Here is a 71,009-nt window from a genome sequence, read left to right on the forward strand (position 1 = left end):
CTGATGTGAGATGAAATGTGTGACTTATGTCCAAGTATAAAAGTGCAAGTTTGACTTTAACACGAGGCTGAAACAGAACACGCAGCAATCGTTTACTTCCTGTTTCTAAAGCAGCAGCTCACTGTGTGACTACGCGTGAGACAAAGAACCTTCAATCTTTAGACAAGGATAACGGTTTCTCTGAAAAACAGGATTTTTGATTTTGTGACGTTGAGATGAAGAAGATTTGGTGCCATCCGACATCTTTAACATCGCTGAGACGTTTGAAGCAGCTGCTGGTCTTCTACGGTTGCCAGGGATCATCAGCAGGTCCATCCGTGTGTCAGCGTGGCCGTGAAACTCTTAGCGGGAGGAAAAGTGACAGAAAATCAAACAGGACCTACCAAAAAGCCCGCAGGAGGCCACAGGTAATGCAGGCTGCACCACAAGGTTATACAAGTACAACTGCAGTCCTCGAGGGCCGCTTTGCTGAAACGCTTCTATGCGTCGCTGCTGCAACACACCTGAATAAAGCCGACTGCACGCTGAGGTGCCCGCCCCCCCATTTAAAGAAGTGTTTAGAAAACTGTACTTTTACTGCACCACGTTCACTCACTCCTGATGTAACATGAATCAAATGCTGAATCGCCTCCTCAGCATCGAGTCAAGTCTTGCTGAGCTGCTAATTTCATCAGGACACCCTCGAGTTTGACACCTGTGCTCTCAAATATATGAAAGCAACAAGTGCAGCATCCTTGATGCCAACCAAAGCTCGACTAAGGAGCTCACACTGCTGCACTCGCTAACAACCACCAAGCCCTGACTGAAGGTAGAAGCGACCCCCTCTTCCAACAGTCACCTTTCCTCAAATAAAAGACAAGAAGAGCTGAAAGGTTATTTGTAAAATACATTTATTCCCTTTATATTTGGGCAAACCAAAGTCTACAGAGCAGAGAGGAGATTTATGCAGCGGTTATTCAAAAGGCAGCATCAACGCTTCATCGGCGCTGTCACAAAACCTTCCCCTTCCTCCTGTGATGACGTACCAGACAGATATTACGATACAAAGAGAAGAAAGGCATACACTGTTTCTACAGCCGTCATTATTTTCATTAGTACGATACATCAGAGCTGTACGTCGCACTGTCCAGCGCCACTTAGTTAACAAGGCAAAGTTTTAATTGGTTGAGAAAAGCTACGATTATATGGAGGGTTACACGAGACGCTATGATTTAAAGGAGAGGTTAGAGGCCCGCGGGGCTGTGCAGCTAGCGGTCGGCCGATGAGGCGGGAACAGTTGGGACGGAAGGCGCTCTGCACGTGCACGGGTCAGCTCGGACGGCGCCGATAGAGCCACGCTCGTTACCATGACGACAACACAACAGATGAACTGCTAGTGCGCGGCTAACGAAGGTGGAGGGACGATGACCACATAAACATGTCAGATTAGACTGACGAGGCTCAACCGGACGGGCTGTAAGTACGGGGATTTCAAAATAAGGGCAAAATGCACAAAATGACTCAAATGTGCCAAATATGACATGAATTTAAGATGCAACATTAATTATTATTTGTGGGCTTTTAAATTTCTGCTTTGAATCCTTTTTAGCAGCCCATAGTTTTATTTGTGAGCAAACACAACCAGCTGCCTACCAGGACAACCGGTTTGCTGGGAAACACACGTGACCAGTACACGACTGCAGGAGTGAGCCGAACATTAAACTCTGAGGCTCTGATTCTGACATGACGATCATAGTTTACCACCGCAGAAAGAAAGCAAACGGGGTCAGAGGTCACGGACTTTGGTTACAGCTTCAGATTAAACATTGCATTTCCTGACAACATCCCACAGTATGACCAGAGGGGTGGGTGTGTGTGTGTGTGTGTGTGTCTGTCTGTGTGTGTGTGTGTGTCTGTGTGTGTGTGTGTCTGTCTGTGTGTGTGTGTGTGTCTGTGTGTGTGTGTCTGTGTGTGTGTCTGTGTGTGTGTGTGTGTGTCTGTGTGTGTGTGTCTGTGTGTGTGTGTGTGTCTGTCTGTGTGTGTGTGTGTGTCTGTGTGTGTGTGTCTGTGTGTGTGTGTGTCTGTGTGTGTGTCTGTGTCTGTGTGTGTCTGTGTGTGTCTGTGTGTCTGTCTGTGTGTGTGTGTCTGTGTGTGTCTGTGTCTGTGTGTGTCTGTGTGTGTGTGTGTCTGTGTGTCTGTCTGTGTGTGTGTGTGTGTGTGTGTGTGTGTGTCTGTGTGTGTGTGTGTCTGTGTGTGTGTGTGTGTCTGTGTGTGTGTGTGTGTGTGTCTGTGTGTGTGTGTCTGTGTGTGAGAGAGCGCGCCGGTCATGTATGCCTTCAGTCTGGATCAATCCACAGAGTGTTTGTGAACAAAGCTCATGATAAACAACCTCCATGCTCAGGCAGACATGAAGCACTGTCCACATATATTTATATACAGTTTATACAGAAAACGTGGGGATAACATCCAGAAAAGGCCGATATGAGAGCGTGGACGTAGGCAGGACAGCAGTAAACTAATCAGATTACAGCACCTGGACCGTGTGTGACAGCATATCTACATTAAACACTGCTCTAATATGCATAACAGCATCTGTGACTAACAAAATAACAATAAAAAATGATCTTTGACAGTGTAAGAAAAACAGGATATTGTCTTTAACAGCTGACTAAAATCCAGCAAGCAATACATGTGGCATTTCCTGGTTATAAAAAAACAAACAAACGAAGGAGAGGGCGAGGTCGTCCTCTCCTCGTTCATTGGCCGGAGCCCCGGCGCTTTAGTACACGGGGCTGTTGCGGATCCCGCAGCACAACACCATGCTGAAGATCATCTCGAAGATCTGAGGAAGAAGAGGAAGCTGTCAGGGCTGCGTCACAACATTACATCATTACAGCATCTACGATTTCCACTCGGCGACAGCATTCATGCGCTCGCGCCGCCTTAACGCCTCCTGATTATCACTGAGACTCTTTTTGACACGAGAAGGTGGGATGGTCGTCTTTGACCGAGGGAGCAGCAGCGCATCAGCTTCACTAACGCACCAGGAAAGACTCGGTTTTCTCTGCGTTTCACAGACTTCAGTGCTGTCCTACATACAGCCACAAAAACCAAAAGACTACCCAATAAAATACGATTTTTCATGCTCATGAGCTAAAAAGGGCCAATGGTGCTTGAGGAAAGGTCAGGGGTCACCTTCATCTTCAAGGGGGTCTATCCCACTCATTTCTAGCTTCATATTTGCAGCCGTGGATTCACAGTTTGTAATAATCTTTACTTTACACTGAGCTCAGTTCATCTAAAATAAGCTTCTTTTTTCAGCTCCTCCCTTTTTCAGTCAACCTTCTGATTGGCAGCCCCTCACACAGGAGGTTTAAAGAGCAAGTGGGTGGGGCTTCTACGTGGCTGAGGATGACTGTATGAGGACGTATCCTCTCTGTTACTCGTACACACACTGTATGCATGAAACAGAAACAATCGAAGCTGCCCCTCAGCCTTCAGCACATTTACGAGCAGCAGCACTGTGTGATGTTCATGTTCTCACCATAATAACGGCGACCACCAGCGCGGCGATGCCGATCAGGTAAATCTTATCGTGGAACAGCTCGTTGATTCTGTCGTGGCAGCTCTGCAAAGCAAAAACAAAACATTCAAACACGCCACCTACTGGAGATCAGAGAGAATGCATCCTGCTCTCCTGCTGCTGCTTCACATTTTTACAAACACCACGTGTCGGCATTTCTTTATTCTCTTAAACCACGATTTCATTTGAGGAATCTTTTATTTTAAGTTTTGGATAGATGGAGGAAAAACTTTATTGTTTTAATGTTTAGGAATTTCACTTCCTGTTTGTGGACCAGTCTCAGGCTACGTTCACACTGCAGGTCTTGATGCTCAATTCAAATTATTTGATCAAATCCGATTTTTTTGTCTGCTCGTTCACACTACAAACAAAATGCGACAGCAAACGCGCTCTAGTGTGAACGCTCAAAGCGCCTGCATGCGCAAAAGAAGACGTCACACACAACGCGCTCTGTTTACACCCAGAGCAACAGTATTGTGTGACTGATGGCCTTAATATAAAGACCTCGGACTTTATGTTAAGTTATAAAGTTATTGTGTTTTCTACATTTGGCCTAATAATGATCCTTGTTGCTGTTTTAGAGGAAAGCTGCAGATTTCTGTCAGAATCTGCAGATTATACAGAACAAATAAAATGTTCACGTTTCTCCAACGTTGTTCCCAACAGTTGTACTGGATGGACAGGAAGTGTTCACGATGTCTTCTCCGGCGCTGATAATCGGAGTCTGTCTTGTGTCAGTGACGTAAAAGGCGGATTTAATGCGACATGACAATCAAACAGCAGTCGCTTTCTGAAACATCAGATATGTATCGGATTCAGCACCACATACGAAAGTGACCCAGATCGGATTTAAAAATATTGGATTTGTGCCGTTCACGCTGTCATGTGGGTCGCAGAGGGTCAAAAACGCCGGATTTGATGCGCTTTCGCCTGCAGAGTGAACGTTGCCATAGAGACAGCTGATCACACATCATCTGTGAGCTTCTCTCTTACAGCCACCTCAGCTCACACACACTCATTTATTTATCAGTCATTAATATTTCAGCTCATTTATTCTGTAACACTGCTTTCATTTATTCATGCTAACGCTACTTTAGCTTCCTGCTGTGTCCACGTGTTCAGCGCGTTAGGCCCCACCTCCTCCTGATGAGTTTCCTCTCACAGAAATCAGCAACAGACAAAGTAAAAAGTGCTTCTTTTAAACACTTCTGTGTTCTGGCAGCCGCGCAGCTCTGCACCGACCTCGGGTCACTTCAGTAACGCTGCCAACAAGTGGAGTTAAGCCTCGTGTGAAGCTGCAGGCTGCATACAGAACAGCCTCCTGCAGATCTTTGGACTCTGAGGCTTTTGCTGTCTCGATGTTCTCTAAATCTTTTGTCTGGCAAGTCTTTACTTACACTGCTGGCTATGTGGTAAAAAAAACATGTGACACAAACTGAAAATGGAGACGATGTACCTTCAAAGTAAAAGTCTCAAAAGATGTGACTTTTACTTTGAAGTGAAATGTTCTCGGTTTGTGGAGAGCAGCTGCACAGCCTCAACCACTTCCATTCATTTAACTGAAACTTAAATATACGTTTTTATCTCAGTCTAGCTCCATTCACTTCTGTTCAGTGGACTAAAAGCGCCCCCTGATGTGCTCTCGGGTGAACTGCAACTACTTTCGATACCACGGTTTAACAGGAAGTGGAACAGCCCCCCGTGACTGCGTCAGGTTACCAAGAGCAGATTATTTTACAGCAGCACAGGAGAACCCGCCAACGCTATCAATGCACCGAGTCGTGCCGAGAGGCTCGTGTTCCTGATGGTGAGACAGGACACAAACATGAATGACCCCGCCCCCTGCGTTTGCCTGGTGCAAGTATACAGCAGAGAGAAAATGTCTCACAGCAAAGTTTATGGAGCTTTTTTGACTAACTTCATGATTTCTGCAGAGAGCTAAATGATGGTCCTGCTTGTTCTCCCCGTGAGCCAGAAGCATGCGAGCAAAGATTAAACCACTGAAATAAATGATTGTACTTACCGTGAATGTATTACTGGGGCAAATATTGGTAATTCCAGTTATGTCTGTGAGCTGTGTAAGGAGGTTAGTGCCTGTGCCTTTACCGCAGCAGCTCAGCTGAAACACAAAGACAACACAGTAAAGACCTGGAAACCTCCGACAAACAAGCACCACAACTGCAGTTCCTCTAATGTCCAGCAGAGGCAGCAATGAGTCCGTCCCCATAAGCCCCTTTTCCATTTGACCTACTCGGGTCGACTGGTTTTCCATTATAACCCAGTAGTACCTTGTTTGCACGCCTTTCGTCATAGCAAAGCGTCGGCGCATCTGAACGTTCCAACAAAGGTGGACATCGAAGCTAATATTTACCTGCTGCTCGGTCTGTAGGTGTTCGTCACACTCGGGGGATCACGGCGTTGTTTTGCAGCCGAGTTTCAAAAATGGCAGTTTTGATTTTTGTGAACGAGACGCTCTCGTGACTCGTCGAGTGATGCTACTGACCAGCCAATCGGTTGCGTGCGGTCTGACGACATCACATTTTAGTACCTGTCTGGATCACTTAGAACCCCAGCAGGTACTAAAAGACTACCTGGTTTTTAACGGAAAACCCTGGAAAACGTGGCAAACTGTGCCAAGTCAGTCCGAGTAGGTACTCTAGGAAAAGGGGCCGCAGACTCCCGTGTTACAACTTTACAGCAGAAACAAACATGTTTACAACCTGTTACACAAACCGTTTGGTCTCTGTGGATCGTTTCCTGTACAGGGGAGGATGTTTCTATAACTCACCTGTTTAAATCCTATTAAGGTTTAAAGTTTGCATTATTAGGGGCGTGGCCTCTTTGACAGACAGGTGGATGTAGCCGCTAGGTGTAGCTGCTAGCTGCACCTCAGCTAACTGCACCGTGTTTGTGCTGTTGGAGCATTTTTAATGACATCATGTGACCAAAAACACGACTGCTGTGAGGTCAGTGTCCTAACAGGCCGTCACAGAGGGCGGAGCTCCGGTTTGCTGAGTGAAGTTTGAAGATTCGGACTTAATGTTTGTGATTAGCAGGTTCGTCTTAGTGAGGGTCTCGTGTTAGCTAGCATTAGCCGATAACTCAGGGCTCCACCCTCTTGTGAAAACGCGGTGACAGACGAGACGCTCCAACAGAGGGCGTGGTGCAACCCGACGTCTACCTGCATCTCTCTGATTTGGAGTTTAGTTTCTGCTAATTCCAAAGTCAGCTCACCTGGTATTCCCAACTTTTATTCCCAAATTCAACACGTCCAAGTTGTACGTGACCTTCAAAGCATGCGTGTGATTATCTCAGCTCTGCCGCTTTTCATGCACCGTGTTCTCAGTGTTTGCTGTACTTTAAGGTGACGAGGTTCAGGACGCCTCAGAAAACCCTTTACTTTATAAGAAAATATTCACATGATCATTTTGTTATATATCTGCGTTGTACCGTCTCATGGAAGGCCTTCAGGACAAGGGTGGCGGCATTGTTCTTTTCCTGCATATTGCTGTTAATTGCGCTGTCGTAGGCGTTGTCGTAGAAGATTTTCATCTCCTTTGTAACCTGCAAAAGTTTAAATAAAGTTATTAGTTGTTGCCTGGTGACAGAAGCACACTAATGACTAATAACTCACACAAGGTAAAGAATATCGAGATATGAATTTTGGGTCATATCCTCAGTACAGTCTGTGGTTGCTGATTATATGAAGCATGTTTAATCCCAGGTGTCAACCAGGACCAAACGCTTCCCGATCAGAGAGCGGCATGCCCGATTTAACCTGCAGTGTCAGCGTGCACACTCACCGTGTCCCTGTTCATGTAGCCCCAGATGCCAGCTGCAACCTCACAGGCGAACAGGATGACGAGGCAGGCGAAGAACTGCAGGACGGGCCAGAAACACAGCAGGTGAGCGCGAGCGTCCTTCTACCTGAGCTCCGACTCAGAGAACACGTGCAGGTAACCGTGCAGCTGCTGCGTTTATTATAACTTTTTTATTATAATTTACAACCTTGCAACTTACACTTGTCAATGTTCACAAGTTGAACAGACGCAGGCAACGTAGAAGCACAAACTTCAGATAATATTAAATAAGACGATCTTAGCAGCAGTAAAAAGTGAACCTCTGCTGGATTATTGAAACAATAAGCATGTATGGGCCATCGCTCACTGAACAAGCCTCTCTGCATCCACAGAGCAGATGTTATTCCCTCCATCTGATCAATCTTACTTTATCAATCCACATATTACATGAAGGCCGGTCATGATTTAATGGTGATACACTTTAGTGCTGCTGTGAGCAAGATTCTTACGAGAGACTTTGTTTTGCTGTTGGTAAGACTCACTAACTGTTGGTCCTTTGTTAATGGTTGTTGGGAAACTGTAGTGAGCTTTATTCCAAACTGAGCTAATGTTTGGACACGGCCAGGATATGTGTGAGTGGGTTGCTAAGTGAGTACCACAATTTCACCAACAAGTGTCGGGAGTTGGTTCATTTTAGCAACGATGTCTGGGGGTCTAAAATATCTCATGACCACCTTCCATTTAAATTCTCTCCACAGCCCAGAATTAGTCACCAGATGGGAAGAGGTGTTCGGTGAGGCCCGAGTCTCAGAGGAGACTTGGGCCTCACTGAACACCTCTTCCCAGGTGTGCTCTGAGACTTGAGTGCCAGTCTCCGCTTCCCACCTTGCCTTAATATCCAAAGTTGCACTTGTATTGAAACTCATAAATGAGTTATAGAAATGACTGATCAGCTTTGGGGAGGAATTACTTTGAAATATTTTAGAGATATTTCCTCGACGGCTGAGGGCTCCAAACTTGCCTCCAGTCTTTATGTTTTGTCAAAAAATCTAAAACAGTCCGAAGAAGGAAGCTGAAGCCGACGTCTCAGCTGTTCAAATGAGCTCAGGTCCTCACAACATGACGAAGTTTATGACGCCTGTTATTTGACCTGCTCTGAAGTCTTCCACAGTAGGAGAAAAACCCTGCAGGGAGGAGAGGCTTGATAACATTGAAATTTCTTTTGGAAGACCAAACGTTTGTTTGATTCTGCGCCAAATCTTTAGTGTGAGCCTCGTCCGTTCCCCGTACGCACAAGTTAGAAAAAAGCAGGGAGTCCAGTGATCTTTCACATATTGTCTTCTCAGTGTTTAGCCACCGAGTTTCAGACCGATCCCGTACAGTCAGGAGTCTCGTAGAACAGCCGACCCGCCCCCCTGCAGTTTGACAGTTTTAATGTTTGAAACTTGATCCTTGGACGTTTGCCTCGCCGTATCAATTTGGAAAAAAGTTTATCTAAATTATCAAATGTACAGTTGGGAATGTTTACAGGCAGCATCTGAAAAAGGTATAAAAGTCTCGGTAACACATTCGTTCTATACTCTCGATGCGACGCAGGAGAGACGGAGGCAGGACTGTGCATCGCTCTAAATCTGTTTTTATTACTTTAAACAAGTCTGAGAATAAGGAAGGGATTTGAATTCCTAAATGCTTGATACCTTCATCAGGACGTAGCGTTTTTTCTCTGAAAATGTCCAGATTCAACTTTTTGGGATTTCCTTGCCTGGATGCTTGAGCATGTGTCCTGATATCTTACAGTTTATTTCGTGCTGTGTGGGCCTGCAGATGGAAATGAGTCAGGAGCTAAACCTGGTGCGAGGCATCTTTTCACATCGTTATTCGTGCACCGTCTCACACAAAGAAACATTAAAACTATTAGCAGGTGTGAAAGTCCACAGGGAAGCTTCAGCGTGACTCACAGTTCCCAGCAGGCACTGCGACTCCTGGATGGCGCCGTAACAGCCGAGGAAGCCGACCACCATCATCACCGCGCCGACCGCGATCAGAATGTGGACACCTAGACAGAAGCACAGACGGATGGTCGTTACGAGAGGGGTGGAAGTCATCCTGGACCACAGACTCACAACATCTCATTTTATAACACGTGTAGTGACGCGTGGCGGACAGCAGATGGCGCACTTTTGTTTTCATGCCAGGGTGGTGAGTCATGTTCCTGTTATGTTCACACTTTTCTCGGTTTCTAACACAAAGCTGCAGCTCTGTAATGTCACACGGATCCATCGTCGGGGCACCAAACAGACTTTTCCTAAAGCTTGCACAGAATTCCTGGTAAAGACGGACGATGGGAACAAAAGCGTGAACGAGCTCCAGTCTGTGAGCGTGTCTGTTATCAGTGAAGTTTTTACAGCATCAGAGAAAGTCTGCATGTTAGAATCAACATGTTAAAGCTCGTACTAAAGAACAGCATGATCCCAGTTCACAGGAGCAATTTCACTGGAAAAATCTGGAGACGCACAAATCTTCTTATTTCCTGCAGATTCTCACTTTCACGCTTTAAGGCCAACAAATACATTTGACACCATTCAGCTCAGAATAAACACAAAGAAGAAGAAGAGACGACAGATCCTCGGAGCAGCTTCGGACACAAACAGGAAGTCGAACCCAAACAGATTCCAAATTGTCGTCCCGGCAAATGTAATCAAACACTGAGCGAGACCGCCGCAGCGGGGACGGCGGTGTCGCCATCACGGGCGACAGCAAGAAAGAAAGGCCGATAAATCAGTGACAGCAAAGTTCAAGATGACGGCCGCGGCAACAGCTTGCCTTTATAAACACGCACAACGCTGCTTTTCACAATAAAAGCCTAAAGAACTACATTAATGTTTATTCTCAACAGCTGTGGAACCCACAGACTGTACGTAGATGATGGAGCGCCACATTTAGACCCACCTTACAGTTAATGGCATCAAAGATAAATAATAAAAAACAAAACTCTGAACTAAAATGTAAAAAAAGAGAAAATTTCTGAATAATTATCTGAGCTTCAAAAATTTCCTTTGAGTTTAGTTTCAGTCGTCTCCTTCTTTATTAAAATAACACGCACGCTCAACTCGGATGCTTTTATTTGGGAGGTTCACCCCGCCTCCTTCCTGCTTGTCAGCTCACACATTATTGAATTATTGGACCACTAACTGCTGCTCTACCCACCCCTCTTTCTTTTTTTTAAGCTCGGAGCCACAAAACTGCGGGTAATTTATAAATCGATATCTTGGCAAGTGCTCCCTCCATCTCTTCCATTACGGCTCTCCGGTGTCAAACTCCTGGCGGTTTGCCGCTCTTCATCCCTCGCTCTCCTGGCGCTCGGCCATCAGTCCGTCCTCCCTGCGTAATGCTTTCTCTCATTCAGAATTATGCTCTCAACCATGCATTTACTTAAATGTCTCTTCCTGTCTCTCCTTATTTAATCCTCTTATGGCTTTGCTTCCATTACAGCCTCTCTGCTCCATCCTTCAGCTGCTCCGTAGGAAGAGGAGCTGATGGAATGTGAGATCCTCGGCTTTGTGCCGAGATCTTCTCAGATGTTACAGACAAACGTCCGCAGGAAGAATCCGTGGTTTCTCGTTTTTATTTGTCTGGAGAAAACATAAAACTGCATCTGTACAGGCCCCTCGCTCCCAGCTCCACTCCTTCCTTGCCAATGAGATCGCCGCAATCCTCGGCGTCATTCGGCCATCTTGGACAGACTCCACCACCTCTGCGAGCTGCAGCAGGTGGAGAGGTGGTTGTTGAGCCACTATGCCGAGCAGAACCAGAACCTGGACCAACGGAAGGACATGGAGCCCGCCAAAGAGGGACCGCTGTCTCTAATCCCACAGGAATGACTCACGGCTGGTCAGAGTGTGAAAGCCAAACCCGACACTAGGGCTGTGCGATATGACCAAACGCTCATATCCCGACAGACATTTCTCATCCCGATAATGATATAAATCCCACAATAATGCATTTTCTGTAAATTCTGTGAATCTCGGGCAGCTCGACTGGCGTGAAGTGTTTCCAGCTGCGCGTCGTGTAGCTGGAGTCGAGTGTTTTGACCGATGCAAACGGCCGCCATTCTCTTAGTGAGTGTTTATTACACGGCGTGCTGCAGTCTGAGGTTTATTTTTTAGCACCCGACGGCTCTTTTTGCTTCTCATCCATAAACTCTCTGCATACTCTGTCATGTGATTCTTGCGCAGGTGGTTGAAGAGGTTTGCAGTGTTTGAGTCTGTGGTGGGGGCCGGTTTCCTGCATAATTTGCATAGTATCAGTTTTCTGGTCCGTGTTTCATAACCAAACCACGTCCGGTATAGGGCTGCCACGGTTACGTCGACTATCAAAATCGTCGACGCCTAATTTAATAGTCGACGCGTCACTTGAAGCTTTGTAAGATCCTGAAAGACGCAGGAATAAGTAGGTTGTAAGAGTGTAATAAAGGACTGAAACAGAAGGTGGCAGCACTGCATCTACGAGGATGCCAGCTGCCGTTAAACCCCTAAGAAGAAGAAGAAGCAACCTCCGGCATCGTAGCTGTGTCCAAATTCAGGAGCCGCATCCTTCGGAGGCCACATTTGTAGGCTGATTACGTCACAGCGACACGACGAAGACTGTCCAAATTCAAAGACTCCTCCCAATCCTTTCCCCCAGATTTGAAGGATGGGTCTGGTGTAAAACCTTCGTGACCCTTTCCATATCCCAGGATTCATAGCGCGGCCCAGCCAATTCCCGTTTCCAACAATGGCAGCAGCGAGTTAGTTTTAAAATTACTCTTATTAATCTTTCTGGGTCACAAAATAAGCTTTTGACATATTTTCAGGCGAGAAAGTAGTTGTGTAAACATCAAATATCTGCTCGTTTATCAAGACACCGCATATTTGCAAAAGTGCTTCGACGTTTTCGGAGACGTCTGCTACCCACCAGCTCGACAGCTGACCGGGAGCTCGAGGGTCACTGAAGGCGCCCGAGAACCGCAAACTCCCAACAAATCGTTTTCAGATCACCGCCGTCTTTCGCTACTCAGGTTAAACGTGATATATAAGTCACTTAGACAACCTAAAAATGTTATTGTTGGGCTTTTTTTAGGGTTTTATTTGTTCGTGAGTAAATCGGTTTGGCTGAGATTAAAGTTTAGATTAATTAGATTAGATTAAATAAAACTTTATTAATCCCCCGGGTGGTTTTCACACAGCTGTGGCAGCCCTGGTCCAGAACCAGAACAGCCTGTGGACGCTGTCTCAGGGTGTTGGCCTTTTGGAGCTTCAGGACTTTGGTTCCTTTACATTTGTTTCGTTCCTTCATCCAGTTAAAAATGTAACCGTGGTTCCACTTTCAGACTGATGGGTTCCTCTCCTAGTCTGAAGTCCCCCCACAGACTTCTCCTGGAAACCTTTACTTCGTCTGCTCCAACAACTTTGATTCAACCGTCCAGAAAACAGACGGTACCTTTGTGAGTCCACAGACGTCACCCTTACAGTCACTGTCTGTCAGTAGAGCCTGTAAGCTCTGCTCTTTGCCTCTGCCTCAGTCTGATTACAGCGGCACGACCGGCTTCTCCCCTGTGAGCAGGACTTGGTGGTGGTGGGTGGAGATCTGCCTCCACCCGGCTCTCTGTGGGTTAGCCTTAGATTTATTATCATTTGTCTTTTCTGATGAGCACAGAGTCGCTGCTTCCGCCGTCGTCCGTTTGTTTCTCCACTCGCTGCTGAAAATAACCTCGGAATTTCCCTCTGACGATCAAGCCTTTATAACCCAACCTCCAAATATTTTACCCATGTGTGAAGTCATCTGGGGATTGTTCATCGTACGGTGGAAACCTTCCCTTCTGCTGCTTCCTGTTACTTTTTTCTTTTATTACAGCTATTGTTAATACAGTGGTCCAGCCTCGGGAGGAAACCCTGAATCCACAATGGAACAAGCGATAAAGACCTTTAAGGTGGAACTTCAAGGTTGATGCTAGAAACGCAGACATGGCGGTGCCCACACTTCCTGCCTGAACCCTTTCCCCCATAAAGACGACCTCAATGACAAATTGTGAATCCTCAGCATGCATCAATAAAGTCGTGCTTTGGCGACCATTAGAGCAGTTTGTGCGTTTTTCTCGGGGTATCTGCAGAGAGCACCCTCGCTCACTCCTGAAGCACAGCCAGTCGTTCTGGTCTATAAGCAGCCTCAGGAGAGCGTCAAGGGTTACTGAAGCCAGTCTTCAAGAGTCTATGACAGTCGACGGCATTTTAAAATCTGTGACTGCATTAACCAGCTGCAGGCAGCGCCTTCACTCACTCAGTGAAACCAAAATTACACAAACAGCTGCGATAAGCAGATGTGGTTTCTTTGGTTGGAAAAGGAAGTAGAACAAAAAGCCAAAAGGGGAATTTCTGATGTAATATTTGATTTCGTGTCATTTAAGAAAACTTCTGTATTCCCAAGAACAGAAATGACAAACGTTTTTAAAATCCTTTTTAAACAGCGATGACGTGATGCGTGGGCATCAGCGAGTTTCCATAAATAAATCTGCACGTCTTTGGATGTGCGTTCCCGGGAACGTTTAATCTGGAGGTTTCTGCATCAGAGCGACGAGTCTCCTGCAGATCCACCTGCAAAGGTTGGATGCTCTCTAATAAGAACTAGCCACAGTGACGCAGTCACATGACTAACCCGGTGGTGGTTTCATTTCTTTATTCCCAGTTCATGATGCACCATTTTTGTACCTTTGAGCACGAACCCAGAAAGGCACTAAAAATAAAACTACAGAGCAAAGTTAGTGGATGTGACGCAGGCTGTTGTCAGGGGAGGTTTTCAGTAAACGAATTCCCCACGTAGTGGAATATTTACCACTGCTTCATTTTGGTCCCTCCCGTGAATGTGGCCGAGGGCCGGGACTCTTTGGGACTTCCTGACACGTCGGTGTCATTTCAACTCTTGTGGGAGTCAACGTGAAACCAGGGGGCTCAGTTTACTCCTCTGGGTGCTGGAGGGGTCGCTGTGTGAGTGACTTGCTGCTGAACAGGAAACTGAGTGGAGTCAAGTGATCTGAGAGCACGAGAACTTCCTGAAGCCCCAGTGTCCTCAGACATTTACTGGAGATTTAAAAAAAAAAGAGGGTTTAGAGGCTTTTACTGTGAAAAAGGTGCATTTCAGGAAATGCTCTCCACATTTACCTGGGTACAGCTCAACTAGGCCCCGCCCTACACATTCAGCATTTTTAAATTCATAAAGTTTATTGCAAATATGAAATGTTATGTTTAAGATAAAGGAGAATATTTGGTTCCGAGTCATAATTTAAAACTTTCGATATAAACAAACGATCTATCTGCGCGACTGTCATCAGGCATCTGTTTCCACAGGATGTAATCAGAGTACGTCAGAGTCACCTGTCGACAGGTCTTTTATCGTGTACACGCCTGGTTTCTGTGAGACTGCAGTACTCACAGAGGGCTTTCATCTTCCACATCAGTGTCTTGTAAGAGTCGCAGAGACCGAGGACGTTTGTGCTGAATGACAATCAAGGTGTGAAGATCTGCGAGAGCTTCAAAGCTCACGATGGAGTCCGTGAGAGAGAAGTTCAGACCAAAACTTCAGCCGTCCCTGACCGGACGTTCGCCACGAGCCTCTGCCGCTAACAGCATTCACTCACACTGTCATTATAATGATTATTACATCATACACGGGCCTCGCAGATGAACTAAGAGTAGGTAAGTAGCTTACTCTTGAACTGAAGCATATTCATACCGTTCTTCTACATGTGCGTCACAGCGCCATTAACGCCTCGCTCCAGAGCTCCGAGCGAGCGCCATGCTAACTTTCCATCAGCAGCAGCTGAGCTCTCAAAGACGACTTATGCAAAGAGGAATTATTCTGATCCACGCTCTTACTCTTGGACTCTTACAGAGCAGCTTTGCATGATTAACAGTTTGAAATATTCAAAATAATCCTCTGACACTGGGCCTCAGCTCATCCTCCACAACACGCCATTTTAGCTCCTCCCTCTTTGAGACAACTTTCTTTTAATTGGCTACAACTCACAAAGAAAAAAGGGTGTGGCTTCTATCCCGTTTCTGTGACATCATTCAGATCCAAGAGTAGAAAAAACACTATCAGAAACTTTATGTCTAATTGGAACATCTACCACTGGAACAGGAAGTACATGACAGGAAGTCATTTCAAAATAAAATTCTCAACGTTCCACTTCGTGACAAAGACAGAAGAGCTGTTGGGGACGATCCAGTGCAAGGTTTACAAAATGAATCTACGTCTGACTCATCAGGTTACACTTCTTTATTCTTTCCAGTAAGCCTGATTTTTAAAAAAGGCATTTGTACGGTCAGATAAAATTCTTACTAACTGTGCAACAAAAGATTACCAAACCTGCAGGAAACCAAACCCCTGACTCCTCATCACTGAGAAATCTGCAGTACGGCAGTGGAGGAAGTGAGAAATCGGGTTTGAGCAACATTCGTTTCTCCAGAATTCAAGAGAAACTCATTTTTAGAATCATGAGCAGATTTCAAGGCGACTATTCAGGCGTCTGCCGCTGCTTCAGAGAACAGTTTAAAGTGTGTGCATGTGTTTAATCGTGTAGAAAGGCGAGAGGAGGGTCACCGTGTCTGTGAGCGCCGGGAGAAAGGAGAGAAACAGATGTAGGGGAAAGATGGCGATCGAGCCGCGGAAAAATAAGTTGAGTTGAACGCTAAACACAACCAGATGGGGACGGAAAGCAGGAGCAAGCAAAGGAGAAGAAACTCTCGCAGAGGACGGGGGAGGAGGGGTGGGGTCACTGAGGAGGAGGAGCAGGAGCAGGAGCGAGTGAGGAATTTTTTCCTATCCCGACAGTGTTTTTTCCTCCCCTCCTCGGGAATGAGAGGGAGGCTTTATGTAATGCGAGGGTGCAATCATCGAGGCCGCTGCAGAGAAAGTCCCTGAGTGGATCCTCTCTAATGAGCGAAGCTTTTCCCCTTTAACAACCGCAGCCCGACGGCGCCGTCCAAACAGCCACGCCTTTATTTTCCCTGCGAGACGCTTCCTCACTTTTACTTTGCTAAATCACACCAGTTCTGCTTTTCCTGTAATGCCAGTTTTCATCTCTCTACTCCCTGCAGATGACTCACAGACGGGGGAACGACTCGGATCTCGTCACAGCCGTTTTTAAACGGGATCACGTGACGGCCTGTGTGCGCTCCATCAGCGCTGATCACAAGTAGCTGTTGGTTTGGGCGCGGCGGGCTGAGCTCTCAAAACAGCCTCTGACCTACAAGTCATGAATACCACGAGAAGTTGAGAGCGTTCAGCTTCACTTCCACCTGACTGTGTCACATGACAACCGCATTCATGCTACGAATCCCACGTTCCACCCGAGTTGCAACATGGCGCCGTTACAAAACCTATTCGTGTCGTCCTCTGATGGTTCTGTCAGACGGCAGCACGGCCCCAGGACCTGCCATGATACCTGCGCCAGCACACACCTGGCCTCCTCCTCTGGATGACCACACTGACTAAGTTACAATGAAAAGGAGGAGCTGTTGGGTTGCAAAGCAGCTTGCAGAGGAAACAGCAGCAACTGCAGGGAAGCTGAAGCAGCTTAAAAAGTGGGCTCTGAATGCTCCACCAACAGGAGTAGCTTCCATACTGTGTGTTTGTGACAGAACTGCACAGCACGAATGGGCCCGCCTCTCTGCACTGGACTCACTGGGATGTTCAAAAACCAGTCTGGCTTTCGCTGCGTGAGCATTTTCCTGCAGCCATTAGAGAACGGAAAGCCGTGTCCATAAAGTGATGCACATCATGGTGAGCAGCAACACTCTGCCTCTCCCTGTGGTATTCAAACCATGATTGATTGGTACAAAGAGGCCTGCAGTGGGCCAAGAACCCCTCCCCCCTCCATTACTGCAGCAGCTGCAGGCGGGATCGACATGCTCTGGCTTCACAGATCAGGCACGTCAAACCCTGAATCTGTGCGACTCAGCAGGAAATAACATTCATCATATCAACTTTTTCCATCCTCCAACTGTCCAGCGTTTCCTGAGCCCGTTCCCAGCTGACGCTCGACACGATACCGTCATCGCCGCGCTGCAGCGCGTCGAGCCTTTGCCATTGCTGCTCTGCAGCAGCCTCTCTCTCATCTACAAGGCGTGGTGGCCACTCAGAGTTCAGAGCTCAGTGTTTTTATTTCCGGTGACTTAAACTCACAGCAGCAGCCTCAGAAACATGTGAGAAGGCTTAGAAGCCATGCGGTCCAGATTCATGATTTCAGTCAGAGAAAACTGAGCTGCAAAAATCCACGACTGCAATTAAAGAAGCCGAACATTTGGAGGACGAGGATGTTTTAGTCGTGTGTCGGGAGGATTTAAAGTTCTGGTCAGGTTCCTTTGTTGGTTCTTGGTCCAAGAAAGAACCACAGGAGTTGATCCAGGAATCTTTGGAAGCACATGGAGAACTCCACACAGCGGGACCCCACCGGCGTTCAAACCCAGGCCCCTCCTACCACGCTACAACCTCATCTGGACGTTCTTCAGAACATCTGGACGTTCTTCAGAACATCTGTTGCACGGCTTTGGTCCAAAGTTTTAAACCCATTCGATTTCATCTCAGCTTTAATAAGAGCGAGGAGGACAACGGTGAGCTTTCATCGCAGCGAGCTGATGTGTTTCTCTGATAGATCCACATAAACTATTTATGCCCTGATAAGTGGAACTACTTCAGTCTGTGAGGCAGATGCACGATTGATTCATTATTAATGTTAAAATAACAACGTTAAACTTTGATAGTGCCTAATAAATAGGTATAAACTAAGTGTTAGGGACATGAAGGCTTCACTCACTAATATATTTAATCATGAGCTCAATAAAACTGGCACAAAACTGACCAGGTGAGCAGGTGCTCACAGAGGACAGTCCTAACCAGCAGGGGCAGCAGCGAGTCAGTCCCCATAAACATGTTTACAGCCTGAAACAAACTGTTTGGTCTCTGTGGATCATTTCCTTCCTCATGACTTCTATAACTCACCTGTTTAAATTGTATTAAAGTTTGCATTATTAGGGGCGTGGCCTCTTTGACAGATAGGTGGCTGAAGCTGCTAGCGGTTTGCTAGCTTCACCTGGACCGTGTTTGTGCTGTTGGAGCCTTTTCAATGACATCATGTGACCAATAATATGGCTGCTGTGAGGTCACTGCACGAACAGGACAATTTTGACTGGAAGTTACTGAGCTGCTAAACACCGAGGACATTTTCACACCTGTAGTTGGTTCACTCTGGCTCGAGTCCCGTGAACTCCAAGCGAACCAAAAATGCGTCGCTACAAACCATGTGACCATGTTCAGTCTGCTCACCGGCCAGATGTGTGGAGGAGGTGGATGTAGCTCAGGAGGTAGCTGGTCACCTACTGATCGGGGGTTCGATCCCTGGCTCTTCCAGTCTGCATGCCAAGTATCGACCCCAAGTTGCTCTCTGATGCGTCCAGCGGAGTGTGAATGTGGTTAGACAGCACTCAGTTTAGAGTCAGTGCTGGTGTGACTGGGTGTTGTATAGAGCACTTTGAGAGTAGAAAAGCGCTTTATAAGAATCGGTCCAGTTACCATGTGTCTGGGGTGGGAGCAGCAAAAGTAAATACAGGAGGAAGAATACGGAGAATTATCCTTCATCTCAAGGCTCGTTGCTAGCTAGCATCTGTAGTTCACACGGGATGTTTTTCAGCTCCAATGTCTAGCTGCATGCTACACAACCAGGTGCATCCTGGTTCAGATCGGTGCGAATCACACCTGCACCGAGCTAATGTTTCACATACATCCTATGATTGTAGCACTAAATGAATCCTTCTGCTTTCATATCTGCGGGCTGAGAATATCTAACAATGAACGACGGCAGGAAAGTCCGCTGATTTGTTTTTAACCGTTTTGACCTTTGCTGCCATGAACCAGGGCAGTGAGATTTTACCTGGACAAATAAAAGATTCATAAACAGACAGGAGCATAACGTGGTGAGCACACACGTGACATGAAGCAGACACAGATGAGTACGTACTGATGTAGAAGGTGCTGGGGGCGTGGTTTCCATCATATTCGAGACCCAGCAGGGTGGAGATCTTGGGGTCGTGTCTCAACCACAGGGCCACTCCCAGGATTACACCTCCAGTAAGCTGCAACGCAGAACACGGCACATGTAGTCATCCACATGAAAGCTGTTTGTATGCATCCACACTGAAACACCAAACTCACACAGCTGCACAAATCAGGGTGGAAGAGCAACAAGTAAAGTAATGGCTTCACTTCCTGTCTGACTGCAGGTGAAGCACTGAAAGTTCTCAACACAGCATCCACTCTAACTAATTCTTTCAGGGGTGTAAAATCCACAGTAGTCTACTTAGGGGGCGTGACTTACCCCCACCTGTTGCAGGTAAAACACAGACTGTAGATATGAGGCTCAAATGAGGCTCCTCAGAGAAACTGAACCATCAAAAACAGAGAAAAGTTGAACGCATCTTCATTCAGCCCATCACCTTCTGGTGTACACTCCACCATCGGTCTGAGAAACAAGTCCACACATCTGCAACCGATCTGAAGCGACACGTTCCCCCAGTCAGAGGAAATCTCTGTGAGGGCCTGATAACAACAAGCCGGCAAAACACACGTTTCCATTTCAAATTAAACACACACACACACACACAGACGAAGACGACTGCAGGAAGAAGCGCCGTCAGAGTAAAGTCAGAGTGAGGAGGAAAGTTCAATGACTGGTTTCCTTCCTGTATCCATGACAGTATGTTGGACTGATGTAATCTCCAAATTCATCCAAAAAGATCAAGTCCTGATTTCTATAAACGCAGCTGTGATCTACACGAGGACAATAAGACCAATCTGCTGAAGCTGTGAAGCTGAAAAATGACGCTCATCATCTCCATTTTAAACTCAAGCTTCACTGAAACCAAAACAACCCCCATCTTCCTCCTCCTCCTCCTCCATTATCGAGGTCCATTCCAGCTCTACAGCATGCTGCTGCCTAGCAACCAGATCAACACCACGACACACGCACTTGGAGCATGACTCAGGGAGGCTAAACGGTCTCTGAGCTGTTTCCTAAGAAGCACTTAACTCTTTACCCCTGACAGCAGCAACCCCACCAACAAGACCGGTTTACATAACGGGTCAGCAACAGAAGTGAGCGAGGGTGGTCTGAGGGTACGAGCACGCCCTCGTTACGGAGCGTTTATTCGTTTCAGCGTCAGAAACCTGACTGAAGTTTGTTTAAAATCAGATGGGAGACGGCGGTCGGATTCGTAACTTCATTTTTCCGCTGCTGTTCCTTTTCTGATGGTGATGTGTCCTCATCTTTCACAACACGGGAGTGAAAATGTGCAGAACGTTCACATCTTACAGCCGTTTTTAGATGTCGAGCAGCTGTTCGACTCATTTACTGTTTCGTGGAAACTGTCGGTGTGACGTTTGCAAAGACAGCAGACGCTCCGAATGTGGAAAAAGTTACCTTTATTGATGAGAGTCGCTGGACGCGCCCACCGCATCCTCATCGCAGTGTCACAAGTGCTTGTTGGTTACAAAAACCATCACTTCTGCACGTCTGACCCCATCACTTATCCAGGAAGTGAGGGAGAAAACAAAAACATGTCCGCCAGAGACACCAGACAGAGATCAGGTAAAGATAAACGGAGAACAGGAGCAGGCTTCAGGTTCCAGACTGAACAGGATCCAGAAAGTCCTGCTCTGCTCACGACGCGGCCTCTGACAGGGTCGAAGAAAAGCGCAATTCAAGCCTCGCCCAGAATAAACCAACAGAGCCCGGCGGGCACCACGCCACGCGTAGGCGGGCTCGCCTCCACAGATTTAAAGCTGGATCAGGGAAACCCTTCAGCAGCCATGTTCACGTCTTCAGACTAGATCGCCACGCGTCCCCGTGAGGCTGACATAACGCACACCTGTCAAACTGATGATCTAACTCCTGATTGGAGGAACAGATTCTTGGCACGTTTACACAAAGCATTTTTATTCCAGTCAGGCTTTGAGTCCATGCGTCCAGGTAAACACGGATTGTGTCATAAGTCCCGCCCCTTTTGAAGCGCAGCAGATTTTCATTGATCATTTATCACCGAGCAGAGCCGGGAGAGCACAGAGGACTCTGACTGCTCAGGACGTCTTTCTTAAATTCTGACTCCTGCAGTCGTTAGTTAGTTTGACCAACAGTCCCGCCTCTTGTTGCCAAGTAACCTTTTAAGGTGTTTACTACCTTTGTCATTTAAAAGTACGAACGCAGCTTTATACTCTTGGCGAGGCGACGGGCAGTTCCAGCGATCGTCATGCGGAACGTGAGCTAAATGCACCATAATGTGGAGTCTCAACGAGCTGGATGCGGCTCAAAGGGAGCACACCGAGTGGACGTGTTTCACGGAGCGTGGCGGTGAGACGTGGACACCCTCCCACTGTGACTGCACCAAGCTTCGTCACTTTCAGGTCGACAGGGACGTGAACGGAGGGAAGCGGCGTAATCCCCGACACGTTACTGAGAAGCGACGCGTCTGCGGCCGGGATGCGTCCGTATTGGTCGCTGATTGATTTCCTCATTGTAGCCGTTTGAATCAACGCTGTGAGGATTCCTCCACCAGCTGACGCAGAGCTCATCCTCCGACTGCAGCTGTGGTGGATGGATGTGGTCTATTAATCAATTCTGCCTTCATCACTTACTGGACAGACAGAAAATCATGACCACACCTGCACTCGTCTTATATTTATTATTATTAACAACAACAACAATGGATTGCATTTATATAGCGCTTTTCAGGGCCCTCAAAGCGCTTTACAATTCCACTCTCACATTCACACACTGGTGGAGGCAGCTACAGTTGTAGCCACAGCTGCCCTGGGGCAGACTGACAGAGGCGAGGCTGCCATATCGCGCCATCGGCCCCTCTGGCCAACACCAGTAGGCGGTAGGGAAGTGTGTTGCCCGAGGACACAACGACTGAGACTGTCCGAGCCGGGGATCGAACCAGCAACCTTCCGATTACAGGACGAACACCCAACTCTTTGAGCCCCTCAAGCTCCTTTTTTTATTCCTGTCTTGCTTTGCTGGGATGATGAGCTGTGGCCGATATTTGGATCACATTCATTTCATTCCTCATTAACTGGAGAACTTCCTTTGGACACGTATACGATGAACCCTCATCTTCTACACATATTTCATAAACAGACAAAATTCACCTAATGCTCAACATTTCCCGTTAGTTGACCTCAAACAACAAAACAACAGGGTTGGAACCAGCTCGACCAGGTGCTGGTGAGCACGTGAACCATGATTATGGGATCATTTCAGGACAGGTTGAAGGTAGAGGTTTGCAGCTCGATGCTCACCGAGCACTAAAATCAAAGAGAATGCAAACGTCACAGCTCAGTAAGTCGTTTGCTTTTTGGAGTCCGAGTCTCATCAGCAGAAGAAACTCTTTCCTGTTTCAAAAACGAGCTCAGGCCTCACTTTCACTGAGCAGAGCAGAGCCGCCTTCTCCTCTCTACACAATTGTTTAGAGAAAAAAAACATTATTCTAATAGCAGATTGGAGGCTTTTATAAAATATGTAATTTCAGCCAGTCCTGCTGAGACATTCCACTTCCTGTTGGTCCCATTGTGCAGACACTGCAGGAGCTCTGCCAGGAAAAACACTTCGTGGGACAGATAAAATGTTAGCTGCGGAGCACTGACTCAACCGTACTTCATAATAAATAAATGATCCAGTCGGACTTCCTTCCAAAGATCAAAGTTTGCTTAAACAGATTCTTCCTGTTTGAAGCTCTGAAACGAGCAGATTTGGACTCTGTGAGCAGATCAGCCAGACTTCATCGGTCTGCAGGTTACCGTTGAACGCGGGGAGCGTGTCTGACTCTACATTCAGCTTAACTTTATTTATACAGCATCAAAGCACGACAACAGTCACGTTAAGGTGCTTTACATTGCAGGTAACTACAGTAATATCACTAAGTGATGCAGGCTGTGTCAGTATCACTGGAGCTGAACCAGATGCGTTACATAAATGAAGCCTGGAGCTGGACTCGGAGGCGACACCTACATGATCACAAACACAGCCGACTCTGAGCTCTTAACTGCAGCAGCTCCTCCAGGCTGACCTGGAGGAATATGGAAATGACCGACGGTTATTCATTTACATTTTAATTTGTATTTATGAGGCGATATCGTTGATGTTATCACTGGTGACCGGTCTGTGGGTTAAAGTGCTCTCGCTGGAACTCTCGCTCGTTTACACAAACAGGCCTTCACAGCAGCTGCAGAGCCACGATCACGGCTTCTCCTCTTGCATACTTGCTCCACGTTGTTGCAAAGAATAACATCTTCATTATTTTAGCTGCATAATTCAACAACACCCAAATATGCACTGCAGGAATCACATGTGGTGAAATGTGCTGGGAGACTCCTGACAGGCTAGAAAGGCTCAGGTTTGCAGGCGCACGATGATGTGCAGCTCGCTTACTCCAGCGCCGAGTTACACCACCCAGACTCCACCCACCTGTAGCTGGTGGTCAGACATGAACACCGACTGCTCCGGGCTGTTCCAGTATCAGTGAACAAGCTGAGTGGTCTACACGCCTCCATCCCACTGTGGGAAGACCCACTGTGGCGAGGTCTTTATGGACAGCACTTATCAACATTTGTTTGGTTCTTTATTCGTTTCCTTAAACTTGTGCACAAACGGATTCGCCATCAGCGCTGAAGGACAATAAAAGGCAGCGACTGGCGAACCGTTACTGGTTTGGTGCTCTGGCCAGTTGGCCTGCTGGGATTACGAAATGGCTCGCCTGTGTTTGACTAATCCCATCACAGTTTGATCAAACCCAGAGTGACTCACAGCTGCTGCCGGAGGATCCTGATGCTCTTTGTTGTCCAAAAACAATTAAAGGCGTTAATGACGACGGTTTCGTCTCACAGGAAATCAGCTGGGACTCGAGCTCGTCGGTGAAGACGACTCCAGTTTGAGAAACCCGGCGGGCAGACATCCCGTTTGAGCGACAGCTTGGTGACAGTGGGAAGAAACCTGCAGCAGAACCAGGCTCAGGGAGGGGCGGGGCTCATTCACCTCGAAGTAGTGGGAAGTTAATCTTAGGACCCGCCCACTTTGCTTCCATTTTTTTTCACCCGCAGTTGTCTGACATCATCGACTTTCTCTGGTCACTTCCTGTGTTGACGCAGCTTTATGATAATGCCCCCAAACCTCGGTTCAGTCAACCAAGCACACCTGGCACACAGGTACACCTTAGACCTCTGAAGATCTGATCTATATCAGACATGATGCCATGTTACCTAGCAACCAGCTACCAATGGACTAAAATGACCTGGCTTTAGATTTTATGAACCTATAACACTTTATAAAAGCTTTGTTTTCATTTCATGTCATTAACATTTAATGAAACCTTCGTCATCATCATCATCATCATGCACATGTGTGATGGCAACAGACTCCCACACCAGCTCCAGCCACACGGTTCCAGTTTATTACACTGTGTAAAAGCAGATGTGAGCAGATGTGCCAGACTGCTGTGACCCATCACCAGACACAAAGGAAGCGCGGCAGGTATCGGGATATTTAAGAAGCCGGGTGTGGTCTGTGGCGTCATGGTGGGTGCTCTCCTATTTCAGGGGAATGCCGGGACCTGACGGGTCGCCGGAAGAGGACGGGTCAGCGGGACAAGAAGAAGAAGTCTTGTCACTAAAAGCATCCACGTGCGTTTTGTACCACGCCGCCACTTCAGGATAACTGGAATCTGCATCCATCATAGCTGCTGCTCAGCTCGTAGTTCACAGGCAGAGAAAACACGGCTGCTCCGCCCAAGTCCTCGCACTTCAGCTCGAGTTTCCCTCCCACCGCTGTCTATTTCTGCCCGCCGCACAAGCGCGAGGCAGAATGTCGGGCATGCTGGGGGTGGGTTGGAGGAAGGGTGGGGGTCGGGATATGCGGCTCCTTTCCAAACCACCCCCACCCCCACATCCTGTTTGACGCAGCAAGTCACGGCGTTACTTTGGTTTGACTGTTTTTATTGTTTTCATTTCGTTTCAGCGATGATCCAGATGTTCTCCGGTCGGTTTATTTCACACGTTTGTTCGTCCCCGCCTTAAAACCAGTAACTGAGGATTAAAAAAGGAGTCACGATTAAACCCAGAGTTTAACTGTTTAACCCTGAAGAACCGTTTAAAGTTCGATTAATGGAGAAACAATCTTTACTTTTAAAGACTACGTTTAGTCAAAGGGGAGAAAAGTGAAACTGGGACATCTTACGAGCTCAAACACCTTCAAACTCAAAGCCCAGTTGGCTTCTTTCCCACGCTCTTCGTGCTACCGTGACCCGGCTGCCTGAGCACTGCACACACAAACTCAGACGTCTTTGATTTCTCTCGCTTTTTTAACCAAAATGGCGTCCTGCTCACTTCCAGCTGCTGCGAGGTCAGCTGCACTAACAGAGTGTCCGAGAACCTGAGGGAAGATCAAGCGCTTCATTTGGAAGTTGCTCAGCGCTAATGAGCAGGTATCTGTGCTAACTCAGCACGCCGCCCTGTCATCCAAACGAGGTCGCTTCTGGCGCCTGAAAACATGGCGGCAAACAGAACGCTAAGGCCGAGTCCAGAAACGCCCGCCGGGCTGTCTCTTCAGTCCAGCTTCACGCGCTCGTATTTTCCTATCAGTCGGTCCCACATTCCTCTGCTCCGGCTACACTTTTCCTCAGAAGGTCAAAGTTCAGGGTGCGCCGCTACGATGGAGTGGTATGCCTCAGTGCTGCGCACACACTTTGTACGAGCAGCTGCGGCACACGGTGAAAGTAAGAAGGTTTGGTAACGTGTGTGTGTCCTTAAACGCGGCGCTCTGACCATCTGCTGCACGCCTCCTCGCTCCCCGTGGACTGTAGCGCACGTCGCGGCGCTCACGCGTGTGTGGTACTCGTTGGTGAGCTACTCTCTGATATTTCTGGGCAGCATTTGGCCGTTTCCCACGTGGAGACCTAAAAATGCAACCTCCCGCTAAACGAGCCGCGAGCACGCGAGCAGAGACACCCGACCGACCAAACTGACTGTTCACGAGAAACATAACGAGAAACCAGCAGCTGCTGTGACGCTCACAGACCAAAAGGGATAAAAGACTCATTCAAGCACAAAGAGAAACAGGGTTTCTGGAGCAGGCAGGAAAAAACAGAATCATGATTCAGGTTTGATCGTTTCTACCTGAAAGTCTGAAGGTGTGAGAATCATTAACACAGCTGCTCGCCAGCCGCCGGGTTTGAAAGAGGGCGTGGCAGACCAAATAAAATGTGACTATGAAGATAAGAGCTGCAGCAGGCTGCCCAGCTGATCAGAACGAGTCAAACTGATTTGCGCTCAGCATGAGAACGTTTATTTCATGCGCACAAACAAAAGGAAGCGGCCGGGTCGGCTTCGGACCATCACGCCGCTGCGCAGGCTGTGGGGTCGAGCTGATCCTTGACTTTTTCCTTTCTCAGAGCTCTCGCTGTCTCTCCTTGACAGCGAGAGCTCTGAGCCACACTGACAGAAAGAGGCTGCAGCCAACAACTCTGATGAAAAGGCAGCAGGAGGGTTTTACAGGTGAGCTGCTGGAACAGAAACGGCGTTCTTCTTCTCCCCGGCGCACAGCTGACTGCTCGGCTGTGGCTCTGCGAGTCGGGCCTTTCAGTCAGAATCAGGGGCTATTGTGGGCCGGGCTCCAGACAGGATGACCCTGCATCATTCATCGACACCCCCACCACCACCACCATCATCATCACCTGTGTTTTTACTCATTTCTTGCTAATTATATTCACAGCCCGTGGAAATCCCCTTTAAACACATCTGTTAGAGTTCAGCCGCTGCATGGCGCTTGATGATTAGAGGAGCTGATAAGATAATGAAGCAGCCGCACGCTTGGTTGAATATGTTCAGGCTTCTACTCGTCCACACATGGACTGTTTATCGGACAAAACAGGAAAGATGACATTTTCCAACATTTTCCTGGGGGAGACATTAAATCCAGAGACCCCGTCTGAGACTGTGTGTGTGTGTGTGTGTGTGCGTGTGTGTGTGCGTGTGTGTGTGCGTGTGTGTGTGTGTGTGTGTGTAAATGGCGTGCAAACACACACTGTCATGCTTCGAGGTGACGACTGCACACGGAGAACTTCGGGGTAAGCCCGTTGTTTCAGACGTTTCCATTGCAGGAGCACTTTAAAAGGCGCAGACTTCCTGTTAGCGCTGGAGCGTGGACACGCCAGATGTGTGAGAGCGGTGGAAGCTCACAGGCTGCTGAGCTGCAGCTGCTTCCTCAGCTCCACTAACACTGATCAGCACTTTCATGTAAAAGTTCACACATTTTTAACTCTGCAGCTTCCTGAGAAGCGCGTACAACACTTCCTGTGACTTCTATTAAAGCGGCTGAAATCGAGCGACACAGCAGACCCGAGCTAAACGTGGAGAATTATCCCAGCAGTGTGACACACAGCAGAGGCTTCAGTCACTTTATTCTTTTATTTATCAGACATTTATTAAAGTCTTGAAGCTCGTCAAAGGGCAACTAAGGGTCCCCTGAGCGCGGCGTTTTAGTGAGAACAAACATAAAACATGAGGTGGTGGGGGTCACGAGGAGATCATCAGCTGCATTGATTCCAGGACTCGACGCGACTTTTTTAAAACAATAAAATCTAATTTTTGCCTAAATATCTAAAAGGTTTTAGAAATTACAAACACTGTTACACTGTAACGGGATAAAAGGTTCCACACTTGCTCACATACGCGTTTGTTTACCGTAAACAGCTGATAAGAAAATAGCTGTGTAAACATGTGAAAATAAAACTGTTTCTATGACAACAGCTTATCCAACGACCTAACCGACGGTGATGATAAAGCCGCTGATTTCTAAGTAAGTTTATCATCATATAACAGCTGCAGGTCGGCCATCAAAGGAGTGTCAAACATAAGGTCCAGGGGCCAGAATTGGCCAGGCAAACACTCTAATTTGGCCCACTGGACAGCTGTGGTAAAAGTGAAGGAGGGTTAAAGTTTGGACTTTTAACTGTAGTTTTGTTAGTGTCACAGATTTTCCTGCCAATAAAGATTTAGAGCCTTCAGCGCTCGACCGATGACACAAAGAACCAACGACCATCGCGGGATTGAGGTTTTGTTAACCCGGCTCACACAAACAGAGCCTGGCTGTGCCGAACCCGCTTCAGAGGCTGGTGCTGTGTTTGGAGAGCGGCTACCTGCCTGCTGCTGCTCATGTGGTTTGACACTAAGAGCGCCTCGGTCAGCTTTAGGAGATGTTTGGGGGTAAAAGGCAACAACGCCGCTCGCTGACAAAGAGCGAGCTGGGAGTGGCCATCACTGATACCTGCGAGAAACGGCAGAAGCCGAGGAAGAGCCCCGCCTTCCTTATGATGCCAAAGGATGATGCTGGATTTATTTCTGATTTAAAAACTCGCTTCTTGCTCTGGAGACGCTCCCGGTGGGACGGCTCAGACTCCTCTGTGGTGGCGTGTGGACTCCGCCCATGAAATGGTGCAGAGCCTCTGTTTGCTATGGAGGGTTGCTTCACTTTCACTTTTAGTAAGGATGTAAAACAGGGATCGTCTGACTTTCTGTTCAGCTTTCCAGGACTGCAGCTCGGCGCTCCTGGACTTTCCACAGAGCAGAGAGAAGAAACCATGAGCAGCAGCAGGGGGAGGAGGAGGAGATGACAAACTGCCCACAAATGTTTCCACCATCCATTACCCAACAGGCTTTGACTCATCCAGTGGAAACCCCTCCACCCACCCATCCTACCCACACACGCACGCACGCACGCATACAGGAGGATGTAATCCACACAAAGCCGCACACCAAACACACCAAACTTCCAGCTCCGACTTTTCCTGCCACACAAACCGAGCAGTGAACATCGCCCGCGGTCACACACCTGATCTGTCCCCACCTGTGCACGTCGGCGCACAGCACCCACACTTTGCCTCGGAGGTACAATGTGGTTACGTAAGCAGAGCGCGCGCACGACTCCCGCGCTGACGGTGATTTCCCCACCGCGAGCCCCTGCTGCCGACAATGTGCGCGCGCGCGTCCCGGAGCAGGCCTCGCGGTAAATGGGTGGGGGACGTGACGATGTCCAGCAGCTAGGGGAGACACACAGACACACGCGAGCGCGCTCACCCAGAAGATGAAGTTGAAGAAGAAGAGCAGGTATTTGATGCATTTGGTGCAGCCTTCCACTCCCATGATGCTCCGGGACTCGGTCTGTTCGGCGCAGAGAGGCACAGCAAGAGGAGCAGCAGAAGGACGAAGCGACGGTTCAGGAGAGAGCTCAACACTGGAATGAAGCTCGCACACCGAGGCAACACCCAACCCCTCCCTCCTCCCTCCGCCTGGCAGCCAAACAGCGTCCAATCGGAGAGGAGCGAAGCGCGGGCGCAGCCAATCAGAGCGCAGGGTGGTGAGAGCGAGCCAAACTAACCCATTGTGTTAATGAGTCGCAATTTAGTTACATTTTATTTACAAACACAGAAACAGACGGTAAACACACCCTCCCGATTACGTCATCGCCGAAGGCTCTCTCTTTCTCACTCACTGGAAGGAGACGGGGGGGGGTCACAGGGGCTCTCCCGGGGAGAGGAGGGGGCTTTCAGAGGGACAGCAGGGGGGCGTTACGGCTGAAGATAACAGAACAAAAAGTAATCAAACGAAACTAAAGCATTTTTTAAACCACTCGATTATTTCTGCCTCGTTTATGTTTCGTCTCTTTCTCTTTATCCAAATTTATCTGGAAACACATTTAAAACAACAACACTGACCAAAGAGCTGCGCATGAATCACAGGGTTACACAATATAACACACACACATGCACACACACACACACACACACACATATAAGATAAGATAAGATAAGATAAGATAGAACTTTATTAATCCCTCGGGTGGGTTCCTCTGGGAAATTCGACTTCCAAAAAAAGCACAGCAACGACCAAAGTTACAGTTACAGAACTGTTATATATATACACACACACACACACACACACACACACACACACACACACACACACACACACACACACACACACACACACACACACACACATATATAAATACAGAGACAAATATAAATAAAATATACAAAGGGGATAAATAGAATAAATAGGAATAAAAATAAAAATACAAGTGAATTGCACATTTCAAGTATTGAGTCTATTGCACTGTTGACTATTTACAAAAAGTATTGCACAAGGTATTGCACAGTGAGGTGAAGAGGCACTACAGCTTAGTTGTTCCCCCCTCCTTTGTCCTCCTGTCTCCCCTCCCTCTCCCCTCCAGAGAGGAGTTAAACAGTCTGATGGCGTGTGGGACAAAGGAGTTTTTAAGTCTGTTAGTTCTTGTCTTGGGGAGAAGCAACCTGTCACTGAACAGACTCTTCTGGTTGTTTATGGCCGTGTGCAGAGGATGCCCAGCATTGTCCATAATGTCCATCAGTTTCTTTAATGTCCTTTTCTCTGCCACTGTCACCAGAGTGTCCAGCTTCATGCCGACCACAGAGCTAGCCCTCCTGATCAGTTTCTCCAGCCTGGATGAGTCCTTCTTTGCTGTGCTGCTCCCCCAGCACACCACAGCATAGAAAAGTACTCCAGCAACCACCGACTGGTAAAACATCCTCAGGAGCTTCCTGCATATATATATATATGTGTGTGTGTGTGTGTGTCTGTGTTTAAACCCTTTAATGTGGTTGGCTCCATGACCACATGTTAGCCTTTTTGGCCCAGAGTGAGAGTTTCAATATTCAGGCTGCTGTATTGTGTGTGTGTGTGTGTGTGTGTGTGTGTGTGTGTGTGTGTGTGTGTGTGTGCGAAGTAGCCGACTTTATTTACAATGATTACAGATGTTTTAAGGCTGTAAAACCCGTCACTACACACTTTAGACACTTTTCTCAGACAGGCATTAACATTTTCAGTTTTCTCTCTTGTTTATACGCTCAAAGTTCAAACCTTCGTAAAAAACAAACAAACAAGTCCAGCATTACAGGATGAAACCAAAGACACCCGCACGTGACGACGTCTCGTCAACATTGTTGTGCTTGTTGGGGAGAAGACTGACAAACGTACAGTCCAGCACTTATGAGTCACACTGTTAGGATGGAAGATTTATGTAAATGTGACGAGCTGAACGCACTCTGTGCTGTACAGGAGACACGTGCACGGGACTGATGGACAGTAGGGGTGCAACGATATTCGTATCGATATTGAACCGTTCGATACAGTGCTTTCGGTTCGGTACGCATATGTATCGAACAATACAACATTTGTAATTTATTTTATCAATTTTCCTTCTGACGATGCTGTCTGTGTTGAGCGCTCAGTGAATCTGCGTTCGACTACTCCGCCTAGGCTGCACTGTCGAGCGCAGATCCACTGAGCGCTCAACACAGACAGCATAGTCAGAAGGAAGAGCGCAGGGCAAGCTAGCGAGACAGAAGCTAAGCTCTCCTTGCAAGATGGACCTCCCCCACCCTCATTCAGATCTGGCGTTTGGAATTATTTTGGTTTTCATGTGACGTATGACCCTGAAGGTAAGCGAGTCATGGATTAAAGTAAAACAGTATGTTGGATGTGCCATGCAATGCTCAATTACATGGGTGGGAACTAGTGTGTTAGCGCAGTTAGCTCGTTAACGTGTTGGCCGTCTAGCCCCATGCACGGAGCGATCGGCGGTAGCTCGTTAACGGAGATTTGCCGTGTTGTGGCGTTAAGGTCATTTCAACGAGATTAACCTGAAAGCACTAGTGAGAACACAACGAATATGACTGCACATTTACGCCGACATCATCCTAGTGCAAAGACAAAAACAACAAGCATGCTACTAACTTTAGCCGAGTCATTTAGACAGCTGTTAGCACGTGATTCTCCTTATGCTGCTGAGAATATAGCCCAGAAGAAGCGGATAGTATAGCTTTTATTTTGGAAAGAGACATTTCTCTGTAATAAACTCTCTTTTCCAAAGATGAGTGATTCCTCAATCAGATACAGGGCTTGCAATATCGCTAGCCCGACGTCCCGGAGCTAGCGATTTTTTCAGTCGGGCTACCAAAATCTATCTCTGCCCTGCCCGTCGGGCTATTGTAGGAAAAATATATGTCAATGCTTTTGCATTCTTTCAGAAATGTAGCTGGGTAATTATGTCATTGGCATCGATGAGCCACTGTCAATATGTGACATATTGAAGTCGCGTTTGAATTTGCGCTTGTTTTTTTGCTTTCACTTTGCAATGACAGCACTGATCTGTGAGTGATGATAATTTGTGCACCAATTCCTCTGACATCGTCTTATTAATCGTTAGCTTACTATGCAAACATGACAAGTGAAATCTCCCGCAGCTTAAACATGTGAGAGGTTGATCGCGCAGAGAATCGCTGAGCTTATGTGAGTGAGTGTGTAAAAGCATTTCAGTTCTGCTGAGCCAAATAAGACAGGTCAGGGTGAAGAAGTGACAGCCAAAGAAAAGCTTACCACAAAACGGAGAAGTTATGACAAATCAGACTATGAGGCAAAAAGAAAGTGCAGCTTTATGGTTTCATGGACAAAAGAATTTCTGTGGCTGCAATATGACGAGCTAAATAACCAGGGCTGCACATAAGTGGTCCGCAGGTGCGCATTCGCTGTCAAAATAAAAAACGCGCACAAGGGTTAGGGTTAAATTTAAAAACTGTACTTTTGAGTTAAAATATGTATTTATAATTTTAATAAATGACAAATTAAAAAGGCATGAACATTTTTTTGTATTGAAAAAATATCGAACCGTGACACCAAAGTATCGAACCGAACCGAACCGTGAATTTTGTGTATCGTTGCACCCCTAATGGACAGTGGTCCACAGCCAATCAGGACGCAGAACACAATGCGCTGTATAAAAAAAGACAAAAGGGGGAAAAGTATGCAAAATTGCACAAAAAAATCAGCGAAACAGCGAGGCTGCGAAAGATGAACCGCGATATAGACCGCCAGGGCTGGACTGGGACAAAACATCGGCCCACCAGGTATTATAGGAAAAACCATAAAGCCTTTGATTGAGAACAAACGCTGTTGTCACAGTGATGGACGCTGTCTTGTTGGTATATATGCATCAGTCTAATAAACTTAAACCTGCACCATCCTCCCTATTCTGGTATTCTAAACAGTACCTGAAAGTAGACTGTTGGTCGAGTTAACCTCCTGAACTATCTACAACACATGGTGAAAACCTGACATTGAGACAGAGAAGACTAGAGGTGAGACATGATCATTACTGATGACAGATTTAGATATATTTGCATAAACCATTCATTTGCCACATCAATAAACAGCATGACAGGGCAAAATATTCTTTCTAACATGGCAACCTTTAAAAAGTGAAAAGTGACAGAAAGACAGGTGAGAAAGAATAAAACTGACTTTTTGATGGCATTTTACACACAGTACTGGTGCAGTATCTAGAAAATGTGGGAAATACTGGCATCATATACAGGGAGTGCAGAATTATTAGGCAAATGAGTATTTTGTCCACATCATCCTCTTCATGCATGTTGTCTTACTCCAAGCTGTATAGGCTCGAAAGCCTACTACCAATTAAGCATATTAGGTGATGTGCATCTCTGTAATGAGAAGGGGTGTGGTCTAATGACATCAACACCCTATATCAGGTGTGCATAATTATTAGGCAACTTCCTTTCCTTTGGCAAAATGGGTCAAAAGAAGGACTTGACAGGCTCAGAAAAGTCAAAAATAGTGAGATATCTTGCAGAGGGATGCAGCAGTCTCAAAATTGCAAAGCTTCTGAAGCGTGATCATCGAACAATCAAGCGTTTCATTCAAAATAGTCAACAGGGTCGCAAGAAGCGTGTGGAAAAACCAAGGCGCAAAATAACTGCCCATGAACTGAGAAAAGTCAAGCGTGCAGCTGCCAAGATGCCACTTGCCACCAGTTTGGCCATATTTCAGAGCTGCAACATCACTGGAGTGCCCAAAAGCACAAGGTGTGCAATACTCAGAGACATGGCCAAGGTAAGAAAGGCTGAAAGACGACCACCACTGAACAAGACACACAAGCTGAAACGTCAAGACTGGGCCAAGAAATATCTCAAGACTGGTTTTTCTAAGGTTTTATGGACTGATGAAATGAGAGTGAGTCTCGATGGGCCAGATGGATGGGCCCGTGGCTGGATTGGTAAAGGGCAGAGAGCTCCAGTCCCACTCTGACGCCAGCAAGGTGGAGGTGGAGTACTGGTTTGGGCTGGTATCATCAAAGATGAGCTTGTGGGGCCTTTTCGGGTTGAGGATGGAGTCAAGCTCAACTCCCAGTCCTACTGACAGTTTCTGGAAGACACCTTCTTCAAGCAGTGGTACAGGAAGAAGTCTGCATCCTTCAAGAAAAACATGATTTTCATGCAGGACAATGCTCCATCACACGCGTCCAAGTACTCCACAGCGTGGCTGGCAAGAAAGGGTATAAAAGAAGACAAACTGATGACATGGCCTCCTTGTTCACCTGATCTGAACCCCATTGAGAACCTGTGGTCCATCATCAAATGTGAGATTTACAAGGAGGGAAAACAGTACACCTCTCTGAACAGTGTCTGGGAGGCTGTGGCTGCTGCTGCACGCAATGTTGATGGTGAACAGATCAAAACACTGACAGGATCCATGGATGGCAGGCTTTTGAGTGTCCTTGCAAAGAAAGGTGGCTATATTGGTCGCTGATTTGTTTTTGTTTTGTTTTTGAATGTCAGAAATGTATATTTGTGAATGTGGAGATGTTATATTGGTGTCACTGGTAAAAATAAATAATTGAAATGGGTATATATTTGTTTTTTGTTAAGTTGCCTAATAATTATGCACAGTAATAGTCACCTGCACACACAGATATCCCCCTAAAATAGCTAAAACTAAAAACAAACTAAAAACTACTTCCACAAACATTCAGCTTTGATATTAATGAGTTTTTTGGGTTCATTGAGAACATGGTTGTTGTTCAATAATAAAATTATTCCTCAAAAATACAACTTGCCTAATAATTCTGCACTCCCTGTACAGTACTTACTTCTGAAGAAATTATGATGGGACCCTAAAAAAATTACAATAATGGATTTCTATACATCTCCCAGCATCTGGCCCATAAAAACAAAAAATCACCATTGGGCTTACCGACCAGTCCACCTACGGGGACCGCTGTGTGTGTATATATATAAATGTGTGTGTGTGTGATACAACCATGTTCCACAGTTGTCGTGGCTTCTGTCTGAGAAATCTCTTTACATTTGAAATGTTCATCCCTGATTTATTTTGTCTTTTCCTTCCTCTGTTTGTCTCCTTGTTTCTGGATTTTGGTTTTTTGCTTCGTCCTGTTGAATTTTTGCTGTCAGCCTAATGAAAGCTTATCTTTCTTACTTTATCTGGCTAGTGTCCTGTTGTGTCCTCTCGTCGTTCCCTACAGATACCGAGACCACGAAGTGCTTCAAAACAAGTAAAAGGATTTGGAGTCATTGACGTGACAGCGTGAGAGGTCTGACTCAGCCCTGAATCCAAGTTTTACGTACATTTTGAGGTGCGTCACAGCTGGATATGACGGCATGCATCAGTTTGTCTCTGATGACTGAAAAGCAGATTTAGTGGCAGTTCCCACATGACTCATGAGCAACTTAAAATGTGAGTCAAACATTATTCCCGGGTTCCGGCTGGAAGGTTTGGAGTCCAGGGGGATTTCTCTCTGGCTGGCTGAGCTTCAGCTTTCAGTTTCATGTTGATTGAGCTGTACGGGGCTTTGTCACATCCACACGTGCGTATCTAAAATACACCCACTGTGGATTCAGGTTTGTGCGGTTCGTGTACAAAGTGACTCGAGCTCTGAAAGTGTAAAGAGTGTTTTTCATGATTGTTTACAAAAATGAGTCACATGCTGGGCCCGGATGATGCTCCAGATCCTGCACATGCACAGAAGTGGTGGAAATGACACAATCTGCAGTTCTTCCTGTACACGTGGCTTCAGGTAAAGCAGCCGTGGCTCTGTCGTTTATGCACATGTATGAAAAGAAAAGCCTCCGTTTGTTTTCCAGCTGTTCTTCTTTAACACACTGACTCCATATTTGTTCCTTGTCATCCGAGCGCCTGCGTGGTGAAGTCGGGGTTTTCCTACGACACCTGAAGATGTTCAAATTCAAGTCTGGTAAGAGTCAGAGCAGAAACATCTGCTCAGCAGCACCGAGTCACAATCATGGCTCCTCCTACTGGCCACAGGAAATCAACAATATGTGATAAACTTTATCTGATCTCCAACATCACCTCATGAGCACAGGAAGCGATTTGTTTGTGCAACAGCTAATAGTCAATAGAGCGTCTCGAGATGCTCCAGGAGAGACGAGCGTCTGATAAACTGAAGCTGTCGGCATGTTTGGGCTCTTCCACGTGACGCAGCAGTTTGATCAGACAGGTGGTGTGCTGCTCTTCAGCCGTTGGGTGTAGTTCCACCCCCCTTCGTGCTTTGGGTGGACGAGGAACGCTGTAGCCAATCACCTTCCAGCTGTGGGTTTGTAAGCAGCTGTTTGCAGTAACACTGGGGGACTTTGTCCTGGACTCTGCTGTGTTGTTGGAGTCACTGGTTTGTCTTTTTTCTGCTGTTGACAGAGACGGAGAGATGACCTCTGACCTTTGGTTTGTGAGCAGTGTGTGTGTGTGTGTGTGTGTGTGTGCGTGCAGCCCTGTTCTGAGTCTAAATTTAAACTCAGAGTTTTCTGTTCCTGTTTTTCAGGCGACTCTGATCACAAAGCCGTCAATGAGTCACCATGGCGACCGATAAATAAAGAGCAGAGACATTTTTAGCGAGGCCAGAATTATGAATACTGGTCGGTTCAGAGTTCAGAATAAATCCTCCGTGATCACTTCCTCTGTCCTGTCATTGATCACTGATCGATTAGAAAGTCAGCTGTGTTTTATGTCACAAATATTTCATGTTTGAAGAGATGTAAACTCTGATACGAGCTGTGAGATTCACAGGATGTGAAACAGAGAGTCAGGCAGGAGGGGAGGGGTCAGCCACCTGCCAGGTGAGGTTTCGTCTCAGGGTGAGCAAACTCAGAGACTCCAGTAAATCCTGAAGTTCTCCTGAGAAACGACTGAAATGCTGAAGAGCTTCGCCTCCTCGTCTCCATAACTTCAGGTATCAGGATGAAGCACGGTGGATAAGCTGTGCAGGATGTGGACGTGATGATATTTGAACAGATAATATTCATTCTTGACTTCAATACTCAGTGATTCCTAACAACAAGCACGGCTCTCATATATCAAAGCCACAACTTCATGTCAACCATTTTCTCTCGCTGCTGTTTAAATTTGACTCTTTGCTGAATAGAACGAGCACTAACAGTCCAGCTTCTCTGAACACTGGACCTTGTACACAAACTTCAGTTTTTCCCTTTAATATGACACCGCTGGCTTTTTAGCTGCCTCCACCAAAGATCCACCAATCAGCTCGGGACGTGCAGCGCTGTGTTAGCGTCCTTTCAGGCTCCTGGCAGCTCTCACTGCTGACTTTAAGGGCTCTTTGTGGACTCTGTCCTTCTACATGTGAGCTCGTAGTCTCTGATGAGCATCACAGTCAGTGACAGGACTTTAAATGATTGGTCAGTGTTTCCTGTTGGTGTGAAGCATCCTTCCAGTTTGCATCGGTCTGATTATACACACAGTATTTTAACTGTGATATACCTGAAGTGATGTACAGGCCACATTTAAAAGTTTGGTATCAAACTTTCAGTCAAGCATGAAGTGAAACATGTTTTTAAAATGTAACTTTAGGCTGTTTTTTGCAGGAACACCCTAATAAGGTTTCATATAAGAAAAGAACTACATACAAAATCTTTACCTTCACTCGTTATCAGAAGCACAAAGTTTCTAATAATACGTTTCTGAGCCCAAACCCAGCTGCTCTAAACGCTTTCTATTCTTCGACCTGTCTGATGTCACAGAGGGAATAGGAGCCACACCCACCCGCCGTTCAAATCTTTTGGTTTACATAAGAAATGTATCTTACCTGCCCCTCCCTTCTTTCCCTCCCCATCTCCAGCTGCCTCCCTCTTCCCGCTCCACCACAACCACCCACACATGCAGGGCCTTGGAGTAGGGGTGTGTCACCAGGGTGCAGAGGAGGCTACCCCCCCCCCCCACGTCCCCTTCTGGCTGCCTCTGCCTCAATTTTATCCCACAACTTAGACATTCACATTATTCACACTCTCATTACACATACATATAGGATCTTGGGGGTGGGCACAATCACGGAGTCCAAAGTACCATCAGGGTGTACACCTCACCCCTGGCGTCGTTGCCCACCTCTCAATTTTAAATACACGTAGACATTGAGGGCTAGCAGGAGGGACTATGCGCTTACCTGCTGCTCTCTGGCAGGTAGCTCCATGCCCTCCTGGGTTTTAAATGCACCTTAGAACACACATGCATCAACACTACAATGAGCGGGTGGAGGGAGGTTTGGAGTCTTCTCTCACCCCCATTCTCTGCGGCCTGCTGGAGCGGGAGGGCTAGGAGGAGGAGTTGGCCGTCCGACTGCGGTCTGGAGTGTGGGGCCTCCCTGCTGCTGCGGAGTCGGGGCGGTCTGCCTCTCCCCACCGCAGGGAAAAGGGTAACACCACCTGGGTCTGGGTGCAGTTCCCCCTCCAGGGGCAAGGGTACCTAGACCCGGTTTGTAGAGTACGCTTGGGGAGTGTGATCGTGTGTACAGCGTCTCTTTATGTCTGTCTCCACGTTGGTTGAGTGTGGAGTGAGTGCATATGAGAGCATGAGGGTGGGAATGGATGTTTGTGTCTGTGTGTGCCTGTATGTCTGTGTCTATATGTCAGGTTGGGTATCAGACGCCACCTCTCTGGGGACACCTCAGGCCCTCCAAGGTTTGGAGGCCTATCTCCCCCCACCACCACTTCCCCTGCCAGTGGCAGACCCCCTCAGACATCGGTGCGTTGGTGGTTCTTTGTGTCTGGGGATGGGCATCCAGGTACACACCGGCTCACTCCTTGGCGGCCGCTTATCGGGGCCTGGGGCCTGGGGCTCGCTCGGGCCCCTTCGGAGGTGGGGTGCCCCCGGCCTCTCGGCCTGGGGCTCGGTCACTCAGGCACAGCTGGCTGCCGGCGGAGCTCACGGGCGCGTCACTGCAACTCCCCCTGACTTCTGCTCCGCGGCTGCTGAGTGAGCCCTCATCTGGGACTCTCCTCAGCTCTTACTGGAACAGTGGCGCGGCTGCCCCTCTGTTGGTCTTCCTTGGTCTCTTGTGTTCTGGGGGCCTCTGGATGTCTGGAGTTTTGATCTCCTCCATACCTGCTTCACACCCTGGAGGACGGGGCTGTGGCCCCCCCACACCCTCTAGCAGATCATTACATGGAGAAACCTTTGGAATACAAGCATGCTGATCCACACAGGTATGCACACGGGTGTTCACTGCTCGTAGACCCAAATTACACCTTTCTTGGCTGCTACCTCGAAGCACATCTGTCCTGCGTGCTGCACAACAACATTGAATATTTAGTATTTACTGCTGTTTACACTTAGCTAGATTAATGCGATGGTGTTGTGTTTAGTATGTTGCTTTGTTTTTTTTTTTTGGTCTTTTTTTGCTTGTTTTCTATTCTTCTCTCAACAGGTGATCCAGGAGATTTTTATTTTTTTTCTCCCCCCCTTTCTCACTGTCCCTCTCCCCTTCTGTTTTTCCTTTCCTTCCTCTTTCTTTCTCCCTTTCCTATCCCTCACTCATGTCTGTCCCGTCTGTAACATCTGAAAATAAAATATAATAAATAATAAAAACAAAGATCGACCAAATGGACCAATACGGCAATGCCACGATGATCCATTTGGCAAAATAAATCCATTGGGTATCCTTGTTGGTCTTCAGACAACAATTCTGACGGCTAAAGAACCAAATGGGACAGGCAAACAAAAAAGAAAAGAAAAAAAAAGAAAAAAGAAATGTATCTTAAAGGGGGAGGAGCTAAAGGGATGAGCTGAGGAGTCGCAGGAGGCCCAGCAGGTAAAGAAGGATTATTCTGAACTATGAATCATGCAAAGCTGCTCTGGGAGAGAGAGTCCAGGAATAAAAAGATGAAGCTGGAGATGAGCAGAGGTATTTAACCGACTGACATCTGTTCCCAGTCACAAGCTGAAGGTTCTGCTCTGTGACAATATATCTGTGAGCTATTTTTAACCAGCGAAGTGCTTTTATGGTGCTGCTGGTACTCTGCTGTGGATACTGGTGGGGTGGCTGAGTGGCGCCCTCTGCTGGTGTGAAGCATGCACAACTAAATGCTGCTCTTTGCACATCCAGCAACACTTTGTTGCTTTAAAAGTTGTTGTGAGGCCTCGTGTAGGTGTGTGCAGCTGATCTAATGGACACGGGTGCTGTGTCGCATTAAATGCCGCAGTAACTGAGCAGCAGCACAAACAGAACCAGGATCAGATCACTGCAGAACTCTCACACACGATTATGTGTATTTTATAGATCATCACACAAATTCACATGATTACAGACAGATTATCACGGCACACGTGCCGCATTTTTACAGCTCAGCCTACAAACAATAAATGTGTCCTAGCGAATGTTTCAGGAGGCCCCTCCCCCCTCAGGAGGAGGTGTCGGCTTTGTTGCAGCAGAAGTAGATTCAGAGCAGAAGCAGAGGCATAGAAGCGGTGTTCGGCTGTCAGCGGCTTTACTGTGAGCACCTCTTTACACGCTCTGCAGTTTTTTGCTGAGTCGGTTCAGAGCGTCTTCGACGATGTCCAGCTCGTGCCGGATGTCCTTCACCATGCTGTTGATGTTGTTGGTGTCCTCCAGAACGTCCACGCTCTGAGTGTAGGGGTCGTAGCGTATCGTGAAGGGACGTCGAAGGGTCTTGGCAAACTCCCTGCAGACACAGCACACACTTTACATCCTCAGCTGAAGCTCTCACATCGGCTCAGAACCAAAATCAGGGACAAGCAGGGACATACAGGGTCAGGGTTCACGGTGCGTCTCACACATCATGTGGGGAAAACTTGCAGCTCACCTCATTTTGTTCTTGGCTTCCTCAAAACTGTCGGCCACATAGTAAACGTGCTGAAACGTGGTGATCATGCACTCCTGGTTGCAGGTCACCGTGGGGTCAAAAGGAAGGATGTTGGCACTGCTGGACAAAGCGTGCTAGGAGGACAGACAGACACGTGCACAGATGTTTTAGATAGAGTCCAAACTTACTGAAACCTGAGTGCAGGTGACTGCTGCGTCAGGTAACTAGCTTAGCAACGGTTGGTGTCAGCTGGAGGACGCTCTGTGCTGCTTCTACCAAAAACCAAACACTGAGAGCGAGTCGTGAGTGCAGTGAAGTAAATTCTTACATGTTGAAGTTTTAAGCATCAAAACCTGGAAATACTCAAGTAAAATACAAGTACACAAAAATGGGAGGAGTTTTAAGATGGTGTTTTTATGCCATGTGGATTTTTTTAACCACTCAGTGGGTTTAAGAAAACACAAAAATCACTAATAATCTGAGTCCTTTTAAAAATCGTCAGATGAAGGTGCAGTGTGGAGGTCGGAGGTCACCTGGAGTTCACTGACGGAGGAGAGGAGCCCCGCGCCGTACGCCCTCAGCCTGCCGTCCTGCTTACAGAGCCCAAACTCCACAGTGAAGAAGTAACACTGGAACAAACAGGAGGACACCGACATCAGCTCAGAGCGCCACTGCACGCGCTCAGTCAGCAGCGCTCATCTGTCTGTTTGGTAGATTAAAGCCTGGTGTGGATGAAACTGTGGACAGGTGAGTTCACTGAAATCATCTGCTTCTAGTTTTTCACATTTCGTTCCAGTATTTATATTTACTGAATCCTTCTTCATGTTTTCTGTTCATGTTGAGCTCAGCAGCATCACATTAGCGCTAACTCAGCATGCTGTATACACGTGTCAGTAGAATATTGTATTTCTTTAGTCAGTATAAGCTTTTAATGATATAAGTTTACTTGTGATAGAATGCTGCATGATGATCATTTCCTAGCTTAGAACTGATCGTACTTTTCATTGTTCTGGACGGATTGTTCTTTATGAAACGTGTTCTGATATTTGTATCTGAATCTTCCCACAGCGATAGTAAGAAGTCAAACAAGCAGTCCTGACCACACACACACACACACACACACACACACACACACACACACACACACACACACATGCTCACGTCAAATATATTCATTTTTCTTGTGTATAAATAAAGACAAGTGCAAGAACAGAGCGTGCATTTCACAGGGCCCCACTCTGATGTGAGCGCTCTGCGAAACGCCCTTGCAAGTTAAAACTGAAGCGTCTGTTTGTGTGTTTTCTCCTCTTAGACTCTCAGCTGAAGAAGTGTCATTTAGAATAAATCTCTTGACAACACGCATACTGACAATCAGCGGTTTTGAGTCTTGATTATATTAATTTATTCTTATTCTTTTTTATTTTCACAGTTTGCACCTTCGATCCAGGAGGACGATATTTCGTCCCACTGTATACCTGAGTGTATACAGTTGGGTTGACAATAAAACTCGACTTGATTCAAAGACTCAGGACAGGAAGGTTTAGGGCGGGGCCGTCACTGACGATGACCTTGGTGGGTTCAAGCTACCCAGATTATAAACCAGGTGGAAGTATAAAGGACAATGGTCCACCAGGGGGCGGACGTTCACCCCGGGGCGAGCGCACACTGAGAATCGCTCAAAGTCACCTGAACAAACTTTTCACATGAATATTTTGAACCTGAAGGAAGAATTTTGTAAATGCATCAGCTGCTGAGCAACACTGCTTATTATGAGGAACTCTGAATATACTGTAAGTAAGAATTGCTGTGATTGGCTCGTTCCTCACTGATGAGAAGCCTGGTGGTGTCACCTGGTGGTGGAGATGTAGAAATGCAGCAGAGGTTTGGAGCAGGAGCTCAGCAGGTGATTAACAGGACAGGTAACCACGTACATGCACCTCTATACATGCACCAGCCAATGACACGCTGCCACAGCTGTAAGATAAACAGGCGTGTTTCTGTGAGGATTGCCTGCTACTCAGGAGCTCGATTCTTACGGGGAGAGGGAGAGGAGACCCTGAGAGCACCTAATCCAGGTGTCCTTCACCTTTACGTGTCAGTCAGTGGTCTGTTTCACTCCTATTGGTAGTTGCCTTAATATTTAGACATGTTCAACTCAGGACACGCCCACTTCACAACACTAACTCCATATTTTGCCTCCAGCTCACTGAGGTCATCAGCCCAACCTCTCACCTGCTACTGCTGCCCTGAGTCTTCCTGTCCCCTTAAGAAGAACTGAGAACTTTCTATCAGATTTAAGGCCCTATTTCTGTCATGTCTGAGGTCCCTCATGGTTTCATTCCAGCTTTCTGTTTGCACTCTGTCTGTAACACTGTGAGAACTTTGTTAACCCTTTGTGACGTTTGCTGTTTTGGTTCTTCGTTTGCAGATACGTGTCCATGTAAAGCACTTTGGTTCAACTTCTGTGGTTTTAAAATGTTCTGTGTAATAAAACTGACTTGACAGCCTTATGAGCCAATCCCTTCATATGTGGGGGGAGCCATGTTGTTCCCGCCTCATCCAGGTGTATTTAGGGTGAGTCGGCGCTGCAGCACTCACCGTGGCCAGTTTGTTTACATCATCATCTGAAGCGCCAAGCGACGCCAAACCGAGCTCCTGAGAGAACTGAGCGAAGCTGGGCTCGGCAAGCAGAGGCACGTGACCCAGCAGCTCATGGCATGTGTCTCTGCAGCACACACACACACACACACACACACACACACACACACACACACACACACACACACACACACACACACACACACACACACACACACACACACACACACAAGGCTTTAGAAATATGAACAAAATAAAGAAAGACAATAAAACGGACTGTTATAGTGTGTGTGTGTGTGTGTGTGTGTGTGTGTGTGTGTGTGTGTGTGTGTGTCTTTGTGCACTCACGGTTCAGGTGTGTACAGAGGCTCTGAGCTGTGGCGGACATACTGAGTGCAGTGGAAGACTCTGAAGGCCAGGCCTGCCAGGAAGTCTCTGGGGGAGAGGTAACCGGCAACGGGCCTGATGATGAAGCCTGAGCACTCTGCTCAAACACACGCACACACACACACACACACACACACACACACACACACTGTCCATCTTAATCTAAACAGCGACCAAAAGATGACCAGTTAACCAAAAATAAGAAAGACAGAACTGAAGAGGAGTAAGATTAGACAAAGACTCAGGCACCAGGATGAGGGTACTGAGGATGGGAGAAAATAACAAAGGATAGAAGTAAAAACACAGAAAGGTAACAAGGACTTAACTGTCAAAATAAAACAGAGGCACAAAGATCAAACCACACAGAAAACAGGAAGGACGCAGGCAGAGGGGTTATTAGGGTTACCATGACAGCTGCAGTTCATGTACCGGCCAGCAGAGGCAGCAGCGAGTCAGTCCCCACAGACTCCCATGTTAAAACTTTCCAGCAGAAATAACCATGTTTACAGCCTGATACACAAACTGTTTGTTCTCTAGAGATAATTCCCCCTTAATAATAACTAAGGACGATTTTATAACTCACATGTTTAAATGGTATTAAGGCTCTAAGTTTGCATTATTGGGGGCGTGGCCTCTTTGACTGACAGGTTGATGGTGGTGACAGGTGGCTGTAGCTGCTAGCTGTCTGCTAACTGGATCTCTGGACCTTGGTTGTGCTGTTGGAGCATTTTAATGAAATCATGTGACCAACAATATGGCTGCTGTGGGGTTTATGGGCTCAAATTGTGGTCATAAATATTTTGTACTTGTAAATCAGGATTTGTATGTATAAAAAGAATTTGTGTGTGCGTAAAAAAGATTTGTGTGTGGACATACGTGTGAAACTCTGCACTCAAGCTTCAAGTTACAAGTACAAATTTTGACCCTATTTTTCTTCCTTTCAGCTGATTGGTCAATGTCATGTCAATCACAAATGTAACAATCCAATCAGAGAACAGATGGGTTTGGATGTCGGAGGGGCGCTTTTTGAACTGCAGGTCCTTGAAGGATAAAGGCTCCAAAACAATCAAACTGGTTTTGCCCATTATGTGCGAAACCAGAAAAAGTGCCTGAAAGCTGCAGTGGGAAACATCGGTGTCACTCTCCTTGTTTTTGGCTCAGATATTCAGCAGCTTGGAAACAACTGCTTGCAGGGCTCTAGGGTGCGACCACATTTTTCAATGGTGCAACTAAAAAAAATCCTACGTCGCAGAACTCTGAAAGTCTCCGTGTGGTCAACAACAGACAGACATTATGCCTCTATCGTGGTCTAAACCAATCAGAGATAGCCAGGGGCGGGACCTCTCTGATTGGCCGTGATCCAGTTGAGAGTGCAGGTGGATAGAGATAGTGATGATAAATTCGATTCTTTTTACTGAATCGAGTTTGAATGAGTCACTCACCAAAGTGAATTGGATTTTGAGTCATTTGAGTCACTGAGTCAGTTGACCAGAGAGTGCAAAAAATTTACATTTTCACTGAAACTTAATTTGTTTCTCTTTTCATGTAAATCCTGCTGCTAAGACGAGTGATTCGTTTATGCTACGATTCAGCGCAGCAAGGGAGGGGGTGAGTAACTCAAATGTGCTGTTAGCATGTTAGCAGAGCAATGCTACTGTGAGCTGAGGAGCTATTGTGTTGATGTGAGCTTCTACTCAGGGTTTTTTCTTCCAGTTCAGAGCAGGAATGTTTTTGTTAAGTTAATGTTTTTTTGACTGTTGTTTTTTCCCCCACAATTTTAATTATAAGTTAGATATATTTCTACTAATGATATTAGTTTGCTAACAGCAACAGGGATGAGTCAGTGAGTCAGTTGGCGTTTTGTGAATCATGATTCACGAGTCAGTAAAGTGATTCTCGAGTATTGAACGATTCGTTCATGATTCGCACATCACTAGATAGAGAGAGGTGAGTGGCTTGAATAAAGCGATAAAGCTCTCAAAACCATTTCAACAACAACCAAACAGTAAATGAGAGCAGGTACACGGATTCCACACAAAGACGTAAACACAGAGCGGACCGACGCATCAGAATCAGCTTTCTCTTTCTCGGCTTTCTCACCAGACGGCCCGTACACGGACACGCCGTCGGGGCTGAAAGCCGACAGCTCACTGATCCTGATGCATCGGCCGGTCCGCGCTTTGTGTTTACTGTTTACGTCTTTTTTGTGCTCAATTCTGAGCTGCAGGTTTTGTGTCTCTCCAACCAAAATTCACTGAAGCAGCAGCAAAAGAAGATCAAACTACGCTTCACATTTGATAAACGTCATCGTCATAAACATCATCAGTTGATAAACATCTTCTCTGACTTTTGCTGTTTTGCTTCCACCACGATAAAATCACACTTCATGCACAGCTCTCTCTCTCTCTGTGTACTTCAAGAACAGTTTCCCATCTCAAATCTAAATTTTTGCGTTATTCATTCGCTTATTACCCATATTGCATAATTTTATAATAAATGATCAGAATTATAATGTTTCTGACTGTCTGAGGCAAAACTGAATCGAATCAGGACCTCGTGAATCGGAATCGAATGGATTATAGAAATCAGTGATGATACCCAACCTTAGTGAGCAGCCTAGGCCCGACAGAGTGGATGTAGCTGTGGGTAATAAAAAAGATGAAAAGAACGATTGATAACTTTTTTGTTATGTCTCCGTCTGATCTGTCTGAAATTCATAGCCAGCTCTGACACGGTGCCATCAACCTCTGAGCGCTGAAAAAGCAGCAGTGTGTCCAGAAACACATTATATGCTGCGATAAATGCCCTGTGTCCCCTCTCCCCCCGGCCTTTCAGCAGCAAACAGGTCGTCAGAGTGATGATTAAGTTTAACATTGTCTACAACATTACCAAAGAGTGCCAACGCACTTTAAGCACAAGCAGTTTTTCAGTAACTTCTCTTTCTGGTAGAAATGTGCTTCAAATAAAGAACTTTGTGTTGACAAGATTGTTAGTTAATCATTTACAAATCAATAGTGTCTCTATGGACTGAATTTCCCCCCAAAAAGTGTTAAGCGCCCAAATTTTGCACTGAGAGACTGCAGCACTAAGAAAAAAAGTTAGGCGCACCAGTGCAACCGTGACAAAAAGTTAGTCTAGAGCCCTGGCTTGCATTCGACGGTCAGCGATGGGCAGTAACACGTTAAGGTAACACATTACTGTAATCTGATTACTTTTTAAAGTAATGAGTAAAGTAAGGGATTACTATTGCAAAAAAGTAATTAGTTCGTGGTAACAGACGTGTGCAGTTCAACAAGGGATAATGTGCAGTGCGGGAGAGAGTACGACCGTGCAGCATTTAAAGCGTGGAAGTACTCACATTACTTTGAGTTTGATTCCTTACAAAGTAACACAAACGTTCGCGTCTGCTGTGCACTCTGCGTGGAAAATGAAACCTTAAACTTCTGAGCAAGTACCGAGAATGCTGGCATGACCGCTGAGGCACACCTGCACCGGGCAAACCTCCACCCGCACCACTCCTGCTAAACACGTGAAAATAGATTTAAGAGCGACAGGACTCAGTGCTGCTAAGTTTTTGATTTTATTTATTTTCGGCTTTGTTTTACTTGCATCTATTAGAAAGAGTGTAAACACAAAACAATTATTTTATTTTAAATGCTGGAATGTGCAGAAAATAGGTTTAAATGTTAAACACATTTCTTCAAGTCAAAGACAGCTGTATACGATTTAATTTTTCCTTGATGCATAAAGTTAAAGATTCAAACTAATAAGACACGTTTTAAAGAGACTTTTTCATTAGATTCAGTTTTATATGATGGATCATGCAGAAAAAATAGAATTGGGCTGAAAGGTCGCTTTATTACCTATTCAGGTTGTGTATCGTGTTTTTTAAAAGTAACTAAGTAACTAATTACTTTTGAAAATAAGTAATCAGTAGAGTAATGGGATTACTTTTTTGGAGACGTAATCAGGAATTAATTAATGGTCACTTTTCCAAGTAACTTGACCAACACTGTTGACGGTTACCTTTAAGGAAGTGCAAGACGTCCTCCAGCTGGGGGATGTTGTCCTCGCTGTATTTGCAGTACTTGGTCAGCAGTGGGAGGTTCTTCAGGTACTCCCTGCAGGCGTGGCTCGGGTACAGCTTGTGGAGCTCCCTGAACACCACGCCCCAGGTACGCACCTCCTCTGCAGTGTAGTCCACACGAGGGATGGGCTCACCGCTGTGAGAGACGGAGTTAAAGGATGAAAGCCCTTCTAGGTTTTTATTATTAACTTCATTAATGAAAACATCCATAAGAGGAACTCACTGTTTGTAGTTTACAGCTAAATCAGAAAAATATTGTCTTCGTTTTCTGTATATGTTGTCCTTAAATCCCTGCAGGAACAGCAAAACCTCAGTCGGTTACCGAGTTCACGCTACATTTCAGAGCTCTGTCCGATGACGCACATACCGGATGATCTGCATCAAGTTCAGAGCCGTACATCAAAACCCTGTTTGCACACAGGTCCAAGTCTGAGATCTTCTTGGGGAACCACGGCACACCGGGCACATCTGAAACACAGTCAAGACACACGCAGACCTGTGAAATAACTCATTCCTATCACAGCTACTGTTTAGTCAAAGTACGACAAGGTGTACCGTCCTCGGGTAGAGCGGAGCCGTCGAACGGCGAGATCTCCACGATGTCCGTGTGCTTCCTGAGCAGCTCGGTGAGCTCCTTGAACTGCTCGTGGTCGGTGTCGCAGTCCACAAAGATCTCAAAGTCTGAATTCCTTCGTTTGGACTTCCGGGACTCGATGTGGATGAGGTTGACGTGTTTTTCCTGCGAACACACACACACAAACACACACAAACACACACACACCCAAAGAAGATGCTGTAAAAGCTTCTGATCACATTCATTCCTGGCCAGTCACATGCATCCTCAGAAAACACCATATCTGTGTCAACATAAAGAAAATGAAACCTCACCTGGAAAAGTTTCAGTGCCTTTATAAGACCACCGACTTCGTTTTTCAGAGTGAATATGATGGTTGTCGAGCCTCTCCCAAAGCTGCTGGAGACGGTCCTGTTGTCCAAAGACCTTCCTCTGCGAAGCTCCTTTCCTTCTGACTTCCTGGCGTACATGCTTCTCTGGATTTCAGCGATACAAATATGAAATTGATAGTGATGGTTCAGTAAGCTTGCTTTGGCACTGGCTGCATCAGAGAGTCGTCTGGTAGGAGTACGACGTGAAGGTCGTGACAGGATGAGTCTCCGGCTGTTCTGTCACTCTGCACGGCGGCTGCTGCCTTTATGAAGCTGCAGCAGAGGGGAGGGCGCTCCAGAGATGGATGTTCATCAGGAGGAAGATCAGCATCACGCCATATACATCACAACACACGACGCCTTGACACGTCACCACCTGTTCACTAATTGTTGAGTCAACGTGACGATAAAGTGTTACTGTAACCGTCCTTTAAAATACACGAACGCATGAACTTTACAGTAACTGTGAACGACTTACTGTTTGCTTCATGGCAACCGGTTTATAGTACTGTGTACTGTTTGTGTACAATGAATTAAATATTTACTGTATTTATGACACATTTTAATTGACACTGTTTCAGGATTAACATCCCTTATTAGTTATAACAATAGAAGCGTATGACTGTAATATAAAGTCCCAGGTTATACATATTATATTTTCAGTACCTGAAACACTCACATGTATCTAAATCAAACTGATAACATAGTTACAGTTTGAATGGAGAGAGAACAAATTATGTTGCAAGTATTTGAATTAATGAGTATCCAACATGTTAACGTTAAAGGCTGCATCATAGAGGACAGCAAACTTTGCTTTCTTTCACTGAACTCACAGAAATCACTTTGAGCTGCAGCTGTTGGTTCCTGCTCTTCTCTCTTCTGTTACAAATGAAGACAGTTGAACCCTAAATGCTGTAAACGTGGGAATGAAGAGATTCCTGTTTGTCTGTTTGCTGACTGTGTTTTTATGCGGTGATTAGCCACGGGACAAAATAAAAGAATTATTTATAAGACAGAAAACACACAAAATCTTTTCAAGTAACAAATACTTTAAAGAGCAGAGTATTATCAGTATCCTGACCTCCTGTCCTGGACTCTAGTTACACAGTACTCACAGGTGCAGACAGCTGAAAGGTGAACCTGGAGACGCTGTTGAGTCATTTTAAAGAAACTTCTGGTTATGAATGCAGAAATTATATTTATGGTTCTATTTTTTGAAAGTTTACCATCATTTTTTGTTCAGTTCTGTTTTAATATTAATTTTTTTTACATATTCAGCAGGTTATTTTTGATCTTTCGGGAGGTAAATGGACTGATTCTTATACAGCACTTCTCTACTCTCCCAGAGTACTCAGAGCGCTCTATACAACATGTCACATTCACCTTTTTCTATGATTTTAAGTGCTTACTGACATTCACACACATCCATACTCTGATGGGTCAGACAGCAACTTAGGGTTAGTAGCCCAAAGGCATGCGGGCCAGGCGGGGGTCGAACTACCTCCTGAGCTACAGGGGTTCGTATACTCTAATACAGACAAGATCCCTAATAGTCACGTGTAACTACAGTGTAAGGAGGGGAAACAAACTATAAATCTGTATCAGTGTTTTATTTTACCCAGATAATAAGACTCGGAGCGACCAGTCAGTGTGAGCAGACACTGATAATAATATTGCAAAAGGACTGTAAAGCGAGCCGTCACAGCTTTTTATTGATAAGACTTCAAAACCTATCAACTGGATCTCGTGATCAGGAGTCATCGCTCAGGACATCACCTCTGTCAGAAAACAGAGGGCGGGTCTGAGTCACCTGTGGAACCGAAGCCTTAGTTATTCAAACTGAACCAAATTCTTCTTTATTTTTCTCCAACAAAGAGCAACTTCAGTTTTACCAGCGGACGTTTTGCACAGGTGGCATCTTATCGCAGCATCATGCTGGAGCTCCTGAGAGCGACACAAATGTTTGTAGAAGCCGTCAGCATGCCGAGGTGCTTGATTTGAAACACCTGAGTGAAATGATTTGGACAGGTGAGGGAATGCTTTTGGCAGAGCAGTTTGTTTTACACAAAAAAACAAAGGTTACACTGTGAGTTAGAAGTTTCCACCAAAGGTTTCATCGCATGTTCGGTTGCATGTGGTCATAACCTCATACGGGGGGGGGGGTAGCTCACATTGGCCATGTAGTCCGTCTATAACGAGTAATTGTAGTTATAGCGAGAGACAGGAAGTCTCTATCTGCTTCTCTAATTTTGTCTAAAACTGCAGCCTGACTCCAGCAGGCTCCACATGAGGCCTGGCGTATTTAAACACATTTACGGCCGGACGTGACCCTCAGCAGCCCTCTGAGATGAACGTCACTGATGCGGGTTTGCTGCTAACTGCAGCCATGATTTTCTGGGCTGCAGATCTGAGTCTGATGCTGCTTCTTTGAAAAGCTTAATGAGAGTCAGACTCAGAGTGTGATCCATCTACTGTCTGTTTATGCGATTAGAGAGCCCAGGCCTTTGTGCAGCACTGTCTGCTGATGCTGTATGTGTTTCTGTGCAGGCTCGTTTTTTTACTGCTTTACCTTGTTACGCACTGATCTTCATTCACATGAATGAAATAATGCACATGAAATACAAATATAACTTCCAGCATGAATCCGAATGCAAAGCCGACTCTAAAAATATCCCAAAATTACTCCAAAGATGCTAAGGCCCAGTAACGCTGCAGACCAGCACCTGAGGAATAACGGAATAAAATAATCAGAGTGTGTAATTCAAGCGAAAACTAGTGAGAACTGTGAAGGCCTGAGAAGTGTACGGTTTTAGGACTGAGCCTGTATCAGTGCAGAGACACGAGTCCATAATTACACTGGCTGTGTGAAAGGTTTTGTCCAGCCAGCTCCAAACGTTTGGACCTTGACGTGTCTCGGACTGTTTGTCACTTTCATTTGGAAAGTCTGTAATTACTCCACATAACTAAGACACATGTTCCACCATAGACATTACTGCAGTTTAACTGAGGCTCAAATAGAGACAGGAAGAAGAAGAGCTTCACACAGAAGGAAGTCTCTCAGTTTGAAAAATGAGCCAATTATTTAGACAGTGTCCTCATTAATTCATCGATATGCTTATCAAATTTCAGAAATTCATCCATCATTTCTCTTCCACTTATCCGATTCAGGGTTGTGTGGGCGCTGGGGCCTATCCCAGCTACCACAGGGCGGGAGGCCTGGTACGTCCAGGACGGGTCGCCAGTCTGTCACAGGGCCTCCAGAAATTCATCAAAAGATGAATCTCCGCCTTATAACCCAGCTGTTTGTCTTGATGTCATAACGTCAATTACAAAGAAGTTGGGGCGTTTATAAAAGTACATAAAAACAGAATGCAAGTCACAACATATCAAATGTGTAAACTGAAAAAATGAATAAAAGTTTTAATAAAAAAGACTGAGTGTGAAGACAGCAGTCTCCCAAACATCTGGGAGCTCTCCCGTCCTCGGTGCTCATGCTCCAGATGTTCTGGGCCGCTGAAAGGTGAGGACTGGGCCGGGTGCGTTCACTCAGTTGAGTGGGTTAAGCGAACATGTTTGGGACGCGGCCCGCCTTAGGAGGCTGGAACAGGGCGTTTCCGCGCTGAAGGGGACGCGGCCCGTCTGGTTCCTGTCTCGGTCATATGTCGGGGCTCCTGGTGCTCGCAGCGGCGGTTCCACAGACAGAGTTCAGAGTTCGAGCAGCGCGTTGTCCGGGTCAGCTGAAGCCCCCCAGCAGCGGAGAGGATGCCGGCGGTGTCTAAAGGGGACGGGATGCGCGGACTGGCCGTGTTCATCTCCGACATCAGGAACTGTGAGTTTGTCTCCTTCACCCCGCAGCTAGGCACGGCTAGCCTCTGTACCGCGGGGACCTCAGGGAACCCGCCCGGGTGGGGGACTTCGAGCCCGGGGTCAGTTTCCCGCCCCTGCCGCCCTCGTTCTGGACACATTTACCCCGTTAAAGTGGGATAAACTCCCGCCCAGTGCTCAAGCCTCCCCGGCTAATCATCGCTAGCTGCTAGCTGCTAACGTCACCGTGTCAAAGGGCGTGGGCCGCCGTGGGGAGATAACCAAACCGTCACTTTTTAACTGCGTGAGCTGCTTTATCAGGCCAACATGAGCGGCTCAGTGCCGCCTTAGCAGGTCGTAAAAGTCGGTGTGTAAAGTCTCCGGTCCACCGCCTCAGTTGGCGTTAGCTGGAATTAACGTTAATCGCAAAAAGTAACGCAAAACGGTAATCTGAGTACTCGCGAAAGAGCGAGAGGAGGCGGTGCTGCTCTCCAGGGGGGTTAGAGAAAACCAGCAGCGGGTTAAATAAAAGCTTGAAATGAGAGTGTGTCCGTGTTAGTGGGCAGGTGCACAGGAAAGGTGAGACGGAGGCAGGTAGACAGTTCCCGTGTTTCTGTTTGCTGGTCGTGGGAACGAGTTACAGCTACAGTAACTGAACCAGCTGCTGTGTGACGGTACGGCTCTGCGGTACCTGCACGATGACCAGTCCAGTGGCTTTTGGCCTCTTTCAGCATCCTTACACTCTGTGACAACTCTGACCCCTGACCTTGACCCTGAAACACTAAAGTCAGGTGACTTTCACCCACGTGGTGCCTTACAGCCTTTTCCTCTGGTCCCCTGTGAGATTTTGATAGGAAGTATCTTTTATATTGTGTTTGTGTTATTGTTGGGTCCTTACCTACAGTATAAACCCAGAGATGGCTGTTGTTGTGAGGTGGTGTTGTATAAATAAAGCCGCTGTTGTAGGTGACGGTGTTGCAGAACTGCACGTTAGTGTTCTGGGTGAGAAAACAGGAACGCGGCCTCAGAGCTTCCTGTTGCTGCCCCGACACAAACCGTCCTGACTGATTTTATTCTGCAGCGTCCGGCTGCTGCTGCTCTGCTGGTTTTGTTCATGCTGGCGTTTCAGGGTGACTTATTCTGAATCCACCACAGCAGCTTACTGTGATTCACAGTTCAAAATAAGCCTTCTGTATTTGATAGTGCAGTTGATTCAGGCCCTCTGTGTTCGCACAGGCTGTCAGTGAGTGCTCCCACATCCACTCTGCTCCCTTCACCTCTTATTATCCGGTCAATGTGAAATGTTGGCGAACGCTCATCAGGTTATAAATCACGTTCTTCACAACAAAGCACATGAAAAATGTTCCTACTGTCACAATCAGAGACTGTACATCAAGATGGATTTAGCTGAAAGGTAAATCTGACACAGAAGTGTCTTAAACCATCCAGCAGGGGGCGACTCCTGCGGTTGCAGAGAGAAGTCTGATTGGATGGAAGTCTGTGAGAAAAAGAGGCTCCGGCTCAGCTGACCTGAGCTCAGTAAACACTGTGATGATGGTTTATGGTCTCAGCCGCTGGTTTCGGGGCTTACTGAACAAAGCGTGATGTTCGATTTGGAGGTTTTGGTCACAACAGAGCGAGAAAGGAGCAGGAAGCGGGGAGGATTAGCTCTGGGTGATCCTGCTGCGTCATCAGGTCTACGCTTCAAAAACAGGCGGCCTGAGGTTCCTGCTTCTGGAGATAATAAAGTAAAGATATGTCACTGCTTCATCAGGAAGCTCTTATGTTGTAGTGTGCGATTAAACCCGGACGCCACGTTCCTCAGCGGGGGCGGGTCCTTTAAAAAAGGCAGGATGTTGTATTCATGAGTGATCGCAGCTCTGTGCATGCTGAGTAACGCTGATCTGTCTGCAGGTAAAAGTAAAGAGGCCGAGATAAAGAGGATAAACAAGGAGCTGGCAAACATCCGCTCCAAATTTAAAGGTAGGTGATGGAGAAACGAGCTCGCCGAGTCACCTGACCTGCTTCCTGTCCCGACTGCTTTGTGTTGCCCTGTGAAACCTCACTGACTCTCTGGTTGCTGCTGTTTCTCCTGTTGCCACCTGTTCCTCACTGCCTATAATTAGTCTGCTGCAGAGAGGAGGCGATATGCGGGCAGGGAGTGTCCACATAGCGCCTCCTCTCCGCCCTCTCCACCCGGCATTCAGGCCTTTCCACTGTGTCCACATGTCTCTGCAACTGTGCTCCTTATCCATGAAGTACTGAGGCTGGCGTAAAACAATCTTTCTTCAGTTTTATTTGATGATGACGTTTCCAAACACTGAATAAAAGCCCAGTCATGCAAAAATAAAGATTGTGTGTTTGATGTTGCACTGCTGCAGATCCTGAACCTCCCACTCTCACTGGGTTTGGATTATTTGACTAGATTTGAATCAGACAAAGTCCACCTGCTTTCCCCTCAGAGCCTCAGCTGTTTGGAATAAAATGCTGCTGTTTATCACATAGACATTAAAGTGTGTGTGTGTGTGTGTGTGTGTGTGTGTGTGCGCGCGTGCAGGAGACAAGGCGTTGGATGGCTACAGTAAAAAGAAGTATGTCTGCAAGCTGCTCTTCATCTTCCTTCTGGGCCACGACATCGACTTCGGGCACATGGAGGCCGTCAACCTCCTGAGCTCCAACAAGTACACGGAGAAGCAGATCGTGAGTGTCGGAGCCGCTCGGCCGCCATGTTTCAGGGTTATCACGTGCGTGAGCGTCAGGACCGCCCCCTCACGCCGCTCTGTGGTCTCTGCTTCTGGGTTGATAAACACATTTGTTCCAAATGTTTTTATTGCAGTGCCGCTCGTTTCCCTTTCGCGGCGTCCTGGTGGGGTTTTTTTTAAACCTCTAATGAAGCAGGCAGTAATAACTGTGTAATAACAACTTTACCAACAGTGTTCTGGATGAGAGTGACGTGAATCGGCTCAAATCATTTCAGCTCCGAGAGACTAGATTTTATTTCCAGCTTTCCACCTGTCCCGTCTCTAAAAGCCCACACTCGCTGTGGTCGTATCTCTGGGTCAGACAGAGCTAGCTGCCTTTGACTTGAGCTCTCCGAGCGTCTCTGAGGGTCTGTGCTGAGATTCAGAGCTGTTGGCGGGCATCCTTCCTGCTGAGCGCTGGAGGCGGAGCTGCAGGCGCCATAGGCTATAAACTCACTGTGTAGGACCTCACCAGACTCCACTTAAAGTGTGACAGAAGAATGTTAATTTTGCTGCAAACGTAAATTGTTATCTCTGCGACCCTGACGTGGGGTAGCTGTCGTTAATCAGCTTCTGATCAGTTTTATTTCATTGATCAGTTTTTTGTTTCCTTAAAGGAAACGAGTGAGCGTGTGGAGGCGGATCATTGTCACAGCACGGCGTCCTCCAAAGCCTCAACGACTGTTCAGTTACACGAGTAATCCAGTAAAAATACTTTAAGCACGAGACTAACACGAGTTTGATAAATGATGATGATCGTCAGGGCAGCCGATTCGAGAGTCGCTGGGATCAGCTGATGTTTTGGTAACAGAGGCCACGCCTCCAGCTGCTCCGTGTGGGTGGTGCTGACGCTCCGGCTCTGCTGTGTGTGTTTGTGGATTTCCAGAGTCAGAGAGAGAAAGAATATCCCGTCACGTGACCTTTGCCGTGTCTCCTCCTTTCAGGGTTACCTCTTCATCTCAGTGCTGGTCAACTCCAACAGCGACCTGATCCGCCTCATCAACAACGGCATCAAAAACGACCTCGCCAGCCGCAACCCCACCTTCATGAACCTGGCCCTGCACTGCATCGCCAACGTGGGCAGCAGAGAGATGGCGGAGGCGTTCGCCTCGGAGATTCCCAGAGTCTTAGTGGCCGGGTTCGTTCTTAAACACGTTTTAGCTCAGAGCGGCTCAAAGTCCTTTAATATCAGTTTGTTTGTGTTGGTCATGAACCTGGTTCAGGGTCAGCTGTGGGCGCTCGTGAGAAATACGACGTCAATTATGTAGATTGTTGCAGCAGCGGTTTGTAAGGCACCAAATCCAACCTGACATTATCTGAGATTGACTGCTGTGGCCTGAAGCGCAGCGCCGTCACTCATTACACAGTGACGATCCACAGGCCAGTGTGTGGGTAACAGGCCGTGAAACAGATGAGCAGGCGGATGAATAACCACACACGCACATCTCCATCCTTCCAGTCATTACAGACAGCTGTCTCCTCACTCACAGCTGGAGTCAGCACTCGACCTCCATCCAGTAAAACGAGCGGCTGTTACGGGCCGTCGGCACTTTGGTAAATGTTTCCGGAAACAACCCTTAAAAGCGACGTTATAGATGAGGATTCGTGTTCAGACTGAAACGCACATGTTGATGTTCTGTTTGGGCCTCAGCCCACAGTCGACACTTAATCGGGGAACTAGTTCTTGGAGGAGGGATACTCTGACAGGGAAGTGGGGCCAGTGTGATGCAACAGAAATCAGTTACAAATCAAAGAACAGCAAAAAAATTGCAAACCTCCTTCTGGGCCTGACTGGAAGCGACGGATCAGATTTTTACTGGGAACAAGCTCGCGAGGCTCGCGGGTGAACGATAAGAAAACAGCGATCGTGGTGCATCAGCTTAATGAAATAACACAGAGCTGGTGTGAACAGTCTGAGCAGACTGTAGGTCTAAGCCTGTGTAATCTGATGTAGTCTGATTACCAATGGGTAATGTGGGCGTGTCCTCGGCTGCTCGCTGCTGGTGTTCTTCCTGTTTGGTGAACTCGTGTCGCCGTTGCTTCTCTCAGGGACACGATGGACAGCGTGAAGCAGAGCGCAGCTCTGTGTCTGTTACGGCTCAACAGGACGTCGCCCGACCTCGTGCCCATGGGCGAATGGACCACACGGGTCGTCCATCTGCTGAACGATCAGCACCTGGTGAGACTCCGCCTCCTCGTGGCGAGCTAAATACTTATATTTATCGTGAGAACGAGCTGATCGATGTGATGCCGTAGTTTAAACCCCGCCCTGAAACGCTGACTCTGCCTTCCTTTATTTCAGGGCGTGGTGACGGCAGCCACCAGCCTCATCACCACTCTGGCCCAGAAGAATCCGGATGACTTTAAGACCTCCGTGTCACTGGCGGTGGCCCGGCTCAGCAGGGTGGGTGTCCGTGTGACCCTCCGCGTCGCTCGGCTCAATCATAAACCAGCGGGGACGTTAATCTCCTTCCTGTTTGTTTAGATCGTGACGTCGGCGTCCATCGACCTGCAGGACTACACGTACTACTTTGTGGCTGCCCCGTGGCTGTCCGTCAAACTGCTGCGCCTGCTGCAGTGCTACCCTCCTCCAGGTACGGCACACACGCGTTAGTCCACCACGAATAAGTAAAGGTCTGAGAGGCGTAACCGTGGCGACGGGGCTTGAAGCGTCTGGTTTTCTTTGCAGAGGACGCCGCTCTGAGAAGTCGTCTCACCGAGTGTTTAGAGACCATCCTCAATAAAGCCCAGGAACCTCCGAAGTCCAAGAAGGTCCAACACTCCAACGCCAAGAACGCCGTTCTGTTTGAAGCCATCGCCCTCATCATCCACCATGACAGGCAGGTCATACACGCTTTGTTTATCCCCAAGTGTGGGGGAGAAAACAAAACATCCGTCAGTTTGCTTTTGCATGTGGGCGGGGCCAGTGCCTAGCACAGCTGTCATTGGGTGAGAGGCGGGAACACCTGGGCTGGCCGCCAGTCTGTCGCAGGGAGGGCGCAGAGACAGACCCATCACCTGTGATCGAGACGAAATGTAACAGGAATCAGGTTTGTGTGTAAAATGCAAGGCATTGCCATGGAAACCAGAACAAAGAGCTCAGTAAGTACAAATTTAACTCAAACACAAAGTCAGTAAGTAATAAATTAAAAGTACTAATTTAAGTTAAATGTTAAAAAACAGAAAATATGAGCTCAGTAAGTTACACTGAAATATTTAACATTTTAAAATGTTCAAATTTAAATGTACAAAGTAAAAATATGCAAAAAGCTCAACGTGATGAAATCAGATTAAAAACAAACAAACATGAGATGATGTCAGAGGGCTGAGCGAGCAGCTGCTGTGCAGATGTGCTGCAGTGTAGAGAGGGGTTCCTGGGCCCGGCCCACGTTCCTGACACGCGTAGCTCCGGTCGTCCTCGGACGTCATCGTGTTCGGGTGTCGTATCTGAGCCTCACGCTTGTCCCCCGTTGTCTCCCAGCGAGCCCACCCTGTTGGTACGAGCCTGTAACCAGCTGGGCCAGTTCCTCCAGCACAGAGAAACCAACCTCCGTTACCTGGCGTTGGAGAGCATGTGCACGCTGGCCAGCTCCGAATTTTCCCACGAGGCCGTGAAGACGCACATGGAGACTGTGATCAACGCTCTGAAGGTGAGTCTCGCTCAGCTGGACGTCAGTCGTCCGTTCCTCCTCAACTTGGACAAAACTCAAAGGTTTGGTTCGGTTCAATCTTTGAACACTAAAAACTAGTCTTGCCAATAAGTCTGACCTTTACTTTGAAATTCACACTTGCTTCCTGGTGTCTGTCCCGTGCAGACGGAGAGAGATGTGAGTGTTCGCCAGCGCGCCGTGGATCTGCTCTACGCCATGTGCGACCGCAGCAACGCCAAGCAGATCGTGGCAGAGATGCTTAGCTACCTGGAGACCGCCGACTACTCCATCAGAGAGGAGATAGTGGGTCGTGATGTCAGCACGTTTCGCCGTTCGCTTTAAGTGGCGTGAGCGCTCGTCTTCAGCCTCTGGCTTCTCTTCCTCAGGTGCTCAAAGTGGCCATCCTGGCGGAGAAGTACGCCGTGGACTACACCTGGTACGTGGACACCATCCTGAACCTGATCCGCATCGCTGGGGACTACGTCAGCGAGGAGGTCTGGTACCGCGTCATCCAGATCGTCATAAACCGAGACGACGTCCAAGGTTACGCCGCCAAGACCGTGTTTGAGGTGAGCCTCGCTGCTGTCCCTGAACGCTACAGAGCTCACCGCTGTTTAAGACTTGTGCGGTGAATCTTTGTCGAGCTGGCGCCGCTGCCAGCTTCATGCTCACGCGCGGTGTATTTGACATGTGGTCGCACAGGGATCCGACGGCACCGACCCGGCCAATCACAGTAGCTGCAGGCTGCACTGCTGTGACGTGTAGTTATATTTGCAGGGAGCAGCGTGTCGGGGTACGGCGCAGATTTAACTCGCACTTCTTTTCCCAGCAGACACGTTCAGAGTGGCTTCAGTCTGTGATCATGTGATCAGGTTTTATTCTGTCCGGACGTTTGGGTTTCTTTAAAGGCTCCAAACGGCTGTGTGACACACAAGTTTAACTGGCTCGATCATTGAACACTGAGGTCCTCACGGAGGAAACGAGTGGGCTTAAAGCTCTTTGATTGGTCGGTTGGATGAAGGAATCCTTCATGAACGCAGCTGTGATCCTGAATGTGTCTCCGGCCCGTGTGACTGGTTCGTTTGTGTCTTCTACCGTCTCATGAAGTCACTTCCTCTCTGACCTGCAGGCGCTGCAAGCCCCCGCCTGCCACGAGAACCTGGTGAAGGTGGGCGGGTACATCCTGGGGGAGTTCGGTAACCTGATTGCTGGTGACTCGCGCTCCAGGTACAAACCACACCCACAGCTGATCATCACAGTCCAGGGGATGTTTGTCTGGTCTCGTTGTTATTTGAGATTTTTATTAGAAAGAATAATAAATAGTTTCTGAGCTCTTCTCTCATTCTGGACGATTTTGTGACAGAATAGGAAAAATGTGCCGGCAGACTTTAGGAAACGTGTCATTTGTCAGTAAAGCTGACGCGTCGCTGCTGAAGCTGACGGGACCGCTCGCAGGTTTCACCGCGACTCTGTCTCCTCTTCCTCAGCCCTCTGGTCCAGTTCAATCTCCTTCACTCCAAGTTCCACCTGTGCTCTGTGCCGACTCGGGCGCTGCTGCTGTCGGCGTATATCAAGTTCATCAACTTGTTTCCAGAAGTGAAAGCCACCATCCAGGACGTCCTGCGCTCTGACAGCCAGCTGCGCAACGCAGACGTGGAGCTTCAGCAGCGAGCCGTCGAGTACCTGAGGCTCAGCTGCATCGCCAGCACCGACATCCTGGTGCGTTAACCCCCCAGCTATAAGACCCGCCGACGTGGCGACATCTGTCGTGAACTAGCACTGATGCTAACTGACTTCCTGTTTCTCTGCACAGGCCACCGTCCTGGAGGAAATGCCGCCGTTCCCGGAGAGGGAGTCCTCCATTCTGGCCAAGCTGAAGAAGAAGAAAGGACCCGGAAAACTGCCAGACATGGACGATAGTCGCCGCAGCGTCAACGGCAGCACGGAGCACAGCGAGAACACCGACACCACGAACAAGGTAACCACAGAAGCAGAGCTGTGATTGGCTGCTGTGAAATCTGCCCATACCTGTTTAAAAGCCTGCAGCAGGTCGCTATTGCAGTCTGCGTGCGCAGGCTGCCTTTAGCAGCTCGTCCTTCATCTTCAAACTCTGTCCGTCTTCTTCTTCACTGTTGGATGACCTTCTCCCTCCTGACAGGCCCCGCCCCTCCTCCTCTGATAGGAACATGGTGCTGTCAGCCTGACTTGGTAAACAGTAGCTGCACTGATGAGCGCGCTGCTCGATCAGCTGTGAATCGATTCATTGGTGAAAGCAGAGATTCAATCCTGGCAGGAGGGTGTAGTTCACACCTCCACCTGTTCTCACTTTGTTTGCTGGTATCTGTCTTCCAGAGCTCCACCCACTCTTTTACGGATGTCCTGAATCTAAACCCCGCCCCCTCATCAGGAGCCAATCTGCTCATCGACGTGTTTTCCGAGAGCTCCGCCCCCGCTGCAGCCACAGACGTATCGGAGGAGAACTTCCCCAGGTGGGGTTCAGCTGCAGTGACCTGCACTGATGTTTCTGTGAGTCTGTCTCGTCTCAGCGATGCTGCAGCGCGTTCAGGTTTGCAGCGTTGGTTCATGCACAGCTGTCTGAAGGCTGACCACTGCTGCAGCTTTGCAAACAGCCATGAACTTTGACCTTTCTCACGCTAACTGAGGCCTGTAGAGACCGAGACTGAGCTCTTGGGTTTACCGTGTGACCTCAGGGTGACCGTGTGTCGATGGAGGTGCTCACGCCGCTCTCACAGCGCTGCAGAGTCGTCCACGAGGATGCCCGTGTAACGTGACATAAGTGTCGTGTTGTGAGTGTTGTGTGAAGCAGGCAGGTTGCACGTGACCTCGGCTGTGTGTGTGAAGCTGTGTCACGCCTGCTGTTTGCACACCTTGAACCAGACGGTGTGAAACTCTCAACATACAAACTGCCGCAGGTTTCTTTGCAGTGCCGTGCATCCCGCTGCTGCAGAGAGCGGGATGCACGGCCTGACAGGAGGTTAGCCTCTGACATCACCGAATGCCGCGTTTACCTCTGTACGCCGTCGTTCCTCGTTGTTAGCGATGCGAGTCATTCCAGTGGCCGCTCTGAGATCTGCACAAGATGAAGTGAATGAACAGATCGCTAAACCTGTGGGCGTGGCCGAGCTTTACCGCCGTGCTCGGCCTCACGATGATGTCTCTTCTTCACACAGACGTTTCCTTTGTGTAACTGTCGTCACGTTTTCCTTCTTCCAGGTTTGTTTGTAAGAACAACGGCGTGATCTACGAGAACCAGCTGTTACAGATCGGGCTGAAGTCTGAGTACCGGCAGAACCTCGGTGAGCAGCCGCTCGTTAAATCGAGGTTTAAAAAGCACAACCTCCTCCTGCCAGACTCAGGCTAAAATCTCGTTATCTTTGTTTTTTCTGTGAAGCTTTGTTATTATTGCTGCCTGACTTTGACGGTCACCCTCGCAGGTCGCATGTATGTGTTCTACGGAAACAAGACGTCCACCCAGTTCCTCAGCTTCTCCTCCTCAGTGAGCAGCAGCGACGCACTCAAGTCTCATATCCTTTCATGACAAACCTCGTAATTCTGCTTCAGCACAGCGAACCAGAGCACGAGGAGCTCCCACTTCAGCTCTGCACGACTCAGAAAACCACTCGGGGGGCCGAGGCGGCCCTGGAGAGGGTTGGGAAACTTTAACATCATGACCCAGGTGGCGAGTACAGCCGAGCAGAGGCGACGAGACCCTCTTTAAATATTTATATTCTGTTTTCTACAGAAATGCATCCGATTCTTTAGCATCTCTGTGTCTGTGGGCGTGGTGTCCTGTGACGACCGCGCCCCCCTGAAACAAGTTCAGAAAAACAAACGTCGGCCTCCAAAGTGCAGGAAAACCCAATCAGAGCAGATTTAAAATGCTGTGACATCAGAATATCTCCAGAGCGATCAAAGACGTCCCGGTGGGTGAAACTGACTGTGAGATACCCGCTGAACTTCCTGTTCCATCAGAGCTGTGGAAGCTGATGCATGTTTACTACCAGTCCTCTGTTTGTACTGTGTGTCTGTGCACTCACATCATCACGGCCGAGAGTAACAGGGAGCAGGTTTATAATTACAATAGCATGAAGCTGACCTCTGAGTGGAGCAGACTGAAACACCAGAGCAGACGAGTTGGACGTCATGCGCTCGCACGTTAAATCTTTGGTGCTAGTGTTTGTGTCGGGGGCCTGAACCGTAACGTCCTGCGTTTAAAAAGAATAAAATCCAGCTGAAAGTTTGAGTTTGATCACAGACGTGTGCACTCAGTAGTAGCACACAGTAGTCGGAGAATAACCCCGTGAGTATCAGGAAGGCTCACTCAGAGGAGTTTGTGTCTCTGATGATGTGGAGCTCTGTGACCTTCAGTAGAGTCCTTAACGGTCGCGTCCACAGCTGAACGTCCACTCGAAGGCGGTCGACCCCGTGATAGAGGGCGGAGCTCAGATGCAGCAGATCCTGAACATCGAGTGTGTGTCAGACTTCAGCGATGCGCCGGTGCTCAACATCCAGTTCAGGTGTGTGTGTGTGTGTGTGTGTGTGTGTGTGTGTGTGTGTGTGTGTGTGTGTGCGCGCGCGCGCGTGCGCGCAGGTATTAACATCTTCATGGGGACCAAAACTTGGTAGTTTACTATCCTCGTGGGGACCAAAATCCGGGTCCCAGGAGTTTGAAGGCATTTTTGAGAGTCAAAATGTGGTTTTAGTGTCAGGGTCACAGTTAGGTTCTGCTTAGGTTCAGGGTCAGGCATTCATTTTTGATGGGTAGGGTGGGGGCTAGGGAAAGCATTATGTCAATGAGATGTCCCCGCAAGGATATAAATACATACGTGTGTGTTTGTGTGCTCACTTCTGACTGCGTGTGTGTGCTCACGTTCAGGTATGGTGGGGCCCTGCAGAACATCGCTGTGAAGCTCCCCGTGATGCTCAACAAGTTCTTCCAGCCCACAGAGATGATGTCGCAGGACTTCTTCCAGCGCTGGAAGCAGCTCGGAGCGTAAGCGCAGCTTTCACTGATCAATACGCCGATCGATGGTCGATCGCTGCTGTGACTGAAAACACTTCAGCCTCTGAATTCGAGCGCTGACACCAAACATTTGTTCTGTTTTACGTCTGATCGATCTGAGAGAGCTCGAGTGTGTTTCTGTGAGGAGCTTTCAGGATTGGATAACGGGTCGGGGTTCAAATGGGTCACGTAGTAATCGAGGACTCGTTTCCTTCTGTTTGTCCGCAGTCCTCAGCAGGAGGTCCAGAAAATCTTCAAAGCCAAACACCCGATGGACACCGAGGTCGCCAAGGCCAAGGTAAAAAGACACAAATCACTTTGGCTGTAAACAAGTTTTTGTTCAGTTTTATTTCCGCAGCTAGAATCACAGCAGCCGCCCCCTCAGGCTGCTGCATGTCGTCAGGTGCAGTAAGATAACGAGCTGTTTGTGCTCAGGTGTCTAAAGTCTACTGACACCTAGTGGTCAGATGTTACACGCTGGAGTTTTGATGAGGATAAACTCCTCCTCTGACCCTCGGTTCAGGTGTGAGCCACCTGAGTCGTGCAGATGAGCCACAGAGTTACACAGTAATATAGCTGTATTATAGCAGTAATCAGATTACAGCATACGCTCTTCAGCCTGTGGAGATAAGACAAACGTGATCAGGAATTTGCTGCACAAACATCGAAGTTGAGGTCGGCACACAGGTAGCAGAGTGAGGCTGCGGCGTGGCGACCGCGAGACTCGCGGGCGTGCAGAGACGCTGACCGAAGCGTCCACGTTTATTCCCACGGTGTGAATATGAAAATGTATTTTTCTCCAGATTTTAGGTTTCGGTGTCGCTCTGCTGGACGGCGTCGATCCCAATCCTGCGAACTTTGTCGGAGCGGGAGTCGTTCACACGAAGACCACTCAGGTGGGCTGCCTGCTCAGACTGGAGCCCAACATGCAGGCTCAGGTAAACACACACACACACACACACACACACACACACACACACACACACACACACACTCTCTGTGTGCAACCCTCACCTGTGTGTAACTCTGAGTGCTTCCTGTGCAGATGTACCGCCTCACGCTCCGGACCAGCAGGGACTCGGTGTCTCAGAGACTCTGCGAGCTGCTCTCAGAGCAGTTTTAGACTCGCCGCCTCTCACACCTCAGCTCCTGTACAGTGTAAAGTCTTTTTTATTTTTCTTGCTTTACATCTGAATGAATCCAAATGTATTTTTGCACACAGCTTTACTAATCACACTGCTTTAATCGTCCCTCACTGTGAGCGCCTCGCTGCAGGTCCTGACTCTGCCGCCTTTCCCTTTAGAGAACAATCCCACCAATCGCACGCCTTCAAACCAGAATCGCTCGATCAGAGGTCGGCGTCGTTTACCTCGGGAGGAAAAGCCGCAGCTTTTCTGTCTTTGGTGTAACAACGACTTCAGATGCTTGGGGCGGTTCTGCTTTTGCACATAAATTTTACACGATAATTCAGCAAAGACAAAAAGTCCTCGTAGAACACTAGCTAGGATCTTCTTATTGTGCTGGAGGTCATGAGGTCATGGGAGCGCGTCTGTTCTTCTTGTGCACCTCTGAACCGGTTGGCTCGCTTTCAGACACCAAACGGGAATGCTGCTCCTCCAGCCACGGATCCAAGCTTCCCGTTTGGAGCGGGACTTCCAGGGAGCCATCTAGGAATCTGCAGCAGGTGCAGAGGTGAACAAGGAGACGGCTTTGTAGGTTTGAAGGGGACGTGGCCCAAAAGTCATGAGTTAAAGGTGGCCTTTGACCTCGCCTCGTTCTTACCTCCAGATGGTCGAGTCTGTGAACGTTTGTTACTGAGAACATAAAGGCCTTACAAAGAGCCTCAATCACTGCCTCACACACTACGTTTGCCTTAAAGCACCGCTGCACTCTTCACATTTCTGTCGCTGTTTGCTGAATCTCCTGCGTTTGTGTGACGTGTCCTCATCCTGATCTGCGACGGCACACGTGACTAGTACAGAGCGAGCGTTCACGCGTGGGCTTCAGCCTCACAGACGTCGATGTGACAGAAAAAAAACGCTGTTTCCGGTGTTTACGCCTCACGCGGCGCCGTCACCGTTTCGGCTTCAGGTTCACGAAAAAGTCTCCATCGTTTTAAAGGAGACCGTCAGACGCCTCACCTGCAGTGCCTTCAAGGTGAACTCTGTTCAGCCTCTTTTACACCTGTGCCCTCATCAGCTGCTGACCCCGCAGCTCGCCCCTGCTGTCAGCACACAGTGAGCCAGGTACTCTGATTACTGAAGCTCAGCTTTGTCTCTGCTGACGCATCAGCCTTTGTGCTAAACATTAGAGATGTTGGAGGAACGTCCTGTACGTGGCAGGAAGCAGCTTGTTGAGCCAGCAGGTGAAGCCTGGCCTCTCCCGGCTGCAGTTTGGCACACGTGAGTTTGAGCTTTCAGGAGGCGATGAAACGATGTCTGAGCGTTGGTCGGCCCAGCAGGAAGCTCTCAGCGTTCTTCCTCGTTACTGCCCATAGAGAAGTGTTCAATGCCACGGGCTCAGTCGTCACGGCTTCACCTCAGAGCGAGGAAACTTTAAGGTCTGACCTCACGCTGTGGCTTCCAGCTCTCGCCGTCGTAGCTGGACGTCCTCTCAGTTTCTGTCCTGAAGCTAATCTGTAGACGAAGTTTTGCGACCCGTTGAAGCTCCGTGTGGCGGCTCAGGCCGAAGCAGCCGCTCGTCGCGTTTCCTGAACTTTACGTCTTTAAAATCCGTCGTCGCTCCTGACGGACGCTCGCGCTCAGTCACGTGTGCCTCGCTGAAGGATCGCACGCCATCGAAGCAGAAGAAACGGCTGCTGATGTCACTGTGATGTCATTTCAACATCCAAATGTGTTTTTACAAATAAACATATTTTACAAACTAATAACCTGAAATCTGCTGTTTTTATTCAAAAAGGAAAAAAAGCCTCCTGGTAACTCGATCTCGCTTCACTTTGAATAAAAATAATAAAATGTTTTCAAACCTTCAAAAGTGTTTTTAGAAATGAAGCTGAAACTTCGCAGCACTCATATAATTGCCTCAGATTTGTACATGAATATCTGATTTCTTTTTTCTTACCATGAAAAGGGATTTTCTGTCTTAAATTCTACACTAATAAAAACGTCACATAACAGACGAATAGTGAATGATGTGTAGAGTTTCTCAATAATGTGAAAATAAAGCATGTTTTAAACGTTTTTGTTAGTTTTTCTTAAACCACAACATGGATTTACACAATGATTTATATGAAACCAGCCGTGCAATACATGGTTTACGGCTTCAAACAGTAACTTCTGTTGACAGCAAATACATTTTTCTCCACGACAGGATCGTCATCCTCCTTCCTCCTTTGAGTTAAACATAATGTTGTTAGGTTATACACTTATAGCACAGTTTTCATAAGGTGCCTGCATACCAACAATATTAGATTTAGTCTGGATGACAGAGACAAATCACAACAGTTGTCTCAAGGTGCTTATACTGTAAGGTCGACCCTGCAATAATACATACAGAGAAAACCCAACAATCATATGACCCACTATGAGCAGCACTTTGGCGACAGTGGGAAGGAAAAACTCCCTTTTAACAGGAAGAAACCTCCAGCAGAACCAGGCTCAGGGAGGGGCGGGGCCATCTGCTGTGATTGGTTGGGGTGAGAGAAGGAAGACAGGATAAAGACACGATGTGGAAGAGAGACAGAGGTTAATAACAGATATGATTCAATGCAGAGAGGTCTGTTAACACGTAGTGAGTGAAGAAGAAACACCCAGTGCATCATGGGAATCCCCCGGCAGCCTACACCTAAAGGAGGATTCGGGGTCACCTGATCCAGCCCTAACTATACTTTAACGTCTTCCAGTGTTTCTTCAGTGTTGACCGGTCCCATACAGAGTGAAGAAGCCTTTTTCTCCTGAAAGTCTCCAACATGAGTCTGGAATGTCTCGGATTCCAGACTCTCTGGACTCTGGCTGTTTGTGAGATTTTAAACGAGCCTTTGTTTCTTGTATGTTTTCCAGAATATCCCATCTCCACGCCTCCAACTGATCGATGGTGGGGTTTTTCTTACGGAGTGTGAGATTGGATAGTGGTGTTGAAGGCATATGTTTAGATCAAATCAAGTGTCTTAACTGTAATTTAAAAAAATATATATTTTTAGTGTTGTTATAAGTTTGACAACGTTGATTAAATGTTAGAAAGCTGCCATTTAGATAAAGACCTATCCTCCTCACGCTCCTCTCAAACCATATTTTAAAGCCACCACCCGATCTTCCTGCTGACGTCCAAACTGTATTTGTCCATACTGGGGAGACCAAGAGATACAGGGGTGGTGGGCTTTATACCACCTGTCACTAGTGGGGTTTTTGTTTGTTTTAAACATTTTGGACATTAACATTTTAACATTGATCGGTGATATGGGCATAGTTATCCATTGCTCAGGTGTTTCTTTGACTTACTTCAATAAACGGTCATAGTTTGTCAGTTGATTTAACATCAGTGGTTGGATAATTAAGTCCTATGTTGAACTGATAAAAAGGGTTTTTATAACTAGATTTAATCTTTCCACCTTATGTAAGACTGCTTTCTTAAAAGTAGAATGGGAGGCAGAGCCTTCAGTTTTCAGGCCCCTCTTCTGTGGAACCAGCTTCCAGTTTGGATTCAGGAGACAGACACTATCTCTACTTTCAAGATTAGGCTTCAAACTTTCCTTTTTGCTAAAGCATATAGTTAGGGCTGGACCAGGTGACCCTGAATCCTCCCTTAGTTATGCTGCAATAGACGTAGGCTGCCGGGGATTCCCATGATGCACTGGGTGTTTCTTCTTCACTCACTATGTGCTAACAGACCTCTCTGCATTGAATCATATCTGTTATTAACCCCTGTCTCTCTTCCACAGCATGTCTTTATCCTGTCTTCCTTCTCTCACCCCAACCAATCACAGCAGATGGCCCCGCCCCTCCCTGAGCCTGGTTCTGCCGGAGGTTTCTTCCTGTTAAAAGGGAGTTTTTCCTTCCCACTGTCGCCAAAGTGCTTTCATGGGCTCATATGATTGTTGGGGGTTTTCAGTATAAAGCACCTTGAGGAGACTGCTGCTGTGATTTGGTGCTGTATAAATAAAAAAAATTTCATCATCATTGTGTGAAATTGCAAATGACTGATAAATGTGTTTTGGTCAAATTGAGACATTCTGATCTGTGTGGTGTTCCTTAAAACTACTGTAAGTTTCTAGGGGGTCTATTATTAGGTTTCCTGAAGAATTATCCTAATTGCTGTCTCAGACTGTGATGTCTGAGTTCTCCGTGCCCATTGCCAGCCTTTTCTCCTTGATTGTAATAAGATGTTTTGAGCCAGAGCGAGCTTTTTCTCCGCTTTGTCAGTGGGTAACTTGTTATATTTTGCTTTCAAAAGAAGTAAGTTGATTTGAGTAGTTGTAGTCTTTATTTTTAATAAGCTGAAGTTCCAAGAGTTTAATCTGTTTTCCTGAAATTTCCATTTCATTTTTTCTCTTTAAATGTTGGAGCTTGTAAAGCTGATTAATTCTCCTCTCCTCCCAGCTTATGTTGGTACTAGTTTGGCCAGTATTTGATCCAAAATCGATGCTGTTCTGGTTTTAACGTATGTAGTAATAAATTCAGCGTTTTGTTCCGTCTATATAAATGGTCTGATTCTTATAGAGTGCTTTTCTGCTCTCCTGGAGTACTCAAAGCGCTCTATACAACATGCCTCATTCATGCATTCACAAGTGCAAACTCATCTACAGTCACAGTCCGATGAGCGCATCAGAGGGCAGCTTGGGGTCAGTATCTTGCCCAAGGATATCTGACATGCAGACCGGGGAAGCCAAGGATCGAACCACCAGCCTTCTAATCAGTAGATGATCTGCTCTTCCACCTGAGCCACAGCCACCCACCCGTAAATGCTAACAGACAGGACCATGGTCACTTATAACTATACAGCTGTGCCAGCAGTTTTTCATTTGTGATAACAGCTCTCTTGACACAGGGAAGTAATCTATGGGGGAGCAAGTTTTTAATGTACTATAGTGACACGAGTATTCCACTTTTCCAGGATTCGGTTCATGCCACACCTCGACCAGGCAGTTTGCTCCATTGCTTTTGCTAATTCGCCACTGCTGCTCTCCAGACGTTCTTCAGGTTCTTCTGTCTGCAGGCGGCGGCGCTCTACTTTCTGCTCGATCTCTCAAACTGGTGTGTTGTGACACAGGTGGTCATCTCACCCATTTTACCAATGCTGTCAATGCTGGACTTAAACTGCGAGCCAAGCGTCCTCAACTCTCTTAACGCT

General features: G+C 47.3%; 3 protein-coding genes across 3 annotated transcripts; 1 reads left to right on the forward strand and 2 right to left on the reverse strand.

Moving 5' to 3' along the window:
• Window positions 1-873: 873 nt before the first annotated feature.
• LOC308398878 (CD81 antigen-like) lies at window positions 874-29,777 on the reverse strand. Its single transcript, XM_080885746.1, has 8 exons — window positions 29,572-29,777; window positions 19,412-19,526; window positions 9,321-9,418; window positions 7,366-7,440; window positions 7,013-7,126; window positions 5,586-5,681; window positions 3,524-3,607; window positions 874-2,821 (listed from the first exon to the last, which is right to left on the reverse strand). Exons 1-8 carry the CDS (start codon window positions 29,635-29,637, stop codon window positions 2,759-2,761), a joined length of 711 nt encoding a protein of 236 aa, XP_080741872.1. The 5' UTR covers window positions 29,638-29,777; the 3' UTR covers window positions 874-2,758.
• Window positions 29,778-41,131: 11,354 nt separating this feature from the next.
• LOC308398877 (tryptophan 5-hydroxylase 1-like) lies at window positions 41,132-49,584 on the reverse strand (the record flags this gene model as incomplete). The annotated part of the gene is made up of 10 exons (XM_080885745.1): window positions 41,132-41,327; window positions 41,469-41,602; window positions 42,002-42,097; window positions 44,067-44,193; window positions 44,415-44,550; window positions 48,480-48,676; window positions 48,764-48,831; window positions 48,908-49,008; window positions 49,096-49,279; window positions 49,429-49,584. The coding sequence occupies 10 exons, from the start codon at window positions 49,582-49,584 to the stop codon at window positions 41,150-41,152; spliced, it is 1,377 nt and encodes a 458-aa protein (XP_080741871.1). The 3' UTR covers window positions 41,132-41,149.
• Window positions 49,585-53,100: 3,516 nt separating this feature from the next.
• Window positions 53,101-67,593, forward strand: LOC308398283 (AP-2 complex subunit alpha-2). Its single transcript, XM_080884832.1, has 22 exons — window positions 53,101-53,314; window positions 55,204-55,272; window positions 55,847-55,989; window positions 56,975-57,168; window positions 58,080-58,209; window positions 58,333-58,434; window positions 58,516-58,624; window positions 58,720-58,874; window positions 59,516-59,680; window positions 59,846-59,983; window positions 60,067-60,249; window positions 60,810-60,907; window positions 61,168-61,399; window positions 61,494-61,658; window positions 62,033-62,169; window positions 62,915-62,997; window positions 63,136-63,224; window positions 64,094-64,218; window positions 64,578-64,694; window positions 64,932-65,001; window positions 65,507-65,641; window positions 65,749-67,593. Exons 1-22 carry the CDS (start codon window positions 53,248-53,250, stop codon window positions 65,824-65,826), a joined length of 2,784 nt encoding a protein of 927 aa, XP_080740958.1. The 5' UTR covers window positions 53,101-53,247; the 3' UTR covers window positions 65,827-67,593.
• Window positions 67,594-71,009: the final 3,416 nt, after the last annotated feature.

Source organism: Rhamphochromis sp. 'chilingali' (genome assembly GCF_963969265.1).
Source record: "Rhamphochromis sp. 'chilingali' genome assembly, chromosome: 6".
Classification (NCBI taxonomy): Eukaryota; Metazoa; Chordata; class Actinopteri; order Cichliformes; family Cichlidae; genus Rhamphochromis; species Rhamphochromis sp. 'chilingali'.

What these genes read in the sequence shown, in the direction of transcription:
- LOC308398878 (XM_080885746.1), bottom strand. Translation starts at nt 29,637, where the DNA reads ATGGGAGTGGAAGGCTGCACCAAATGCATCAAATACCTGCTCTTCTTC. An exon ending in CCCCAGCACCTTCTACATCA is followed by an intron (nt 9,419 to 19,411) that starts GTACGTACTCAT and finishes GCTTCTGTCTAG; the next exon opens with GTGTCCACATTCTGATCGCG. An exon ending in TGAAGGCCTTCCATGAGACG is followed by an intron (nt 5,682 to 7,012) that starts GTACAACGCAGA and finishes TTTGTGTTTCAG; the next exon opens with CTGAGCTGCTGCGGTAAAGG.
- LOC308398283 (XM_080884832.1), top strand. Translation starts at nt 53,248, where the DNA reads ATGCCGGCGGTGTCTAAAGGGGACGGGATGCGCGGACTGGCCGTGTTC. An exon ending in CATCCGCTCCAAATTTAAAG is followed by an intron (nt 55,273 to 55,846) that starts GTAGGTGATGGA and finishes GCGCGCGTGCAG; the next exon opens with GAGACAAGGCGTTGGATGGC. An exon ending in GTGCTCAACATCCAGTTCAG is followed by an intron (nt 64,219 to 64,577) that starts GTGTGTGTGTGT and finishes GCTCACGTTCAG; the next exon opens with GTATGGTGGGGCCCTGCAGA.